This window comes from Lytechinus pictus, chromosome 7 (assembly GCF_037042905.1).
Source record: "Lytechinus pictus isolate F3 Inbred chromosome 7, Lp3.0, whole genome shotgun sequence".
Classification (NCBI taxonomy): domain Eukaryota; kingdom Metazoa; phylum Echinodermata; class Echinoidea; order Temnopleuroida; family Toxopneustidae; genus Lytechinus; species Lytechinus pictus.
In genome coordinates, this window is record NC_087251.1 from 13,456,799 (window position 1) to 13,511,300 (window position 54,502).

The 54,502-nt window shown below is 36.6% G+C and overlaps 1 protein-coding gene across 1 annotated transcript; it reads left to right on the forward strand.

The window, feature by feature from the left end:
• The first annotated feature begins 24,578 nt into the window (after positions 1-24,578).
• LOC129264923 (uncharacterized) lies at positions 24,579-49,697 on the forward strand. The gene is made up of 10 exons (XM_054902888.2): positions 24,579-24,859; positions 33,954-34,291; positions 35,504-35,648; positions 36,621-36,727; positions 37,296-37,437; positions 38,339-40,029; positions 42,879-42,984; positions 43,544-43,801; positions 46,254-46,334; positions 47,779-49,697. Exons 1-10 carry the CDS (start codon positions 24,829-24,831, stop codon positions 47,931-47,933), a joined length of 3,054 nt encoding a protein of 1,017 aa, XP_054758863.2. The 5' UTR covers positions 24,579-24,828; the 3' UTR covers positions 47,934-49,697.
• The last annotated feature ends 4,805 nt before the right edge of the window (positions 49,698-54,502 follow it).

The following is a 54,502-nucleotide window of genomic DNA, read 5'->3' on the forward strand; positions in this document are numbered from 1 at the left end:
ATTGTAGAACTCTGACCACTATTGAATATGAGTCGTTTTAGATTCCCTTTTTAAAAACCCTCTTGTGTTTTAGGCAAACTGGACAACTGCATATCAATGTAACCAGTCCAAACGTATTGTTTTAACCATGAAACCATAGTGTGGTCACCGAAATCATATCTCCTTGGTGGATAATGAACTATGTCCATTTTAAAAGTAACAGCAGTCATTTTAGACTCCGATTTTTGGAAGCTTTCTTAGATTTTCGACATACTGGACCACTGACTGTCCTTGTAACTAATTTTATTCCTTTTGAAACCATGATATAGGCAACAAAATCATATGCCCTTGACGAATATAACATGAACAATTTGCATTTTTAAATACCATCGCGGCTAATTGATACTATTTTTTAAGCCACCGTGGACTTTTGGACATACTTGACCACCCATCGTCCTTGTAACTTATCCCAATTTATTATTTGACCCATTTAACCATGGTATAGGCACAAAAATCATATTCCCGGATATTGAACGAACTATGTTGGGTTTTTTTAAGTAGCAACAGCATTTTTTACTCCATTTTTGGAAGCCATCTTGGATTTTTTAACATACCGGACCACTGACTGTCCTTGTAACTTGTCACAATGTATTATTTGACCATTGAAACCATGGTCTAGACACCAAAATCATATCTCTCAGGTAGATGTGATATGAGCTATGCCCATTTTAAGGATAAACAGCCATTTTAAACTCAATTTTTGGAAGCCATCTTGTATTTTTGGACACAGCGGACCACTGACTGTCCTTGTAACTTGTCACAATGTATTATTTGACCATTGAAACCATGGTCTAGACACCAAAATCATATCTCTCAGGTAGATGTGATATGAGCTATGCCCATTTTAAGGATAAACAGCCATTTTAAACTCAATATTTTTGGAAGCCATCTTGTATTTATGGACACACCAGACCACTGACTGTCCTTGTAACTTGTCCCGATGTACTACTTCACCATTAAAACAATCGAATGGAAACCAAATTAAAGCCACTTAAGTAAGTAATAGATGAATTGTGGATTTTTTAGACTACGGCAGCCAATTTGGGCGCCATCTTGGATTTTCCTGGTACCTTGGAGTGCTAATATTCACTCTAACTTGTCTAAATAAATTCGTTTACCCATTGGACCATGGAATATGAACCCAAATAGGATTCTAGGGTGGATAATGAGTGAGTTATATCCATTTTTAGTGAATGGCGGCCATCTTGGACGCCATCTTGAAAATAACCACTTTCCCGGATGCGGATTTTGGTAGATTTTTAGTATGTTATTCCTGAGGTCAAATACTGCCAGAAACAGTTGAAAAATCATTTGTTGCAATTTGTTCCGGGTCAAACCATATATTGACCCGTCTAATAAGATATTTCGTTAACGATTATATTTTAGTCAGTATTCCACTTGTTTATCATAATAATATGCATTTTAGTGCTCACTCATGTGATTTTTTGGCCTACATACTAATTTGGGCCAGTCGGGCGGCTATTTTAAATATCAAAATACAGCAATTTTCCCACATGACATAATAAATTATATATCTCGTAAGTAATGATGATTTGCATACAGTACTTCGTTCATAGATCACAAATTCTTGCAGTTTAGTGCTAATTTTTGTGAAAATCAGTTTTCCCTATTCATATTGTACATAATAGAGTATACAGGGGCCCATGGCGGCCATTTTGAATATCCAGAAAATATATATTTTGTCAAAAACTATTTTTTCAGAGAGTATTTCACTCCTGCCACACAATTTCATGCATTTTATAGCTAATATGCAGGCAATTTTATGATTTTCATGGGTAATTTGCATATTTTGGCGGCCATATTGGATTTTGTCAATTTGCGGAAAATGCTCAAGGTTACACGAGTGGCATCATTCAGATTCGTAATCAGCACCCTCGAATTGACAAGAAAACATCAAAAAATATTGTATATATGAAAAAACAAGGTTTGGTCAATTTTCTATGGGGCCTATCCTGGCTTATATTAGTAGACCAGCTATTAACGACAACAATGCGAAATTCCGCTGCTTACTTGACTCCAATCAGAACTTTCACCGTTGATAGTCACTCTCTGTTCCCTTCCTGTTACAAAGGCTCTTATCCAAGCATGTAATTTTCCAACTATACCATATGACATTAATTTCTCGAGAAGCCTTTCATGAGGAACAGAGTCAAATGCTTTACAAAAGTTTAAATAAATGACATCAATAGGAACTCCAGCATCAAGTTTGCATGTCATTATTTTCTTCCATCGCTCATAAAAGTTGTGTCATACAGGACCGATTTGGAATAAATCCATGTTGACAGTTTGATAGTAAACAATGATCCATCAGATGTTACATCACTATATCACGAATTAAACTTTCCATCAGTTTTCCAACCACTGAAGTTAAACTTATTGGTCTATAGTTTTCAATGTTCTTCTTGCTTCCCTTTTTGTGTAGCGGAGATATATGTTTCCGACTTTCCAGTCACCATCAGGAAGCATGCCTTCATCAAAATGACTTCTCAAAAATGATTTGTAGTGGAACTGAAATGGAACGTGCAGTTTCCTTCAACAGTCTTGGACGCATTTCGTCTGGACCTGGAGATTTGCTTCCATTCAGTTTAAGAACTTTCTTTTCTACCTTTTCTCTAGTAATAATTACATCTGATAGTGGTGGACTAGAGTATTGCCAATTTATATCTGGCATAAAATACAAATTTTCATTGACAAAAACGCTTGAAAAGAAGTCATTAAGAAGTTTTGCCTTTTCTATGTCTGAACTTATGACTTTTCCCTCTGAGTTTACTAGATCACTTATTCCAGGTCTTGATTTTATTTTCCTGTTGGCATACTTCCAAAATCTCTTCGGGTTTGAGGCTAACTCCTTAGCTAGTGATCCTTTATACTCAATACAGTCCTGTCTGTTAACTTGTCTCAAATGATTACGTATCCTTTTGTATTTAGCATGATCAATAATACTTTTAGTGTTTAAATACATCTTCCATGTTTTTTTCTTCTTGCTGGATAACCTCAATGCTTCTTTCGATATATATTATGGGCTCCTACGTTGCTTCGAGTCTCTTTTAATTCTGGCAAGGAGGCACGCATTCCTGAACAAAAGTAAGGAATATATATTTAAAGAGTTTCCAGGCATCACGGCATGTCCTGTCTTCTAAAAGTTCACTCCACTTAATATCACTGAGAAGATAATTGAGTTTCTCATAATCTCCTTTGTCTATAGTTTCAACTTTAATGACTTTGTTCTGGCTCTTTTTTCTCCAGAAACTTTCAAGTCAACAACAATTAATACAATTTTTTTTTTTTTTTTTTTTTGCTTATCAATTTTTTTCTGGTACAAGATCCCTTATTTGTGATCGAAGACCTTTTTTTTTTTTTTTTTTTTTTTTTTTTGCTTGTCAATTTTTTGGCGGACGGTTTTGCCCCCCCCTGTGAAAAATCCTAGGTACGCCACTGTTCAGATACATGTTGAAATAAATACGAGTCTTGAAGAGCATCTAAAAAATGTTTAGCCTGGTTGTCACCTAACCCTCCGCGACGTACCATGAATTCCAGTCTATTTCGGGAAAATTAAAGTCACCAACTATAAATATAGCTGTGTCTTTGTTTTCAGACAGTTGTATCATAATTATTCAACAATATATTATTTTCTATAGCACTTGATGGGCTTCATATACATCCTACAAGAAGCTTCGAATTCCCTTTAGAGTTATCATACACCATGATGATTCAATAAAGTCATTAAACATATCCACTTCAATCACCTTGAGCAAAAGTCCTTGTGTATATCAAAACTCCACGAGAATTGCACTTGCCCTTTTCAAGGTTTCCAAATATATTAAATCCATGATATAAAATGAAGTCAGAGTTGATTCTGTTACAGAAGATTTAGGTTTTGCTTCAGTCACCAAAATAATATCAATATTCAAGTTATGCACAATGATCTCCAACTCAATCATTTTGTTAGATAAAGAGTCTGCATTTGTATATAGAACTTTCAAATCATTTCCAGTTTTCAAATGCCACTGAATTGTCATCAACTGATAACACTCACCGAGGTCAACTCCTCCTATTGCTCCTTCTAGCCTTAACTCATCTGTTAAAACATAATGGGTCAATAATTAATTGTCATTGCTCATTATTATTTTTGTTTTGCCTTCAATTTTTTTTAACACAAGTGCACACCTAGTTACCAAGAATACGTCAATACCGGTACGTACCGTATATTATTTTCATTCATTTGACTGCATGATAAAAAAAGAGCACTGCCGATTAAATGCCGTGCCGCGGCCGAGGACCGAACCTCTTACCTCTTTACTTTAGCAAAGAAGATCGGACACATCGGCAATTTTGTGAAACGCTCGATTTGGAAGGGCGCCCATCAGCGTTGGGTACCGGTATGACATCGCATAAAGATCATCACATGCACAGCTCTCTAGCTCTCGCATGTCTAGACTGATACTGCACTGACGTATACCGTATGACTGAATATAATTCTACGCGGTATATATACGGTATAGGCAGCGCAGTACAGTATAGTAGGTACCGTACCTACGGTATGTGTGTAAAACATTTGGGGAAAATCATTTTCGCCGCAGATCCAGCTGCATCCCCGGCTGTATTCTCACTCTTTGTACTCTTACAATCAGACCAAGCAGGTAATTTTCAGTGCTGAAAAATAATTGTTGGATTGGATTATGAGATGGAAATGAGGTAAGTCACTAACCATAAAGAAAAACTTCAAAAGTTGAAAGTTGAAACGGGAGGATGATTGATTGGACTTGACTAACCCAGGCCAGGGAGCTCCGGCCCGCTTTGCGGGCCGGAGCCCAGGAGTCCACCGGCACCGTAGCCTGGACTCTGGAGGCGTCTGGGGAGTGAAAGTATATAGGCCTACTGTACGTATGGTCACTCCCCTAACCAGTAGAGGCGCACGGCCAATATTGGAGACTGTCTCCAATGTGGGAGATTATCTCCAATATCAGAGACTTTTGTAAAGAATTTGGGTATCCAATTTCAGAGACAGTCTTCAGTTTTGGAGACCAATTTCCTTTGTTTACATTTGCTGCAAAAGGATTACCTTGGCGGCAAATAAAAATGTGATAAGCAGATTCCTCATGAAAAATTACCCCTTTTCACCGTCTACTTTAAAATTTCACTGTCTACTTTTGTTTTGATAAGGATTTTTGTTGTCAATCACACACAAAACAAATGGGCTTCTGACCTCAGTGAGACAAAATTTTGGGTGGAAAAAATCATGCTTTTGTTGGTGTTGTTTCTTTTGTCCTTTTGCAAAGCAAGTCTCCAATGTGGGAGATTGTCTCCCCTATTGGAGAGAGTCTCCCATATTGGCCGTGCACCTCTACTGCTAACGCCTGGCATTGTGAACTATAGGCTCCTACGTACCGAGGGAAAAGGCAACTATAAAAATGCGCCAAACTGCTAGTTATGTTTAGATTCTGAGGTCACGACTGCTGTACATGGCCATGGCCCATGGGTAAAAATATTGGTTGGCAACGTTTGGCAAAAAATGGATAGTTACGGTTACAAAATGACGCCAAAATGATATGAATTAATAAAAGTAGAAGAGAGTTTACTTACACTTGTTGACATCGCCATCTTTGATCCTTTGTTAATGCAACCTAGCTACGTGACGCGTATAGAGGGCGGCAAAATCATGAGCGGTGCTAGATTAAAAAGTACTAAAATGTCCCGCTTCAACCACTGAACTAGAAATACATAGAGAAAACATATTGCATCTTGCCTTCTACGGCGCATTCTCGAACAATTGACCTAGCAAAATGGCGGCGGTCACGTGACTTATCGAGTTCGCCGGCGATGTTTTGCTTGGGTGTACACGACTTCCACGTAGGAGCCTATAGTTCACAATGCCAGGCGTTAGGGGAGTGACCATACGTACAGTATATACTTTCACTCCCCAGACGCCTCCAGGCTAGTCCACCGTGCTTTTACACATAGTCATAGACACGGGACTAGGGTAGATTGTGGTCTCAATAACTTGGAAAGAATATTGTGAAAACAGAAATTATGCACTTACCACGATTAAATGGATGAAACTGGATGCGCGCGTGCGGGTGGTGGACGTGTTTTGATCATACCTCTCAGATTTGACTCTAAATTTGTGAATTCTTATCGGATTGGAGTATCATAAGTGAATATCTTGACATAAGATTGGTTTCAAGACAGCGGTGTGCTTCATTTTGGATTGAGATTGGCATATTTTCAGAGGATTTAACTAGATTCTGATCATGGAGAAAGTTCAGAGGAAATTGAAAAAGTTGTCACCCTTCGGCAAGAAAACGCCGGAAGCAGTACCGGTGGCGGACGCCGGTAGCTCGGGCACTGAGAATCGGCGAAGATCGGGAGACGATGTTGACCCGCCGAATCCAATACTGGCCGAAGTGGAAGATACTGCCGATTTAACTGTTGCAGATTCGTCTGAAATCAACATCAGCGATTACACAATAAATGAAGAGGACACAACAAAGAAAGCAAGAAGAGTTGTTGATTTTTCATCAGTCCCAGAGATTGACAGGAAGAAGGATCACAAGACAAGCAAGGGTAAAAAGAAAGCAGAAACCAGTAAGTCTGTAAAACCAAAATCTAAACCCAGAAATGACAATACTAAGAATGGATTCAAATGTTCCAAGTGCAATACGATGACAAACCGTATGATTGAATGTGAACTTTGTGATAAGTGGTCTTGCTTACCATGTCAAGAGATGAATGATGAAGTGTATTCATTTATTAGTTCATGCAATAACAAGCAAGTACACTGGTTCTGTATTGACTGTGACAAAAAAGCACTGAAAGTAGCCAAGAATGCTCTGACATCAATGAACATAGACCAGGAAGGAAGTCAAATTCAAATTAACTCTGATGATGTTGATAAGTTGGCAAACAAAGTAGGAGAAAAAGTTAATGAAAATGTTGCCAAAATCATATCCCAAGCCCAACAGTCGATCAAGGTCATGATAGGCGAAGGAGAGAAGAGATTGAGAAAATCATATGCGGAAGTGGCAAGTTCTAACTTAGCTAGCCATACTGTCAGGCACCACACAGGCCTTCTCTGAACATGGTCATAAGGATGATCTGAATATTAGCAAACCCTCAGATGTGGTGAATATGGTGACGATGGAAGAAGTGGTTGAAAGGGAAAAGAGAAAAAACAACTTGATTATCCACAACGTTCAGGAATCTTCCTCTGACCAGTATCAAGAGAGGCAAGAAGCAGATATCCGTTCTTTCCAAGACATTCTGAAAGAGTTGGATATCAAAAATGTGAAGCCAGTCAAATCCATCAGACTTGGTGGGAGAAACCAAAACAAAAGGACCAAACCAAGGGTTCTTTTAGTAGAGCTGGAGTCGACAAGAAAAAGGAGGGAGATTCTGGAGAAAGCTAAAAGCCTAAAAGATTCTGAGACATGGAAAAATACATACATTTCCCCTGACCTCACACGACTTGAGCGACAAGAAAGATACGAACTCAGACAAGAACTGAAACAAAGACGAGAAGGTGGGGAAATGAATCTCGTCATACGTAGAGGAAGGATAGTTCAAATGGCCAACCAAAATACCAAGCAAACAAGAAAGGGAAATGAGCAGGTTGTGACCCAGAATGAATCCAATAATCAGAATGGTGCTGAAGTGATCTGTGATATTAATGACAGTGAAGCCGAGGAAGAGTTGCTCGGAGCCGTGGGTGGTTCGGAGGATGAGCAATGACTGAATGAGCATGTTCACACACAAGTACAGGATCATGAAGAAGTGAAAGATTTTGAAGTAGCGCAAGAAACTACTCATGCAGCTAATAGAAAATTGACAGTATGGTTCACAAATGCAGATTCTTTAAGTAACAAAATGGAGGAGCTTACTCTGGCAATAGCACAGAACAATTCAGACATTGTGATGATAAATGAAGTACTACCAAAATCAAGTGCCTTCAGTCATTCAGCAATTTCGTACAGTATTGAAGGTTATGATATGTTTTCCAATCTTGACACTGGTGCTAAGAGAGGGGTGTCTATATACTGTAAGAAAGCCTTGAAAGCAACGGAAGTGCATTTCGACTCTGATTTTCAGGAAATGATTTGGTGCAAGATATATTTGCTTAAGAAGAAAGAGCATCTCTTACTTGGTTGTTTGTATCGCAGCCCGTCTAGTGAAAAAGCAAACTCTGACCAACTTTGTGATCTTATAGGTATAATAAGCGATAGTCGCGATTCACACGTAATGATAGTTGGAGACTTCAACTTACCTGAAATAAACTGGAAAAGTTTGCAAGTAGAAGCACCTAGTAATCACCCAGCACATATGTTTCTCGACGCACTACAAAGCAAGGATATGGTCCAGCATGTAAGAGACCCTACAAGATATCGGAAAGGACAGAGAGCAAACACTCTAGATCTGGTCATTACTGATGATGACCATATCATTCAGGAAGTGTCCCACCAGTCACCTATAGGAAAGAGTGATCACTGCAGCCTCGTTATTGATGTTTGCATTGATGATGAACTTCCGAAGGAGAAAAGACCTGATCGATACGTAATGTATAAGGGAGATTTTGAAAAAATGAAAGATGATCTTTGTTCTGTTGACTGGGACAATACATTGAAGGATAAATGCTACACTGAGACATGGACAGTGATTTTAGACATGCTACATTCTTTGATGGAGAAGTATATCCCCAAAGCCAGTAATAAGAAGCAAAAGAAAAGGAGTATTTACATGACCAAAGATGCATTGATCCTCCAAAAGAGGAAAAGCCACTTGTGGGATAAGTACCGGAAGTCGAGATCAAGATATTATTATGACAGGTATAGAGAAGTTAGTAATGAACTTCGGAGTCTTACACGACAGCTCAGGAAGGATCATGAGGACGATCTCATCAGTAACATTGGATCGAATCCAAAGGGTTTCTTGAACTATGCTAGCCACAAGAAAAAAGCAAGAGTTGGAATTGGAGACTTGAATAATGATGATGGGAGTCCCATTCAATCAGAACTAGGAAAGGCAGAAGCTTTGAACACATACTTTGCTAGTGTCTTTACCAGTGAAAATGTGAATTACCTGCCTGATCTAACAGGAATTAATCACGGTGAGGCAGTCATTAAGGAAGTGACGGTAAATCCAGACATAGTAGAAAAGAAACTCAGGAATCTGAATGGTAGCAAGTCTGCTGGACCAGACAACATTCATCCCAGACTCATAAAGGAACTGGCTAGAGAACTGGCAGAACCAATGTCAGTCCTTTTCAACAGATCATTGGAAGAGGCAAAACTTCCTGAGGACTGGAAAGCAGGAAATGTCACGCCAATTCACAAGAAGGGAAGTCGGAAAGCTGTGGAGAACTACAGACCAGTTACTCTAGCATCAGTTGTTGGGAAGCAGCTTGAGAGTATCATTAGAGATGCCGTGATGAAATTCTTGGAAAGGAATAACCTTCTCTCCGACTGTCAACACGGCTTTGTTAATGGACGGTCGTGTATGACCCAGCTTTTATTGGTCATTGAAGAATGGACTAGGATATTAGACAATAGCCAACCTATTGATGTTTTATATCTAGACTTTAAGAAGGCTTTTGATGCAGTACCTCATGAAAGACTTTTATTGAAGCTGAAAGCTTATGGAATTGAGAACCCTCTTCTTGCCTGGATTAGTGCCTTCCTGAAAGGCAGAAAGCAAAGAGTGGCTATAAATGGAGTGACATCATCTTGGACAGATGTTAAGAGTGGCATACCGCAAGGGAGTATCCTCGGGCCCATCCTATTTGTCATTTTTATTAATGACTTGCCTAGTGACATAAACTCCAGGATCTTACTCTTTGCGGATGATACTAAGATGTACAGAGCAGTAGGAAATGATGAAGAATCCCAGGCATAACAGGCAGACCTGTCCAAACTTACCATGTGGGCTGAAAAATGGCAACTTCCTTTCAACCAGAATAAGTGTACAGTTCTTCACTTTGGGAGAAATAACAAGAAAGATAAATATCACATGAATGGAGATGAAGTTGCCTCATCTACCAGAGAAAAGGACCTGGGAGTATTGATTGACTCGGAACTCAAATTTCATGAGCATATATCAATGGAAGTAAGCAAAGCCTATCAGCTCCTTGGTATTATCAGACGGACTTTCACTCAACTGGACACAAGGACCCTACCGATTTTGTTTAAGACATTGGTAAGACCACACCTAGAGTATGGCAACATCTTGTGGAACACTCGATGGAAAGAAGATGCGGATAAAATTGAGAAAGTCCAGAGAAGAGCAACTAAGATGGTGCAGGAGATAAAAGAACTCCCCTACACAGATAGATTAAAAGTATTGGACTTACACTCCCTGTATTATAGAAGAAGGAGAGGAGATGCCATTATGGTATTTAAAATACTGAAAGGAATGGTCAAGATGGACTCAAGTCACTTTTTCTTGCCATCAACTAGTTCACATCTTCAAGGTCATACGTTAAAGATATTTAAAGAACGATCAAGACTCGACATACGCAAATGCGTTTTTAGTAACCGGGTAGTGAATGACTGGAATAGCCTCCCCCAAGAAGTTATTGACTCAGGCTCCATCGATGTATTCAAATTAAGACTCGATAAGTTTTGGTGGTCTGAGCGTTTCAATCTCCAATGATCAAAACCGTCTCTACCCTCCACGTGTGCAAGTTTTTGTTCTTATGTAATAACACATCGTATGGAGATGGACTGCAATTTTCAGATGAAGAGATCGAGGTCAACAGGATTACCTCACCTCGTAACATCATGATGATGATGATGATGATGAAGGTCTATCGTGTGGCAGTATCCTGACATCGTGGCACAGACTGGAACTTCAAGTTCAAGTTAAAAAAAAACGAAAAGTTCTCTCCTTAAATTTTAATCTACCTAAGTACACCCAAGGGTTCATTACATGCCGCCGCGCACAGAAAAATCAAGCCATAGAAGTCGTGTGTTGTGGACCCAAGAAGTGAGATTCCAGCACGCGCGACCCACTAGTTAGAAATCCACTGCCAAACGCGGTTCGTGGTGCGAGGTTAGTATACTAATACTAACCTCGCAATACGTGTGAGTGCCCAAAACCTGAAACTTTCACCCCCGAGATTTCTACTTTCCTTCTAAAAGATCTAGCCCTAAATCATGTAGGCCTACATGGGATAAAACTTCATTTCCGACATTTCTACGCTCTCGTTACTTTTAAACAAGAATTCATCAAAAAAATGAGAAAAATATTGTGAAAAGACGGAAGAGACTTGCCCAATGTTTACGCCGCCATCTTGTTTCCTATTGTTCTTTGCCAACGTTACAGACGCATAGTCATGCACGTACGGCCACAAAACCTGAAACTTTCGCCCCAGAGATTTCTACTTTCCCTCTAAAAGATCTAGCACTAAATCATGTACATGGGGTTCAACTTCATTTCCGACATTTCTGCGATATTGATTTCATTTTTAAAGAAGAATTCATTAAAAAAACGAGAAAAATGTTATGAAAAGATGGGAAGAGCTTACGGCCGTGTTTACGTCGCCATCTTGATTTCTTTGTCTTTCGCTTGGCGACAGCACGCAAATCGCGCGGTTTGCGTGCTGTCGCCATTAAGGAGCAACTTGACTGAACCATATTAAAACAATGATGTTTCACTTGACAATGAGGAGAAATAAGAATATTTCATATAATAAAATACAAAAGAAATAGTGAGTGGATGCATCATCAGTCTCCTCAATGACATACCGACCAGGATGTGCACATATTGTTTTGTGAAATTAAGCAAAACTTTATAATGTCATAACTTTCTTATTTTACAACCGATTTTGATGAAATTTTCAGTGTTATACTTGTTGGATTTTTCTCTTTTATTCAAATCAACTTATGGTTGGGGTGGACTTGTCCTTTAAGTGGCTTTTGAACTTCCATCTTAGAGAAGTGTAAAGTTTTGACTTTTGGTCTTGTAGAACAAGATGTCAAGTTACTCTCCCATGTAGCCAGGATGCTCCTAGAGAGTAAAATTCATTCACTTACGCAAGGCTCCACACTAAAATTTTTTGGTGGTGGCCTGTGGGTAAAGTTTAATGGTCCTAAGAAAATAAAGGAAAACATTAAAAAACGGATAAAACAAACTTCTAAAATATTCTGCAGTTTGTGCATTGTATATAAACCTTAATAATGGTAAAAATAGGCATTCATATTGCGCCATCTATCTCGAAATAATCTATTCCTAGGCGCATTGTTATTATGGTTATTATTACCCCTGCTTTAGCTCAAGCAGCCTTCCAGTGCTCAGTGCATTTCAAGGAATTAATCCTGCTGGGTACCCATTCACCTCACCTGGGTTGAGTGCAGCACAATGGGTGATTTCAAGTACGGTGTTGAAATCAGGCTAGTGTTGGGATTGACCTCGGAAAATATGACGGATTTCCGGCAGTTCGTGTTGAAGGATGGTGTTGAATGTCGTCTGCTGAACCCAGCACTGCGGCTGGTGTTGACGATCTATGTGCAATTTCCCCATTCTCCAACACCAACCCCCAGGGATTGGGAAAATCATGATTTCAAGTTCGGTGTTGGTGTTGGTTATGGCAATCTCAAGCTCGTGAACAGGCGGCGAACACGATGAAACATCCCTGTAAAATTAGCTTTTACAGTTAAGATGAGTACAAATCATTAGAGCTTTATTTTGATGAAGAATAATGTTCACGCTTTCGAATTCTTTAATTAATTAAAGTATTTGTATTCTGTACGATGAGAATTTAATGCATTTCTCTCTGATTTCATTTTCGTCGTCGAGACTTCTCGCGTGAAGTTGAGATGATTTAGCAGCGCAGCGCAGAGGCGTGACGTCATGTGCTATCGACTACGCAATCAGTATCGTTCCTCTGAACTAAGCTCGGTGTTAGAGCTCGGTTCAGCGGCCTTTTTACGCTCTCAACACCAACACTGAACACCGTACTTGAAATCACCCAGTGTGGTTAAATTTCTTGCTATAAAAGGAAAACATGCTGTTGTTGGGATTTGAACCCATGTCCCTTTGATTGAAAGACGAGAGTCGTAACTTCTAGACCACGATGCCCCCACTTTGTTAATTTTTATTATATGAAGCAAATAGATCTACAGAGTGTCTCAAAAAACTATACACTTTTGAAATGGCTGCCAAACAAAAAATATGTCTCTTTTGGGGAAAAAGACCTATATATATATGGTAAGCCAATAAAGTCAACTTTCAAATGAAACCAAAAAGTTGGAAAATTATTTACGCTTGAGAGAGCACTACCCAATTAAACAAAGGGTACATGTATAAAAATTAGGCTGGGCAGGAATTAGACTGGGCAGGAATTAGACTTCCAATTCCTTTAAGTTTTTGAGGGGCGAGTCCCTTGGAACTTGCAAAGTTGATGGTGTTGTGATAAATTAATGATCAATCATGATAAATTTTGGTTGTTTGAGCAAATTTCATGAATTGAAATTTAATGCATGAGTGAACATGAATGTTTAGTGCAGCATTTTGACTTTTTCATGTGGATCTCAGCAGTGTGTTCAATGGGAGTCAGGAGAATAGGGGTGAAGTGGGTGAAGATGGTTGATGGGATAAAGGTCAACAGAACATTTAGCCATCCCAACCCCCTTCTCTCCTCCTGAGAGACTAGTCTTTGCTTGGGTGTGGAATTAGCCTTCCATTTTTGTCTCACCTGCATAGCAGAGTGAGACTATAGGCGCCGCTTTTCCGACGGCGACGGCGGCGACGGCGGCGGCGGCGGCGACGGCGACGGCGGCGTCAACACCAAATCTTAACCTGAGGTTAAGTTTTTGAAATGACAGCATAACTTAGAAAGTATATGGACCTAGTTCATGAAACTTGGCCATAAGGTTAATCAAGTATTACTGAACATCCTGCCTGAGTTTCATGTCACATGACCAAGGTCAAAGGTCATTTAGGGTCAATGAACTTAGACCATGTTGGGGGAATCAACATCAAAATCTTAACCTAAGGTTAAGTTTTTGAAATGTCATCATAACTTAGAAAATATATGGACCTAGTTCATGAAACTTATACATAAGGTTAATCAAGTATCACTGAACATCCTGCATGAGTTTCACATCACATGACCAAGGTCAAAGGTCATTTAGGGTCAATGAACTTTGGCCGAATTGGGGGTATCTGTTGAATTACCATCATAACTTTGAAAGTTTATGGATCTGATTCATGAAACTTGGACATAATAGTAATCAAGTATTACTGAACATCCTGTGCAAGTTTCAGGTCACATGATCAAGGTCAAAGGTCATTTAGGGTCAATGAACTTTGGCCAAATTGGGGTATTTGTTGAATTACAGCCATAAATTTGAAAGTGTGTTGGTCTAGTTCATAAAACTTGGACATAATAGTAATCAAGTATCACTGAACATCCTGTGCGAGTTTCAGGTCACATGATCAAGTTCAAAGGTCATGTAAGGTCAAAGAACTTTGGCCACGTTGGGGGTATTTGTTGAATTGCCATCATATCTCTATAAGTGTATTGGTCTAGTTCATAAAACGTGGAAATAAGAGTAACCAAGTATCACTGAACATCTTGTGCGAGCTATAGTAGTTTTCAAAATCAGCACTGCTGCTATATTGAATCGCGTGATGCAGGTGAGACGGCCAGAGGCATTCCACTTGTTTTGAGAAGTGATTCCTTTGGAACTTGCACAGTTAAGATCATTATGCTGAATTAGTGATCAATTGAGATCGCAAATTTCATGAGGTAATGAATTGAAATTTAATTCATGAGTGAACAGGAATTGTTATTTTAGTGTAGCATTTAAGTTTATCATGTGGATCTTAGCAGTGTGTATAGGAGAGTCAGAGTAATATAATGGTACCTGTTGCATGCAAGGGGGCAAGATAGGGTAAAACTTTCTTTATGTTCTTTTACAAATTACAATTACATTGTAGTCATGTACCCATCCCCATCCACCCCCTCTTTCTCCTGGATGGTATTCAAAACTTAACCGCCAATTCACCAATAGTTGATGGGTCAATTTTTTGTTGTTTAATGACTAAGAAATTGACTGATTATGATGATTTATGAAATAATTCATTGAAAAAACCTGAATGTTTGATTGATAATTCATTGAAAAAAAAACCACAAATTTTTGATTGACCACATTGATTGAGTTGATTCACTTTGGTAAATTATTGATTAAATGATGATTGATGTGTAAAACTAAAGTTGACAACCAAATTTTCAGAATTTATTATTGAATTGACGGTCTGCTCAGGACTTCATTTGTGTTTTTAATAGCAACCAGTCTCGATCTCAACAGGACCTCTAGGAGGGAGGCTAAATGTTATGTTGACAAGGTGACCCATATACATGTACATGTACCATCAACTTTCTTCACCCACTTAAGTCCTACCTCACCCCTATTCTCCTGACTCACATGATCCACATGATAAAGTTAAAATGTTGCACTAAAAATTGCAATTTCGGTCACTCATGCATTGAATTTCAATTTGATAAGTTATGAAATTTGCTCAAACTACCAAACTTGATCGTGATTGATCATTAATTTATCACGACACCCTCAACTTTGCAAGTTCCAAGGGACTCGCTTCTCAAAAACTGATAGAAATTGGAAGTCTAATTCCTGCCCAGCCTAATTGTCATACCCTTTATTTAAGTGGGTAGTGGCAGTGCTCACTCAAGCATGAATAGTTTTCCAACTTTTTGGTGTCATATGAAAGTTAATTTTATTGGCTTTCCATATATCGCGGAGGTCTTCCGAACCGTCGTATCACACATACGACGGTGCAAATCCATTTAAGAGATAATCGATTTCAAAGATTACTATAATTTTTACACTTAGTTCCCCAGCCTTACAACATATTTATTGCTAGAAAAATACATGGTTGGAAAGACCAAAACAATTGCTTGACAATGGTATCCTTATTTTTACACAAAAGCAAGGATCAGAGAAAATATCGCAAAAGAGCTACATGCTTGTAATTTCGGTTTGAGCGGTTTAGACATCCCCCGTTCAAAAACGCCATAGGGATTACAACAACCCAGCAATTTATTTTATTTTCTGAGATGTGAGAGGATTTTCATGGCGATGCCATACATTTTTTAAATAAAAAGCACAAATCCTATTTGAAACGTGTACTGTAACAGAGCGATACAACGTTTTGACTGACCGCGATTTCAATGCGCGCGGTCAGTCAAAACGTCGTATCGATTTTCATGTGCAAAGTCAATGCAGTGCAGATGGCCGATACGACAGTTTGGCTGACCGCGCGCATTGAAATTGCGGTCAGTCAAAACGTCGTATCGCTCTGTTACAGTACACGTTTCAAGTAGGATTTGTGCATTTTATTTAAAAAATGTATGGCATCGCCGTGAAAATCCTCTCATATCTCAGAAAATAAAATAAATTGCTGCCTAAAAATTTAGTTATGAATAGAGTAGGACTTGTACTTTAATTTTCTGCAAAAATCTCAAAATCTATTTTTTTTTTTTTACCAAAACTGACTGATACGACGGATCGGATGACTGCCGACGATATATAGGTCTTTTCCCCCAAAGTGACATGATTTTTATTTGGCGGCCATTTCAAAAGTGTATAGTTTTGTTTTGGAGATGCACTGTATGTTGAATGTAGTGAATTTATAAATTGTACTATCATTGTATAGATGACATGATTGAAAGAGAAAAAAAAAATGAATTGCATTTTTCCCAGATTGTGTGGACTTTTTCTTTGATCTACATACAGACACACAGTACACACATTATGCTCATAAGAAGCTCAGATGCAAAACAGTACCCAAACCTAGAGTATGCAAGCCCCAAATCCAGTTTATTTTTGTTTTCTCTGTTGCAGCATGCAGCAGAAGAAAATCACAGAAATACATGCTGCAAAATTAGAACAGTGCATGGGGGGGGGGGGGGGCAACAAAAAAGGTATTTAAAAATTGACATATTTCAATTGAAAACAAAATAAAAAAATGAAAGAAAAAAAGTACAAGAAAAGAAAAACATTTTTAAAAGAAAGAAATTTTAAACAGAAAAAAGAAAAACAGAATAAGTAAAAGAACATATAAGAAAAAATAAGATATAAAGAAAAATGGGGGGATTTAAGGGAAACGAAAAGAAAAATAAAAGTAGAAAAATCTCAAGAAGCTATATTGCAAATATTTTTTCAACAGCTCTTTCGAAAATAGTCCATTTAATGACCTTTTGGGAATGTGGGGGTGTTTCTTTTTTTATATCCTTTATTTTTTATTTCCAAAGTCAAAGCCAAAGAGAAGGTTTATATATTTTAACCACTAAAAAAAACCAAAAAGTAGGAAACAGGGCAAAAGTTAGAATTGTAAAAAAAAGTGTAAGAAAAGTCCTTCCTCATGTCTGCCAAAATATTAGGAAAAAAAAATCACATTTCAATCCTATGAAATGTCCTCCCAATGTATTTACTTTTTTAAAAGTTGTTAAATAATAATTTACAAACAATCAAGAAAGAAATGATCTATTTATTTTGGCTAAAATAGAGACGAAAAAGCCCGGGGAGGGCAACATGGCAAATGTTTACCTCGTTGGTCTCGGATTGAAAGTAGCGAGCGAAATCTGACTTTTATTTATGTCCTAAAATGCCTTGTTTAGGCAATAATGTTTTATATACCACTTCTAAAGAAAGTACTAAAGAAAACAGAACGGAAGGAAATAACAACAAAGGAAGGAAAGAATAAGGGAAAATAATGAAAGAAAGAAAAGAATGGAAGAAGGAAAGAAGAATGAAGGAATGAGAGAAAGGAAGAATGAAGGGAGTAAAGACAATTTTAAGGAAAGAAAGAAAAAAGGGAATCAAGAAAAAAAGAAGGAAAGTAAGAAAACTGAACACAGAAAAGGATCAGGAAAGAAAGCTAGGAATGATTTGAAATAAAGAAAGATGGACAAAAAAAGGGCAAGCAGCAATGATAGAAGAAGGATGAAAAGAAGGATAGAATAGAAAGAAAGAAAGTAAGATAGAAAAGAATGGAAGAAGGAAAGAAGAAAGAAGGAATGAGAGAAAGAGAGATTGAAAAAAGGAGAGGAAGGGAGCAAAGAAAATTGTAAGGAAAGAAAGAAGAAAGGGAATAAAGAAAAAAGAAGGAAAGTAAGAAAAATGAACACAGAAAAGGATCAGGAAAGAAACCTAGGAAAGATTTGAAATAAAGAAAGATGGACAAAAAAGGGCAACCAGCAATGATAGAAGAAGGAAGAAAAAAGATGGATATAATTGAAAGAAAGAAATAAAGAGGAAGACAGCTCAAACTTTGTCAACCCAAGCAAGAAGATTTGCATTATCGATTTGGAAAACTTGTAATTATTCAAATCCTTTTATTATGTGAAACAAATTATGTTATGATACATGAATCCATTTTTCAAGGGGTTATTGATTCCTTGACCAAGTTTGATTATATGCTTGACAGGACGAACAGGAAGGGATTCATATCTTTCAATAGCAATGGTGTATTGAGTCAATTTTGAAGGAGCTAGATATGGCAGATCGGGTAAATGTATTAAAAAGTTGTGAGCGAGCAAAGCGAGCACGCAAATATTCCCACTTTTTTATTAAAATATCAAATTTTGTGATAGATTTTGACGTAATATTCAGAAAATGATATCATATTTTACTTTCTATATTTTCTTTTATTTCTTTTATTTCCTTTACACCTTTTTTTCTTGGTCATGATTTTTTTTTTAATTTGGGGGGGGGGGGGGGGGGGAGCATTTCCGAGCTCCCGCCCATCTGTATGGCACTGTTCAAAGGCACCATAACCTTTGAAGCACACAATGAAAGGATTTGAAAAAAAGATACACGCTCTCCCATACTTCAGTTGAAAAAAAAATTGTTTTTGCTTGAAGAAGGAATATTCACAGAGCTAAAGAGAACATATTAAAAAGAAACAACAGAACAATTCAAGCAAATAAATAGATTTGAAAATGAATTTTGACCGCATAATTTGAAAATTATGGCAAAGATATTGAAAAGGTAAAGAGGAAGTCTGCTGATTAGCAAGAAGTCCGATCATCATATTTATCATTTTATGCCATTTTGGCGCAAGCCTCCTTTTTAACCCCAGACAAAAACACTCCGTGTTCGCTCAAGCATGAACGAAACTAAATTTTTTTAATGGCTTTTGAAATATAAGACTTCAGAGCACCTATTAACACCAAAATATAACATCATAATATGAAACAAAAATTTTAGAGACTTTTCAAATCTGTCCCGTTTTTGTCTCGCCTGCATAGCAAAGCGAGACTATAGGCGCCGCTTTTCCGACGGCGGCGGCGTCAACATCAAATCTTAACCTAAGGTTAAGTTTTTGAAATGACATCATAACTTAGAAAGTATATGGACCTAGTTTGGACATAAGGTTGATCAAGTATTACTGAACATCCTGCCTGAGTTTCAGGTCACATGACCAAGGTCAAAGGTCATTTAGGGTCAATGAACTTAGACCATGTTGGGAAAATTATTTTCAAAATCTTAACCGAAGGTTAAGTTTTTGAAATGACATCATAACTTAGAAAGTATATGGACCTAGTTCATGAAACTTGGGCATAAGGTTAATCAAGTATTAGTGAACATCCTGGTCGAGTTTCAGGTCACGTGACCAAGGTCAAAGGTCATTTAGGGTCAATGAACTTTGGTCAAGTTGGGGGTATTTGTTGAATTACTATCATAACTTTGAAAATTTATGGATCTAGTCCATGAAACTTGGACATAAGGTTAATCAAGTATTAGTGAACATCCTGCCTGAGTTTCAGGTCACATGATCAAGGTCAAAGGTCATTTAGGGTCAATGAACTTTGGCCGTGTTGGGGGTATATGTTAAATTACCATCCTAGCTCTGAAAGTTTATGGATCTAGTTCATAAAACTTGGACATAAGAGTAATCAAGTATCACAGAACATCCTGTACGAGTTTCAGGTCACATGACCATGGTCAAAGGTCATTAAAGGTCAATGAACTTTGGCCGTGTTGGGGGTATTTGTTGAATTACCATCCTAACTGTGAAAGTTTATGGATCTAGTTCATAAAACTTGGGATATAAGAGTAATCAAGCATCACTGAACATCCCCTGTGAGTTTCAGGTCACAAAACCAAGTCAAAGGTCAGTTAAGGTCAATAAACTTAGGCCATGTTGGGGTAATTGTTGAAGTGCCATCATAACTTTGAAAGTTTATGGATAGAGTGAATGCAATGTGGACATGGGTGTAGTTGACAGTCTTAAGTCTCCGTTCAAATGTCATTTATGGTCAATGAACGTGGTATTATGTCATTATATGAATGATGTTTTTGTGAATGATTATTTTGTAGTAGTTTTCAAAGTTAGCACTGCTGCTATATTAAATTGCGTAATGCAGGCGAGACTGCCAGAGGCGTTCCACTTGTTTTTTATACGCACTGTATAGATGAATTATCGCAGCATCACACACACGCATATTTCTTCCCACTACAAGTTGCACTGATCACAACAAGACTGAAACAACTAGTTATGAAAACTCAATAACTTGTTCCTCACCAAATCAGTAATCTGAGAATCCATATAATTAGAAAAATTTCTTTGAGATTGTTCACTTTGATGTTAAGTTTGATCGGGGATGTGCAGGTGTGAACATTGAGAACCAACTCTATCAGCTACTGCATGCCTGCCACACAGGTGGGAGGCCTGGGCGCACCAGCTACATGTACATGTATGTACTCTTAATTTGTGTGTAGATCACAGAAAAAGGCGCAAACCGGCATGCTATTTGAATTGAGGGAAGTTATTAACTTTGTTTTTTTCTCTTTCTATTCTGGACACACTATACAGTGCGTCCCAGAAAAAAACGAAACCGAGTTTAAGCGAGGATTTATCATAACTTAATCACAAATACAATAGACAAATGACCTACGAATGTAAAGCTTAGAATCTCTTCTTTCATCTGATATTACTTAGATTATTCCCCATTCACGCATGAGTGAGCAAAAACAATTTTAAGAAAGGATACCAAAAACTCATTTGGCGGGTGGTATCTGAATTTCAAAAAGAAAATCACATGCCTAAAAAGTTCAATACCTGCTCTTTAATTTGATACCTTAATCACAAAAAATGGTGAAGAAGTAAAAAAGTTATGTTCCCTCGAAACAATGCTCGTATTTCCATAATTTCATTAAATAAACGTGTTTTCACCGGTTTCCCACAGGAGCTTACGCATGGTTTACAAAAGACTTAATGCATGGCTGATCGTCAACAAAACGGAGTGTCAAGTGAGTTTGAACGCTAGCCTGGAGAACCTCTTAATTTTTATGAAATTATTGATATTCAAGCCATATTTCAAATAACCAGAACTTTGTTATTTCTTGACCATTTTCTGTAATTGAGGTATCAAATTAAAGAGCAGATATTGAACTATTTGAAAATGTGGTTTTCTTTTTGAAACCCAGATATAGCCCGCCAAATGACTTTTTGGTATCCCCTCTTCAAATTGTTTTTGCTCACTCATGCGTGAATTAGAAATAATCTTAGTACTTTCAGATGAAAGAGGAGATTCTATTTCTGAGCTTTACAATGGTGGGTCATTTGTCCATTGTATTTGTGACTAAGTTATGATAAATCATTGATAAATCTCGGTTTCGTTTTTTGTGGGACGCACTGTATAAAGATTCAAAAGTATTCTTTTAAAAGTCTTTTAAGTTTGTATGTTGTCTTAGATATTAAAAAACAGTTTGTGTCTTTTAATTTTATCAATATTTGTTTGAAAATTATCTCATAATCCCAGCTTGAATATATGTTTTGTGTGTACCTTATTTACCAAACCACTTAACTTTGTTTAGATAAAACTGATATTAAGTCATCGTTTTACCACATTCCCTTTTTTTTGGGGGGGGGGTATTAGGGGGAGGGGATATGAATCAAGGTTATTTTTATTACTGTCTAGCAGCTGTTTTCTTTTGTGTGCAACCATCTTGTGTTTATGTGATTTGCAGTCATTTTATTAATCATTTCGTCAGCGTTCATCCGGTCCGTCATATCAGTCAATTTTGGTCAAAAAAATTGAATTTGAGATTTTTGCAGAAAATGAAAGGACAAATTCTATTTTTTTCATGACTAAATTTCGGGGCAGCAATTTTTGTTAGTTTCTAAGATACATGTATGTAGAGATTTTCATGGCGATGCCATGCAAATTGTTGATGAAATGCGCAAATCCCATAGTTAAGAAACATGCATGCAATTATATGCAAATGCGCGGTCAGTCAAACCGTCGTATCGATCAGCACTGCACTGAGTTTGCATGTGAAAAAGCAATACGTTTTGACTGATCGCGCATTGAAATCGCAGTCAGGGTTGTATCCCCTCTGGTGTTTTTGTACAGGGAAAATCTAAACCGCTCAAACCAAAATTACAAGCATGTAACTGTTTTGCGATATTTTATCTGATCCTTGGTTTTGTGTAAAAATAGATATACCAATGTCAAGCAGTTGTCTTGGTCTTTCCAACCATGTATTTTCTAGCAATGAATATGTTTTAGAGCTGGGGAACTAAGTGTGAAAATTACAGTAAACTTTGAAGTCCATTTTCTCTGAAATGGGTTTGCACCGTCGTATGTGTGATACAACGGTTCGGATGACCGCCGATGATTTAAAAACATTTTGTAATGGACTTCAATTTGTTATAATAGAATCATCATTAAAAAGAAAAAAAAGATTCAAATGTTCCTAAGCTATTAGAAATTGGTTTCTATATTATACCCCCTTTACACCAGATGAATTTCCCGCTACGTTCTTGAAGTTGAGAAGAAACCCTAGGACGTGGCGCCAACTTTGTTTGATATTCTTGAAAGATGTGAAATTTTCATGTGCGTGCTACGTCGGCGCCACGTTTTTGTGAAGTTTATACTGCACGTGTGGTGTGCCCACTATTAAAGCTTATTCTGCGCGCAGAACCGGTCCTTGCTGCATCGAAACGGTTCCCGCTACGTTCCGACTACATCCAGCAGATTGCGCGACTTGCTTTGTCTCGTCAATTTAGACGAAGCGCCAACTGATACCCCATTACACCAAAGCTACATCCTTGCAGTTCTCGTTGCGTCAAAGAAAAATAGCCATGACACAGTGTGAACTGCTATGGCGTACTGAGAGCGGAATGAGAACTGTTGTTGAGGTGGCATAGTCTGCATGATCTCCGCAGACCAATTTTCTGCCACATGGACTTTGAACATGTTTAAAGTCCAGGTAGCGGGAGCGCCGTGACCGCCGTCTGAACAGTGCATAATGACGCAGTAAGGAGCTACTAACAACTCCGCTGACGTAGCATAGACGTTGACACTTGGTTGAAGAACGTGGCAACAACTCTGTCCATGTCTACTGTACTTTTTCTATTTTTGTTGACGAAAAACCAGTAATATTTTGGATAAAAATGTCATAAAAATGTACACATATAAATGTATACACATGGACAACTAAAATGTCCTATAGTATATGTCTGTTACCATGGAAATGATTATTGATGTACAAGAACAATAATTCCAGTGATAAGCGTAATTGATAATATTACTTTTTTTAACAGGATGTATGATTGAAAAATGAATGAAATTCCACTGGCTGCCTCTGTCCCCCATCTCCAAAATGGATTTCCCTAATTTTAGTACCCTTTTCACTTGGCAATATTCATACTATCATCAAAACTCCAGTTAAAATAAGTGGTATTCTGTGATTTTGGTGTCTAGGTATAGCTGACATTGAGGGTAATCTTATTAGTTCAAATGCAAGCCAATAAATTTACATCTTTATCACTCAATTGCTGCACATTCTATCAAACATGAATATTTGCAACAATTATTATCTGTTTGTTTTGTTACCATAGCAATGCATTGAATGAGTTTTCTATCCAAGCAAACTCTCACAATTATCTCTAATCTTTGCAGATTTTAAAAATACATTATACAGTGTACATGTAATATATAGTTTGGTGCAGTTTCCTTTGTTCAGAATTATGAAGTATGGTCTTGAAGTCTTGCTGCCATTTTTTTTTTCATCAGAGTTAATTTGGATGTTATGCTCTAAAGGCCTATATTTCTTTATCTAGATCTATTTAAAAAAAGAATTCATGATACTATTCAATATATGTTTCCTTTAATCAACCAAGTGGACATGTAAGAAAATAATAGCAACGAGCAGGATTTCTCTGTTTGCTTGAATTTATCGGCTCATAAGATTATAATCCTGATGCATAGGTGCAGCCATGATGTTTTGTTTGTTTGTGGCTCTTTAATAGTTTAATTCTCCATTGCAGAATTGCTGTGGAGTAACTAAAAGTCGCCAACATAATAAAATGGTTGTGTCGATGCAGGGCCGATAAATGGTTGAACACTACTTGTAACTGTTTGAAAATTTATGTTGGAAAATGTTACCCCTCCTAGATGACGTGTAAATTGTAAATCCAGCTTGTTTATGGTTTCTCCTGCATGATTTGAATCCCTACAAGTGTCTGTTCTCATCTCATTATCTTCCCAATTTAGAGATTCCAAGGCAAACTCAAACCCAGAGAGATGATGAAGATGAGACATAATCAATGTGATGTTATGGCAACTTGCATGTACCTGAAGAGAAATAAGTATGCTGCTTTGATTGAGCAATCAGCAGACATCTTCTATTAAACCATTCTTGCAAAAGGGATCTCAGCAAAAGATATATTAACAGAGAATAAAACTGAAGACAGGATTCAAACCTTTGTTGCAGTTGGGGACATGATGAAAAACCTGTAGACATGGAAGTCTCATCGGACTTATCAAATTCGTGTAAGTATTCCTGCTATATTGAACTTCTAGCTATCTTGCACATTTTTACATACAGAGATACATGTACATGTAGATAATCATTCCCATTTTCTGCAAATATTTGTAAATTAACTGATGTGAATTCTTCTTACTCATTCAGTTTCTGTAAACTTTGAATTGATAAATCATTGTTAAAATCATGCAATTTCTGGATAGTTTTGCCAACAATGAGACAAAATTATTGGTTCATAAAGAAGAAAAAGATAACATAGAAGGAGGAGGAGGGGAGAGTTTTAGGGGGGAGATAAGAGAGGAGAATAAAGGGTTCTAAAATGTTGTTATAAAGAAAAAGTATAGTGAGTTCTATAAGCACAACAGAAAAACTTTAGCAATTAAATCAAAAATTAAGACTTCACTTCAAAATTATAACTGCTTTCCATTTTCACTAATTTATGAACTCAAAACAGTGCAATTCATTGGTGCAGTTACAAATTACATGTACATGTAGCTGTAGAATGATGCGTAGGTTTGATGTTCGAACCCTTGTCACTACTTTCGACTGGTTTTAAAGTCTGGTCCCAGATGTATCTGATTAATAATACACATGACCTGTGAATTGAACTTCTCAAGATATTCCATTGTATTACATACAAAATTGTTGAATAGCATTCCATATATGAGCTAAAATCATGTTCTACTTTGTCATCATTCGAAAGAAAAATCACACATGTACTTGTATGTAAAGGTAGATTTTTATGTTCTTTTAATTTTTTTTTATTCATTTCGTTTTACATCGTTCCTTGACAATTCTCACTTTGTTTTCTCTGAACTTTTTTTCCTTTCTCTTGTTTTCTCTAGTGTCTTTAATATGCATGTAAGTTTTGATCATTAGAAAGATGGGAAACCCCCAGGAAGCCTTTGTGGTTTTTTGTTATTTTCACATAAACTGTACCCATTATCCATTGAAAATATGAAAATCACATTCGTTTTTCAATATATTTTTTCTGTCTTTTGAAATATTAGATAGAAAGCAAATAAATGAACAAAATGATTTAGACGCATTCATTGGACAGTTTCACCACTCTTTAGTACTGATTGTACATAATGATTGATATTTTAAGCCTTTAAGAGGATTTGGTAGTAAATGCATGGTCTCCATGCTCAGATGGAGATAACCAAGACAGGATACAACTCTCTTCTGTGAACATTAGCATCTCTATGCTCATATGAAGATATGCTGGTATGTACATGTACACCTCTTGAAGATTTCCTTTTTCAGCGGGACTACAAGTGTGCAAATGAGGGTGACCAGATTTTGAGAGTAAAAAATGGGACACTTTGAGGCCAGATGTTAATGAATTTGAATTAAACCTTCCTAGGCTGCTGCCCCTATTTTCAAGTTATTTAATAAGATTGAATTAAAACACTTTTTTATGTGATCTAAAATAAGTTCGCAAAGATGTGAACATTAATTTTGTGATAGCATAAGATTACTTTGTTCATCATCAGTTTTTTGTCTCACCTGTAAAGCAGAGTGAGACTATGGGTGTCGCTTTTCCGACGGCGGCGTCAAAGTCAAATCTTAACCGAAGGTTAAGTTTTTTAAATGACAGCATAACTTAGAAAGTATATGGACCTAGTTCATGAAACTTAGACGTAAGGTTAATAAAGTATTGCTGAACATCCTGCCTGAATTTTGAGTCACATGACCAAGGTCAAAGGTAATTTAGGGTCAATGAACTTTGGCCAAATTGGGGGTATTTGTTGAATTACCATCATAACTTTAAACGTTTATGGATCTGATTCATGAAACTTGGACATAAGAGTAATAAAGTATCACTGAACATCCTTTGCGAGTTTCAGGTCACATGATCAAGGTCAAAGGTCATTTAAGGTCAATGAACTTCGTCATATTGGGGGTATTTGTTGAATTACCATCATAACTTTGAAAATTTATGGATCTAGTTCATAAAACTTGGACAAAGAGTAATCAAGTATCATTGAACATCTCATGTGAGTTTCAGGTCACATGACCAAAGTCAAAGGTCATTTAAGGTCATTGAACTTTGGCCATTTTGGAGGTAATTACGTGTATTTGATTACTGTCATAACTTTCAAAGTTTATAGATTTAGTTTATAAAATGTGGATAGGGGTAATCAAGTATCACTGACAAGTCTTAGGTTGCATGATCAAGGTCAAATGTCATTTATTGTCAATGAGCGTAATATTGTATCATTATATGAATGATGTTTTTGTGAATAATTATTTTATAGTACTTAGTTTTCAAAGTCAGCACTGCTGCTATGTTGAATCGCGTGATGCAGATTAGACTGCCAGAGGCGCTCCACTTGTTTGTTCTATCAATTGCGGTGTCGCGAATTTACGTGCTACTGCGCTCATTTTTTTTTTAGACATGGTAGAGTATATATTTAGCTTTAAAATGATACCAATTTCATGACAATATATCTCTCCATTCAATTCATTGAGATATGGAATGTTAAACCAAATGAAAATGGAAATTACAAAACTACATTTTTATGGGGCGAGTTCAAGAAGCATGGCTATATACCTGTATTTTAATGATTGATTGAAATAAATTTTGAATTTTTTAATTCAATTAAAAAAAAATTGCTTTATTTCAAATCAGATCGTAGGTCAATCGTAATGTGTGTGGTGGTCTTAATATGTACCAGTAATCACAGTGTGAATTATCATTACTCAGTCATGAATCTTTCACATGACTTGTATTTGATTTCAAACTTTGAAAATGTTGATGGGGGAAACATTTATATAAAAAAATAACAAGGTCCAAATCCCAGCTGTGAATTTAGAGGAAAAAAAACTAAATTGTACATAGAACTTTATTTGTACTATGGCCACACTTTTTGTTTCTAGAAACACGGTTTTCAAATATCTTCATTTCAAACTCCTGAATATTTCACTTTTTGAGAACCAATATTGTATTGTTCTGGCAACGATATTGTTTCAGGATGTTCATCACTGGAAATGACTGAATATTTCTTGGTATTGGATTTCCTGTGCATATATTTACCATAATCAAAACATTACCTTCAAATTAAAGGAGGAGATATTTGGAAGATATTTGGTGATCATTGTGGTTACATGTAGAATCAATGACTCAACATGAATGTATTGTTTGTTAGTTGAAATGTCTCATTAATTTGAAAGCAAATGGAAATGAATTTAGATTGCATGGAGTTGTACATGATGCTAAAATGATGACTAGTGGAAGGTTAAGTGTATGCCACTCACTGAACATGGTCAAGTTTCAAGATTATGGCATGAAATCCTTGTTCCAGTGTTATTTTTTTGTTTGTGGAGCTGCTATTAAAGGGGAATCCAACCCAAATAAAAACTTGTTTTTATAAGGAAAAGAAAAATCAGACAAGTTGATAGGTGAAAGTTTGAATAATATTGGACAAACAACAAGAAAGTTATACATTTTTAAAAGTTGTAAATATTGGTAATCACTATACCCATGGAGACTTCAAATTGGCCGCATATGGGATGGCATAGTGATGCAAGGCAAGGACTACTCTTCCATGTACTCCAATACATATTATGGCTAAAATGTCATTTTTCCCAAATGTTTTATTTTTAAAATTATATTTTTCTTTCATGAGGACATAAAACAATATACTACCTGGGTTATATTTAGATTACTGCCCCAGGGGAATGGGTACTTAGGAGAAAACCACAAATCCCTGATAATAAAGTACATGGCCTATGGGAAAGTTGTCCTTGCCCCTTGTCATAATTTACTTACCCAGTTGCCAATTTGAAATGTACATAGTATTAGTGATCTCAATTTTAAAGCAGCTATAACTTTCTTATTGCTTGACCGATTTCTTTAAAACTTTCACCATTCTGTTTAATTTATTTTTCTCCTTCCCAACACAACATTTTATGGCCAAGGCTGGATTCCCCTTTAACCCTTTGGCGCTGATGTTGAGATGTTGCGCACAAAGGTCAACTCAGACCATGTTGGGGGAATCAACATAGAAATCTAAACTTTGGATTAAGTTTTTGAAATGTCATCATAACTTAAAATATAATGCACCTACATGTAGTTCATGAAACTTGGACAAAATCAAATATTACTTAACACCCTGCAACCTGTTTGAGTTTCAGGTCACAATATTAAGATCAAAGGTTATAGGGTCAATGAACTTTGGTCATGTTGGGGGTATTTATTGAATTGCCATCGTAACTGAAAGTTTGTAGATCTAGTTCATGAAAATTGGACATACATACTGGATCACCGGAGAAAGGAAACTTTCAAGCTCGGAAGTTACAAGTACCGATAATTAGTGCTGCCACCAAACGGATATCCGAACGGTTTTCATTTTTCGGGTTCGGGTAGCCGTGGACACTGATTCACCACTTTCCTGTCACAAAAACTCATTAAATTTAGTAAGACTCACCAACAAAATTTATAAGTTTTAGTCGCCAATATAATCACCAATATCAATTAATCTTCTTCGGTAATATATTCCCGCCAAAAATCATCGTTTTTATATCAGTTTTGAAACATGACCTTATATCAGTTTTGGAGCATGACCGTCCGTGAATGGAGTAAAGTTCCGTTCTGACAACGATGGCGATTTTACTATGGTGTCGCTTAAGATCGTTTTTCTTTCCCGTCTTATGTTTTAATGATTTCAAATGCGTAACTCATCGTATATTTTCTTACCTCGACTTTCAATGCGAGTGAAGAATGAAGATAATTTGAAACCATTTAAGCGTCAAATAAATGTTGATCGGGTTACTCGGGTGTGTCATGTTGTTTCTTGTAATTTATTCATCAAATGCAAAATGAATTCTACTTTTTCTCACAGCAGCTTTGGTTACCAATGAAGATGATTATTTTTGAAACTATGAAAAGTTGAAAACGTCGAATGAATGTTGATTGCGTGTGTCATGTTCTTTCTTGTAATTTATTCATCAAATGCAAAATGAATTCTACTTTTAAAAATTTTTTTGAACTTTTAAAAACATCTTGTTTGAACAGTTTAAACGATAGTTGTTAGAATGAAGGTATTAAACATTTAAAGTTTAAACAGCGTCAATTACGCTATCAGGATTTTATTCGATTATTTTAAAAAATCATATCTTTCCAACAGAGGCGGAGGTGAAAAGGGGCATGTCAATGGCCACCTTCATTTTCCAGTTATTCCAGATTGATACTTTCAACTAAAATTAAGTTCACCGTAAATATGCTGTTTTACGTTTGAAGCAAAGCTGTTTGGGCCCGTCATGTATTTTTAAACAATTGTTTGAACTTTTTAAAACATTTTTTTGAACAGTTTAAACGATAGTTGTTAGAATGAAGGGATTAAATTTTTAAAAGTAGATTAAACATTTAAACAGAGTTATTTTCAAGTTAAAAGTGTGGAGGAAAACTTGAGAACGTATTTCCCTCCTATCAAAATATCCTTGACTGGCAAGAAGTTGACCTAGAAATAAATTTAAACATGCCTGTTAATCGAGGCATCTGTTCAGCTCACCAACTCAATTTCATTTCGACTTCTGTTTTAATGTGTACTGTCAATTATCATGATACTGATTTACTGGTGATTATGATAAATGGCGGACTTTGTTAGTCTATTTGTGATGAATGATAATGAGAGTGAAACTGAAATGAATGACGATGATGATGAGTGATGGCTAGTGAAAATGATTTTATATGATTATCAAGATTGGTGAAGATGTGGTCTGATTACAGTACCACAAAACAGCACTCACATGCAAATAAAAGCAAATTTCAATATCAACAAAATTGTGCATAAAACTTAAATCCCATTTTGCTATTAAATATTGCATTGTCTTACATACATATGTTTTTAAAGCCCATTTTTGGTAGAGAGGCTCTCCAGTAAAATGTATTTAAGTTTCACCTAACATTCCAATCTTGCAAAATTGTAGTGGCTATCAATTCCTTTCCAGCTGTCGATTAACTATGTAAAAAAATGAAATTCATATTTTTAAATATTTAGCAGAATTAGCACCATATTTTGATTGTTTTCATTCAATCCCAAAGGATATTCAAGCACTTACTATCTTAAAAATTTCATAATATCAGAAAGATACAAATTATGTACCGCATGACAACACAAGGAATATGAGATCAATATGACGATTTTGCAGTCTATGAAAAGTCATTATTCACAGTTAAACAGAAGAATACAAACTTGTTAAAGACTTCAGTGTTCATCAGAGAAATGTGGTTTAATGAAAAAATAAATAAATTCTATTCATAAATCTGTGATCAATGCAGGTTGATTTTTCTAGAAAAAAAAAAGAGTACAATAGTACAGATATTAAAGCCTGCAGCCGCTTTAGAAAAAAAAAATGCAGACATCGTTGAAACCTTTTGTTACGTCACATGTCTTTTGTGTACGTGCGCATGAGGTGTTTATGCCTTGCCTCCTGTTTTTTTCTTTCCTTGTTTAAAATATACAAACTACATATTGACATGGGATTTCACTACTGTTATTGTACAAATTAGGGACTCCTCGTACATGTATGTGCACAGTACACATTGAAATATAGTATTGTGCCCTTTCCAAACAGTTGATTACCCCTCTTCTGGTCAATACCACACACAGGCAAGTACTTCAGTGTAGTAAAAATGTATAGTTACAATGAATTTTTTTAAATTTAGGAATATAGACAGTGTTTCAAGTTGGATTAGCGGTGGTAAGACAGCACCTGTATATAAAGTGTGCATACATGTAGCCATGTACATATACTGTATTGTTATTTATTTGATCTTGGAGATAATGTACATGTACTGGTAGATTCAAGTACAGCATGTACTTTTAGTATCTTTTCTTATAATCCATGAATACTTCACTTGTGGGTGATTAACCTGATATTTTATTCAAAAAGTGGTCAAATGAATATTTTTAAAAAGCATGTTTACTAATACTATTAGAATATGATTTCAACCGTAGAGACTGACTTTTCCACATCATGCATATACCTGTAATTATGAAGTGGTAAAACTTATTTAGTGGGAATCTGTTCAGTATAACTGTGAACTCTCCATGTGATCTTGGTAGCAATGTTTACGTGATCATCTTGTGAATCAGTGGACTGTGGTTTTTAAGATAATTTTGCAATGTGTACCAGTTCTCGAGTGACTGTATTATGACGGAAGGTCTACAGTCGCACATGAAGCGATCTTCACCTGGGGGAATTTCTTATTGTCTGCCAAGTTGATCTTAGATCTTGAAAACTTTCCTTCGCTTTGATTAAATAGCTGAGAAGCACATATTTGTGATTGTTTCTATCTTATGGTAAACTGTTGGATAAAATATGTGATAGAAAGTTCTTTCATGAAATTCTCCCCTGGATGTACATGTACTATAGTGTTAAATGCTATTGTGAAAAAAAATGAACATGAAGGGTTCACATCGTACCTTTTTCCCTACTTCCCAATGCAGAGGTTGTTTCCATAACAACTGAACTACATGTACATGTACCCATCTGGTTGAAAAGTGCTGCTCTAATTGACTACTGTGCTGTAATGTACATGTAGATTACAAATACAATGCCCATCTGATCTTAATGAGATGATGTGAACATTTTGTTCCAAACCAACAGTAATTGTGATGTCTTTCTACAGTTTTGGGTATTTCTATGTTGTTTTCTGGCTAATGAACCATTGTTATACATGTACATGTATCTCTTGATTCTCTTCAATTGGTTAAAGATGTTGCAGGGGCTGTTTCTACGATGTTAATAACCTTTAAAATCATTTTGTTTTAAGCTATTGATGAAGTGAGTGATTTGTGTGCAGTACTTGTACATGCTTCGTCTTTTCAACCCAACTCTTGTGCTCATGGTCCGGGCTGAAAATATTTATATCTTAATACATAGAGTAGAATTCACTGAGCAATATGCCGAAAATTTCATAAAAATCGGATAACAAATAATAAAGTTATTGAAGTTTAAAGTTTAGCAATATTTTGTGAAAACAGTCATCATGAATATTCAATAGGTGGGCTGATGATGTCACATCTCCACTTTCCGTTTTCTTATGTTATTACATAAAATCATAATTTTTTCATTATTTCATACTTGTGTGAATAATATGTCTCCCTTATAATGAAATAAGTTGCAGCAATAAATATCTAATGCACTAAATCAGTTGCCAATCCAATTTTTCTAGTTCTTGGAGGAAAAAATTTGAATAAACCTAATTTCATATAATAAAATACAAAAGAACAAGTGGAGATGTGACATCATCAGCCCACATAATGAATATTCATGACGACTGTTTTCACAAAATATTGCTAAACTTTAAAATTCAATAACTTTGTTATTTGTTATCCGATTTTGATGAAATTTTCAGCATTTTGCTCAGTGAATTCTGCTCTATGTATTTAGATATAAATACTTTCAGCCCGGACCACCCCTTTAAAGTGCTCCCAACACCAACGTTTGAACCCCCTATTTTCAGCCTAAATTCCTGTTCCAGAGCATCACCAATTTAGAAAGCCATAGAAATTCATATTTTTTCCCTGTTCCGGAGACCCTCAAATTTGTGATTTCTTGTTCCATTGCCCGCACAGACTCAGTGCAGCCCAATGGCATATTGCCATTGGCTGCGTGAATTCAATGGATACATGTGTAGCTAGCTCAGCACAGCAATTCGGAGACTGCTGATTGGTTCATCACACAGAAACGTCATGACCAATTTCATGCATATTGCAATGCTGCGAAACAGTATTTATGCCGTTCCAGAGCATTGCGTTTTAGCAATCGTTGATACTAGAACAGTTCCGGAGACCCCCATTTTAAGACCAACGTTTACATGTAGTTTCAGAGCCCCTGATTTTGTTTTTTGGTGCGGCACATAGGTATTATTTTATAATTCGAGTACCTCCCTCCTTCCCCCCCCCCCCCCCCGGGCAACCAATCAGATTTGATGATTTCCGGAGCTTTTAACTGCTAGTGCAAATTTGTTATAGCAAGTTTTGTGAAACAGGCCTCTGTACTTAGAATCCCTCATAAGTTACAAATAGTCATGGTACCAAATTGCGTTTTTTTTTCAGCAATATAGTCTTCACTTTGTTCTTTTAACAGACTCCACCAAGCCCACAATGCAACTTGTCCAGTCCCCTCTGGCTTCAAAGCTCAAAGAACCTATGCGCATCCATGGACCTACCACCAACAGCGTTATCGTTGCTTGGACAACCAGCCAGCCCTGGCCATCCAGTCCTTCCCCATCATCCCCATCCACATCATCATCGACCTCTTCCTCATGGAGTTCAGGAAACAGCCCTTCCTATTCCTTCCAAGCCAACGATCCAGGGACATCCAAGGTAGACCATGTGGTATCCTCCACCAAGATCCTGTGTGCCGTGTGTGGGGATCAAGCCACAGGGCGTTATTTTGGTGCTCAAATCTGCGAAGCATGCAAGGTTTGTGTCTTAGTTTTTCAATTCTTGAACAATGCATGTACAAGTTTCCTTAATGATTCATGAATTGGTCTTTAGTTTTTCATATGTTATTTTAAAGCATGGATGCATACTAATTCTATGTCTTTTGTAAGTATGCACATGAGAAATGTGTGCTTAATTTTGCTTACTGCAATATGGACTGCTATGAGAGGCATGGTTTCTAGACAGCCTCAAGGGGACCGCAACGGGACTATGATGGTCTGGCAGGTACGTTACCCGCGAGCCGAAAGAAACAACCATGTCTCGAATATCAAAGCAGTCCATATATATTTTATGAACTGAATTAAACGTTACATCTACGTCTAGATCTAGACTAGATCTAAAACAATAAAGCCTAGATCTAGTATGCCCTACTCCAGGCTAACTCCAAATCGTACGGTCTGGAATATCAAAGCAGTCCATATTTTATTATATTATTGGGAACCGAATTGGAGTCTAATATGGTAATAGATCTACATGTAAGTCTAAATTCTCCAAAACAGTCTAGATCTATGTCAGATCTAAAATTAAACATTAGGTCTAGATCTATAGTCTTATCTAACCAACGTTAGATCTAACGACATCGTTGTCGTTTAACATAACGTCCCCAGGCTAAATTAACTTATCTTTTAGCTGAACTCGCTTGCTTCAACAAGGCTTGATGATTGATACATTCGTTATGTCCTTGATAAGTTTCCTTTAGTCTTCTTTCCAATAATGTCTTTATTTTTTAACCGAAATACAGTAGAACAAGCAACAGTATAGGATCGGCATCATTCCATCGACCTATCATATCCGCTGCGCGCACCTGCGCATTAAGACTGTAAATGCGCGCACTGTCTAAAAATTTTTATTCGATCGTGCGGATATTTATGGTATCCGCAATCATCGCAGAAAGCAACATTTTGCACGCAATCACATTGGGATCTCAGCCAAATTTAACTATGCCCGTTGTCAAGGGCCTGTTGCCCTTGGTAACCACCTTAGTCTGTTGTTTTTTGGGTATGGTCAAATACATGACCCCACTTTTGACCAATCAGACGAATGGCTTACACGACATTCTTAAATAAAGAGAGGTTTATGATAGAAAATATCCTAGATGGATGCATAAACCCCATTAATTATTTTAACTATTTTGTGACCTTTGGATATTGATTAAGTTCCATTTGATAATTTCACTTTCTATGAATTTAGAGCTTTTTCATCAGAAGCACAAGAAAAGGAGAGCCCACCTTTCGATGTGTGAATAATCAGGACTGCCACATCACCCCCTTTTCAAGGCTGCTATGTCAGTACTGTCGCTACCAGAAATGCATGAAAGCAGGAATGGGCCGAAAAGGTAAGCGCAATAAGCTAATCTGGCAGAGATGTCACCAATTGTTATGCATGATTGAAAGTCATAATTGAATTCAGACCTTGCAGTAAGCTCTCATGCAATCAGTTCATTGCCACAGGCTCTCTTCGTGCTGTATGTCAGTCACTCTTCTAGTAGAGGGAAAATATTTCTGTCATTCTGTAATGATAAATGAAGATGCTACTAAAGAATCAGAAGAGTGGTATTATGTAATGCTTTTTAACTACTGGGCAGTTACATAACATAATCTTTTTTGTATTTTTTTTTTGTATTTTTTTTTCATTCTTCACTTACATGTAATAATGACTATTTGAGCTGTGATGATTTCAATTCAATTCAATATTTTAAGAGCATTATAATTTTTCATGTGCACTTGAAAATAGAGACCTTTACCTTCAGATTGAGCAGGATCCAGGAAAAATGAACCATTTTACCGGGAGTCAACAAAAAATTATTTGCTGTAATACAAGTTTTTCAAAGGAACAGGGAATTCATTACGTCCACATGCCACTGTTATATGCCAGGAAAAACCTGATTACGCTCATCCCATGACTTTGCGCCTTGTTGCTTACGAAACATAATAATACCTTTATCAGTATGATGTGTGTCTCCAGAACATGTACAATTTACAATGTACATGTATTTTCTCTTTATTCATTCAATCTATTACAGATGAAGGGCCTAGCCCTGAATATTTTTTCATAAAACTTTGAACAAACTTTCAATAACAGCTTAATGGCACTTAGAGCATTCAATCTGATTGATTGGTAATAAATATAGTTATGGTGCATCCGCTATTATAGCAATTCTTTACGAAATGGGCCCCAGATTAAGTGGATGTCAGTGAAATTTATATACGTGTAGAGTATCTCTTGTCTGTCCATCTTTTACATTTATTACCACTAGTACATTTATGTGCATTCATACTTTATATCTTCATTGTTTCAATTCTTACAGTTAAAGAGCCCAACAAAGATTTAGCCAAGGACCAAGTCCCATGTAAAGTTTGTGGTGATGTGTCATCGGGTATACATTTTGGAGTGTATACATGTGAGGGCTGTAAGGTAAGTTTGAATCTCTTTGTCCTTTAATACTGTTTACGAGTTTTAAAAGATAAAGAAATTTTAGAAATTTATCACCTGGAACCCATATAAACTTTTTTTTTAATGATCATGAACTTTAGGATGAGATTCCCAGAATAAAGGGAAGTCAGGGTTTGGTGTTTGATGGTCAGGATTAAAAGCATGGTGTCTGCTTTCCAAGACCTATTGACACTATATAAAAAAAAAAAAAAAAAAATCTTGGACAATATATGTCAGTTACTGGTAGTTGTGTTATTTGTTTTTGATTGAATTTTATCACTTAACATTGTGAGTGAAGGTGCGGGAAGACTTTATACTCTCTCTGCTATGACATTTTGTAAATGTCTATTTCTGAATCATAATAAGCATCTATTTTATCTCAAAGAACCTGCCATGGTGACTAAATGTGAGCACGGAATTCCATGATGTGATTTTTGAGCTGGGTAGTCATATAATCTATCACTGGTTTCTGATGAGGGCACTGGGAATCCACTCTTCTCTCTGATATCTTTATTGAATATGATGCTTTTTTTGTCTGCAATTTTCCCAGGGCTTCTTCAGGAGGAGCCTTCGTGATAGAAATACCTACAGCTGTTCTGGAAAAGAGGAGTGCATCATAACATCTGTAACACGGAACCATTGTCGCTATTGCCGCTTCAAGAAGTGCCTTAGTGTGGGCATGTCAAGAGCCTGTAAGTTTTCTTATATCATCCAGCTACCATGCCTTTAAATCAACTAGACTGTAGCTTTAAAGATATGCCGTAACTGCCTTTTAAAGCCACAAATACCACATGAAAAAGGGTGCCTTTGATTTACTACTTCTGTCAACAGTTTAAAAAGTGTAAATCTAGTCTGTTTCCTTGAATAAGGATGGCTGTATTCACCTCACAGTCGCAGCAATCACACTTACCTCTTCTCTCCACTTTGCAAAATTCAGTCCACCTGCTTTCCTCCTCCACTTGCATTTCCTCAAACCACCCATCTCAAATTCGAACCTTTCTAAAAAATAAATCCTGTCATGCCTTTTTGTTCTTCTTGTTATTTGTCTATTTTACATCTGAAAATTCTTGTCCAAGGGGAGGGGCTGTTTTTGTTCAGATACTTGTGGCAGCAAGACCCAGTTTATTAAAGCACAATGCAGCCTTTCAACATTTCTGCAATGACATGAAGGATGCTTGAAATGTTTGCTTTTATATTTATATTGTACATGACAAAAGAAGTCTGAGCTGGATTTTTTTATTCACAATAATGAACTTCCTTTAATGTTATATTACAGTGAGATACTTGTTGGGTTACTATGTTCATAGATATATTCACACCCATGAATTACTATAGAAAGCATAAATGCACATTGTCCATGTATGCACCTTAATAAATTCTGTAATTGCTTGTTTCCCAAAAATGGTTGAAGATTGAATCCTCCAATCATTTAGTGGCCTGTTAAGGTTTTTAGTAAATTGTTTATATTTTATATTTAAAAAAAATGAATTCCTTAGAAAGGCCAATTATTAAATATTGATATATTAAAATATTATTTCATCATTTCATCATATTATTTTAATAAATTTGGTCAATATTGTTGTGGCTTCACAGGTATCAAGTTGGGAAGACACCAGAAGTATAATACTCATCTTGTTGAAGATCAAGGTAAATCCTCAGTAACACCTCCTCTTTGGCCAAATGGAGGAATGCAGAGTGGTTTACAATCTAGCCCTGAAACTTCATTATATAAAGAGAATAGTAATAAGATATCTGCAAGGGATGTTGATCAGCGGACAGAGCAAGAGCAAGGAAACAGTATTCAGAGGGTCTTCAAGCAAGAAGGTGCAGTAGGTGCTACCCCAGCTGTAAGAGAAGCACTAAAGAAGAGCTCCTCCATACCAAAACAATCGAGTGAATCTTGTACACCCCATAGTGGGTTGTCTCCTTTGGACATTCCCAAGCAGTCTGTTAATCAGCCAAGTGTGTCCCCAAGTAATGCCCATTTCCAGTACTTACCGCAAAACTCTCCTTTGCTTGCCACATCAGACAAATGCGCAGAGATGTCTGTTGCACATTCAAGGAGCAGAAGCAATCATCACAAAAAGAAACCCACTTTATCTAGTGCACACAGTGTTTCCTCAAGCCACCCCATGCCCCAGCCACTTTGTGTAAATAACAGTGGCTGGGAAGATCGCAGTTTACCAAAGAATACATTTTCTCCATTGCAGTTTGACTCAGACAAACATTCAACTGTTGGTTCCAAATCTGATTCATCTGTACACCCTCAACCTGGAGACATGGTACTCATTAAAAAGGAAGTATTAGATGCCTCTGCATATTCTCCATACCATTCATACATTAGTAATCTGAATTGCTCCCACCTCAGAGAAGATATTACTGCCAACCACGAGGAACAAGTTGACATAGACACTGCCAGAATTGCTAGTGATGAAAGATTTGTTGGTAATCTAGTTGCTACATCCACAACTTTGACTGAGCCAGATGTAGTTGAAGTTTTGAGTACTATGGTAGAGAGAAATAATGCTGAACATGATTGTCATGTCTCTTCAGATTCTCAATTGATGTCTATGGAAAGTGAATCAAGAAAAAACATTCACACAAATATGTGTGTATCCCCTGCAGGATCAAGTGCTTGTTCTGTGCCTGGTATCTCTCCCCAGAGTAGTCCAGGGCCATCCTGGTATGTTTCAAGGTCACAGACACCAAGTCCTGCAATCCCTGGCTGCGCTGGTGCATCTCCCACTGCATTGCCCACTCTTCCATTTGATAAGTATAAGCAACAAACAGAAGCATCAGATGAAACCAGAGAAGTAGCTTTTACATCTGGTCCAGTTACACCTGTAATATGTGCTTTAGAGGACAGTGAGTATTCACCTGCAGCTACCAGCCCAAGCCATTCCTTCTCCTCCCAAAGTTCACCTATATCTCATTCTGCTAACTCTAGTGTCAGTAGTCCCTTGATGGATCAACTTCAAAATAGTCAGGCTCTTCTTTCCTATGACAGGCTCTACACCTGTCCATTTTCTGGTCATGTTTCCGCCAATGTTGCTCGTAATGTTGCTTTGATCTGCCACAACCTCCTACAGAGGATGAAGAGTGGACATCTGACTGATCGAGTGTTGTCCGCCCAAACAGAGTGGGACCTGATGAAGCACACCAGTGATCTTGGAGCCCTCGAAAGAGACAGCATTCTGTTTGATTTGACACGCAGCATGACTGGATACACTGCGGTCATGAAGTCATTGTTACACAACGAAAACATACGAACAGCTACAGAATACGTAAGTGTTTTTTCAATTTCAATTATCCATTTGTGATATTGAAGTGACTGTCATGTTTTTTTCACATACAAGTGATTGGATTTGTAGTATTTAAATTCTTTTTGTAAGAGAGTATCAGAACAGTGACACGTGGGCATTCTATACATTGGTCGAATCCAATTGAATATTAATGGGCAGTTAATATTTTACTTCTTGCAGTTTGTATCAATTATTTAGAGGAGATTTAATTTCCTGTGGGAGGGTAAAGGCAGAAATGACAAAACATGCTGTCATTTTTTTTTTCATGGACTATATCGTCGTGTCGGTGCAGGAACACCCTTAGCACCACATCTGAGCACCTCACTTGTGCAGAAATGCTCTTATGTCATTCTCTAGTGCGCGCTACCAAGGGCGTTTCTGGGTGCATGCAATGTGCGAAAGTGTGGTGCTAAGGGCGTTCCTGCACAGACACGACGAAATGTATGCTTGTCTTTCTAGAGAGCAAAGCCTGTCATCTGTGTACTGCATTTTCCCTTTATTGCAGAATGGAAGTACAAAATTGATTTTGATTTCTGCTTATTCTATTATTTTGTTTTGTGAAAAGCAAATTAAAAAGTTTCAATGCATGCCCATACCTAGTGCTCTTTTTATGTTTCAGACCATGGAGGTACTCTGTTGTGGGGTTTTCTTTCCGTCCTGTGTTTGTTCTTGTGATAATTAAGAACACTTGACAGATCAACTTCGAACTGAGACCGGGGGGTGTTTCATGAAAGTAGTCAGCACTGACTAAATTGTCAGTGCTGACTATTTTAGTAAAATCCTTGCTTGTGATTGGCTGAGAAGCTCTGGCCTCTGACTGTTACTATGGTAACTGTCAGAGAAAAACATCTTGTCAGTGCTGACAACTTTCATGAAACGGTCAGGTATTGATATACTAGTCGGATTGGCAGTGATCTAGCTGATTTTTTTCTATCAAGGTCAAAGGCCAAAAAATACATACAGGGGGATTATATATAGTTTAATCTATTTTTTTATGTGATAACTGAGGAACTGTTTGGGGAATGAACTTCAAACTTAGTTCATGTTGGATGGACAATGATCTGTGTAGATTTTTATGGTCAAAGGTAATGTTGTAAATCGGATCAAAAATCAGATCGAAAATCGGATCGGCAGTTAAGCTTCTAAAATCGAAATCGAATCGAAAATCGAATCGGCGATGTTTAAAAACAAAGGAATACATCAAAATGTTGTTCGCGGTCGCGCGCATCTTCCTGACAAAGTCACAAAGACGAATGCATTGGAATGGAAGTCGCCAACATGCGCGATCGTTTGGAACATGTTTTAAAGCCAGTGGTTATTGCTTTAAAATAAACCGAGTGATTTTTATTAGAAAGATAAATGAAAGACGCATCTTCCGAGCAAAGGCGCAAAGGAAAATAAAATGAAAATATTTCTCATAGATCACAGGTTAATGAACGATCGGCGGGACATCTTTTAGATGTATTTTTAGGTGCTAGCGATTTAGAATTATTGGAATGATCTCTTACGACGCATCATCTTAAAGTCGCAAGTGCAATGAAAATGAAGTAGAAGACGCAAGCACGCACGATGATTTGAAATATGTTATTAAAATGTTTTGGGTAGCTAGCGTTTTCAAATCAGTTTGAAGTTCACGGCGGGGTCCGCTATCACCACGAGGTTGAAGAGAAGATTTATATCATCATAAAGGGGGTAAGAGAGTAGCGCAGTGAGCTCCGTCGGTAATACGACCTTTCAAAGTTCACGGCGGCTTCCGCTATCACCACGAGGTTGAAAATAAAATGTATATCATCATAAACGATGTAAGGGAGTAACTCAATAAGCTCCGTCAATAGTACAGTCTTTAAAAGTTTATGGCGGGGTCCGCTATCACCACGAGGTTGAAGAGAAGATTTATATCATTATAAAGGGGGTAAGAGAGTAGCGCAGTGAGCTCCGTCGGTAATACGACCTTTCAAAGTTCACGGCGGCTTCCGCTATCACCACGAGGTTGAAAATAAAATGAATATCATCATAAACAATGTAAGAGAGTAACGCAATAAGCTCCGTCAATAGTACAGTCTTTAAAAGTTTATGGCGGGGTCCGCTATCACCACGAGGTTGAAGAGAAGATTTATATCATTATAAAGGGGGTAAGAGAGTAGCGCAGTGAGCTCCGTCGGTAATACGACCTTTCAAAGTTCACGGCGGCATCCGCTATCACCACGAGGTTGAAAATAAAATTTATATAATCATAAACGATGTAAGAGAGTAACGCAGTGAGCTCCGTCAGTAATACGACCTTTCAAAGTTCACGGCGGCATCCGCTATCACCATGAGTTGGAAGAGAAGATATCTATCCTCTTAAACATCGCCATAGATAATACCGCGTCTTTCTCCCTGAATAATGCGACCTCTAAATAGCTAGCACCTCAAAAACAATCTTGAAATATGTTCTGAGCGATCACGCACTGTAACCAGATCTACGCCGATTTTTTATTTTCGATTTTTTCCTTCAAGGGGCATGATCGAAGATCGGCAAGTGATTGCCGATTGTGGTGAAATCGAATGGAATCGGTTGCCGATTGCAAAATCGGTTACAAGCTTAGTCAAAGGTCACAGAGGTCATGATACATGTAGACCTGCAAAAAAAATTTGTTCGTAATAACTAAAGAACCGTACTAAGGATCAACTTTAAACTTGGCTCATGTAATGCATGCAGGTGTGATGATGATATGATCAGAGTTTGCTTTCACAAGGTCAAAGTTCACAGGATGATTATTTGGAGAGTTTAGAATTCATGTACCGGGGTAGTTAAATTTTTGTTCTTTTATTTTCATTTCTCTATTTAGTTGTCACACAATCGGGAATGCAATAGTGGCCTCCATTGGGACAAGTTTAATGAGACTGTTAGTATGAAGATCATTGCCAGTGTTCAGTATATCAAGAAAATACCAGGTAAATATTGTAAATAGTTTATTATAATCTACTATTCAAATGATCAGGGAAACATTTAACCCACAAATTTAGACGGTTTTGATGCTTAAAAGCGAAAGAAGGCTTATTCAGCCTCCCCCAGTTCTTGGGTGTGACAGCACGATTAGGATGAGAATTGTTGCCAGTATTATAATCTTCAAAACTAAATCAATATTTTTTTCCCCAAAAAAGGATTTCTTTTTTTGTGTTCAAAGGAATTTTTTTTAGCTCTCGATCACTATTCAAATGGGATAGTTTTTTGTCAAGACACTCTGTACAATTTCAAAGGATAATGCTTTTTAAAAAATTTGGGATTTTTTTGTGTTTTCTAATGAAAATCTTTGTTTTTCAATTAAGAAGTCATCAATAAAAATTCATCCTCAAGAACCTGATAATTGTTTTCACCACATTTTGTGCATTTGTTGTCATGAATGACCTTGGAGTAGGAGAAAGAAGAAAGAGGGTAGGATGAGAAGGAGAAGAATAGTTGATACAATGTCACCCCCTTGAACCTGATTATTTCTGTTCCTTTTTTCCGCAGGATTTGCATCCATCGACATGAATGACCGTATAAACCTGATAAAGCACAGCGTATTCCCTATTATCCTGGTCCACAAAGCTTGGAAGATGGGTGAGGAATGGAAGTGGATGGAGGATACGTTCTACACTAATGCCTCCCTACGCAGGATGTCTGATGGCTTTAAGGACATGACATATTCTTTCATCAACCAGTTCAATTTGGCCAGCTTTGATAGCATCGAGGTGGCACTTCTCATGATACTGGTAACGCTTAATCCAGGTAAGCTTCTGTTTCTAGGAATGGGAAGGGGGAGGGAGAGAGAGAGAGTGTGTGTGTGTGTGTGTGTGTGTGTGTGCACTTACACACATAGGCAACTGAGGCAAATTGTTCATCGAATTGTTTTGTACTTATAAACACAATTTATTTATGAGTGTGAGCATATCTTCTGGACAGTGGTGTGTTGTGTGTGTGTTTGTGTGTGTGTTAGGGCGGGAGGGTAGAGGGGGAAGATTTGGTGTTTAAGCATTTTTAAAATAACTGATTTCATTGTTTTCTTTTAAGATATATATGATTCATGATTATATTAAGTTAGTGAAAAAAGTGAAAATATGAAATGTAAAGTATTATATGTGATTTGAAATGTTAAATTAAAATGTTATGTAACTATTTGTTCATGAAATCAGAATAAAAACAGTATTCAAAACAAAAAAAACTGAGGACTCACATACTTCACATTTGTAACGAGAACATGCAACAAACTGACATTATCCGCAGTGCAAATTATATGCTTTGTATGTTTGGGTCCAGTTAAAAATTTCTCAGTTAACATTGATTCGGCTGTATCATGAAATTTCATTTGGTCTTCAGTTGACCTCAATCCTTCTAACAACATGGTTTTGAAAGTCTGACGATGTAAAAAATTACAATAAAATTGAAATTTTGATGTTTTTGTATGTCGACTGAAAAAGGGTTTGTGGGGGTGGCTAAACTTCCAATCCCCAGTTCCGCATCCTATGCATAAAATTCTTGATTATGTAGTAACAATAGTCTTCTGCAAATAGATTTGTGTGTTTGTCAGTCAAATATAACTGTTTCTATTCATTACTCTCTGAAAGACCTGACTCAGGGCTCAAAATTTTGTACTCTAAATCGGTAGTCAATAACTGCCACATGTGGCTAGATTGTTATTATGAGAGAATTAGGGATCCAATTGTCGTTCGTCCGTCACAAGCCTTATGACACATAACCCCACAACCGTAAGTCACTTTTCAACCAAACTTGGATGGTAGATGGACTTGGGAGACCTGCATGTTATGCTGCAGTCAGAGGTCACATGGTAAGGTCAAAGGTCATTTTCAGGTCAACGTTAAAGTTTACATGCAAGACTCTCTTATGACACCTAACTCTGCAACCGTAAATCACTTTTCAACCAAACTTGGATGGTAGATGGACTTGGGGGAACCTGCATGTTATGCTGCATTTGGAGGTCACATGGTAAGGTCAAAGGTCATTTTCAGGTCAACGCTATAGTTTACATGCAAGACTCTCTTATGACACCTAACTCCGCAACCGTAAATCACTTTTCAACCAAACTTGGATGGTAGATGGACTTGGGGGGACCTGCATGTTATGCTGCATTTGGAGGTCACATGGTAAGGTCAAAGGTCATTTTCAGGTCAACGCTAAAGTTTACATGCAAGACTCTCTTATGACACCTAACTCAGCAACCGTAAGTCACTTTTCAACAAAGTTGGATGGTAGATGTACTAAGGGGACCTGCATGTTATGCCACAGTCAGAGGTCACATGGTAAGGTCACTTTCAGATCAACGTTAAAGTTTACGTGCAAGACTCTTATGACATATAACTCTGCAACCGTAAATCACTTTTCAACCAAACTTGGATGGTTGATGTACTTATGGGACCTGCATGTTATGCCACAGTCAGAGGTCACATGGTAAGGTCAAAGGTTATTTCCAGGTCAGCGTTAAAGTTTATTTGCAAGACTTTCTTATGACACATAAATCCACAACTAAGTCACTTTTCACCCAAACTTGGGTTGTAGATGTACTGAAGAGACCTGCATATCATGGCGCAATCAGAGGTCGCATGGTAAGGTCAAACATCATTTTGAGGTCAATGATATGACCCATAACTCTGCAACCATAAGTCACTTTTATACCAAACTTGGGTTGTAGGTGTACTTAGGAGACCTGCATATTATTGTGTTTGGAGGTCACATGGTATGGTCAAAGTTCATTTTGAGGTCAACATTAAAGTTTACGTGCAACACTCTTATGACAAGTGTTAAATTCCATCCCAGTCATTTCACAATGAAGTTTCGATACAATTCTGTTGCGTGCCCTCGCAAATCACGATATTTCTGGGTATTTTCATAAGTAGGCAGGACACAAAATCGCTTATGCCTTGTCTTGCTATTGATGTGGTTGTCGAGATTATATATATATTTCTGCAAAATTCTTATACTATGTGCTGTGCAGTGTGTGAAATGCCACATTTAAATTCTAATTTGTAAAAAATGCATTCATTGATTACAATACCTACTGATCCATTCTTTTGGAGCTGGGTCAACTTACTTGGGTGACTGTGCTAGATATATCACATTAACAAAGAACTGTAACTGGAAATACTTGTTGACTCTTTGTCTGAGATGGACCAGTCACCTAGCAAGCCAGCAAACAGTGATGTCTGATTGTTTTTCTTACTCACAGATTTGGAGGGCTTAGTGAACAAGCAGGCTGTTCTTAAACTTCACAAGGATTATCGCACCATTATGCAGAATTACTGCCTTGGTATGTAAAGGTGTTTAAAGGAAAATGTAACCTTGGAAACAAGTTAGCTTCTGTGAAAGCAAAAAAAAAAAGATCAATTACAAAAATTAATGAAAGTTTGAAGAAAAATTGAACAAGTGATAATTTTATGAGCATTTGAATGTTAATATCACTAATTATGTGGACATCTTCCCATTGGTAATGCAACCAACATGTGTGATGTCACTTTGGTACAACTCCCCAAATATTTTCTACATATTTTACTACATTTGTGACTTTTATCAAGTCTATCCATATTTCAGGGCCCTTTTTCATAAAATGTTGCTATGATAGCAAGTCGTGCTTGAATGTCGAGTACCATGACAACAGTGAAAATTCTGTTTTTTGATAGGATCTTCCATTGAAAGGTGATATTCCAATAAGAGTTGGTATTATAGCAACTTTTTATGAAATGGGGCCCAAGTGTTCTTTATTATCCATGTCATGCGAAGACATTGAAAGGTTTAATAGACAAAGCATTAGTTATTTCAACAGTCAAATGCTCATAACTTTCTCAATGTCTGCCCAATTTTTCTCACACTTTAATTGATCTTTTTTCTTTGATTTTTATGTTTTCATATAAGGCAACATGTTTCAAGGGTTTCATTCTCCTTTAAGATTTATTGTTCAATTAATTTTTAAACCTTTTTTAAGCAAGGGTTGTTTAAATTTAAATTTAAGATGATTATATTTATGTTAACTTGTTTGATTTTTTTTAGGGGGAGGGATCTTAGCTTTATTGGTAATAAATTTCTCATTTCTTATCCTAAGTGTCATTAAAAAAAAATGTAAGTGCAAAGAAATTCAATTATTCATCTTTTTATTTCTGCTTCCCCAGCGTTATCTTATGTGTTGGGTTGTTTTTCCATTCTATTGTTTATATGGTAAAGAAAATTCTTGAGGATGACACATCATTTATTGCACTGAGAAGAATCCTATTGCCCCAAAAATGTCTCTGCTCATATAAGGCAGTGACAGGGGTCTTCCAAAAGATGATAAACCATATCATTGAAAATATCTGAAAAGTAAACTTGGAAGGCTTTATGCCTATGAATTTCCTTTCCATTGAAGTAAAAATCTTGTGATCTATCTATGCTTCTAAAGCAAGTCATTCTAATGAGAGTGATGTAATAAACTATTTAAGATAGTCATAACATAGGCAAGCATTTATAGAAAATGCATAGAAACCCACAAACAATTTGACAGCTTGAATTAAGATACAAGGCATATACAGCTTTGCCAATGTTTATTTATCTGTGAATATATTTATACGTAAAATCCCATATCATTGACTTTGTCAGCAGGCTATATACAATATTTTTATCATTCTTTGGTTTGTCATATTGGGTCAATAAATGTAAAATTTCATTGTTCAGATTTTTTAATGGTTTTTGGTATTTTCATTCATACTCCTTTATTTCTCCAGAAACACATGGCAAATTGGACAACTACTTGATCATGTTACAGTTTGTGCCCTATCTCTCCAAAATTGACCTTGTCCACAAACGATCCATACGGCAGTGTGAACATTCTACTTTCTCCATGCCGGCTCTCTTTGCAGAAATAAATCTGTCTTCATAGTTCAATATTGATTTTCTTGAAGAAACAGGGCAGGTTAGTTGAAGACATCATTAGATTCTTCTGTCAGTCAGGTTAGGCAGAGTTGAAAAAAAAAATATGTGTGTATTCTTCAAGTCTTGTGTGTATCAGAAATTGTGTAACAATATTCCTAAATGGATGACAGGTAATCATGTTTGTTTTGTTATCTAGTTGTAGAGTAAATATGATGTGATTACCTAGGATCTGTAGGAACCATTTCTTTAAAAATCTCCTCAAAAAAGGTTTATTTCTTGAGACTCCTATCTTATTATTCCATTATCTAATGATTGCCATTTTTATTTGATAAAATGAATGCAGTCTCAAATTAATTTAAAGGAAACCAAAGGATTCATGTTTGAAGGTAGAAAATGCTTGCACCTTTTGAGAAAACAAGATTTATTTTACTAGTCATGTTAAATCTTTCAAAAATTTACCTCCAAATTGCACTTAATTGAATCTTATTAACTAAAGCACATTAGAGGGGAGGGAAATTTGTTTTCTTTAAACAAAACTTGTTCTGAATATTTTAAAATAATTGAGTGACCATATTGTATGAGGCCATCTTTGAAATTGTAATGTAATTTGTGAATTCAGAGGCACGCAGTGTATACCCAGCTTTGATACACAAGAATATGCAAAATATGGCCATTGTCTAAACCAAAATGAAAATTTGTTTAAAAGATAATTTTCTAATTTGTGTGTGTGTGTGTGTGTATTTGATGTCATAATTGTTCACCATGGAATGAAATGAATCACATTTGTATAATAATTTGTGTGTGAAAAAAATTCAATGAAAGAAAAAGACCGAAGTGTACTATAAAAAACCAGGGAGATGTGCACAATGTGTTTGTGCCTTTTGATTACCTCAAATATTTTTCATTATTTTTTTTAATTATACAATAGATTTTTTCCTGACATTTTGATCGGCTCATTGCTGGTGGCATGTTCTGTTTGACGCTGAGTTGTAAACAAAATTTGTCAAATTGTGTAGTATAAAGATTTGTTTATTGTGACTAGCAATGTTGTTTAGAATTAATTATATGTCAGTGTACAGAGAGTAGTCATTGGGAACTAAATGGATAAGTGTATATGTACTCTTTCTGATTGAAGTAAGCACATGTATTGGCATGCACGTACAGAATGAATACGCAAAGTAGTGTTTGTCACACAAATAATTTTTGCAATGATTGATCCTTATGGACCTGTACACTTAAATTGATATTTTCCATCGCCTGTACACACCACCGTGTAAATGTAAATGCCTATAGATATACATCGTTAAAGGATTGCAGATTTGATACTTACCAGATGCTCTACATCCTTTCACGAGACTCCCATTGTAGCTTTGCCTCCAATGGTTATTACCATGGAAACCTTAATTTGTTGCCATGGTTATTGTCATGGTTAACCATTAATGGTTCATCATTAACATACAAACCATAATTTTGATTAGCTGTTGAGCGATTTTTGCGATGGTAGTTGCCATTGATAACAATTACCATCAGTGGTTTTCTGTAACCATGGAAACCATTTTGTGTGCTGTTGATCGACATTGCCATAGATAACAGGATTCCTGTCAGTGGTTCATAGTGACGGAAACAATTTTGATAGTCTGTAAAGTATGCTGCCATGCTAAATGGAGGAGTCCTCCTTAAGGGTTCACTGTAAACAGTCCAAGGCTTTATCCTACCCCCAGGACTTCAACTATAAAGTATATGTGGGCTCAATCCAAAATTTACCCCCCCCAAAAAAAAAAAAAAAAACACCCAGTAATTGATGCTACATTGTGTGTTACTGTACATCACCAATGTAATCTTCATTCTTGCTCCATTTTATGAGGATCATTTCACTTATCAAACAAAACATTTAAGGATGTTCCCCAGTTAAGTTTGTGTGCACGCTGATCTGTGCGCGCAATGACTTCACAATGAATGAATAGGTGATCCATTCATGTCACGTATCAGCTGATTTTACCTGTGGTCTGCACTCTAACTGCAGATCTAATCTATTATTTTATGAAGCTATTAGCTGAAAATAATCCACAGACCCACTTTCGAAATTCCTATACAACTTCAGAGTATTTTCTTCTGAAGAGCTGCAAAGTATGACGAGTATGGCCTCGAATTTGAATAAATGGGAGAGTGGTTTGGAATTTTTATCACACAGATATTATGCCATTGGCTCATTTTAGAGTGTTTTACAATCACATTAGCTACAACAAAAGTGCTGATAGTTTGAAAACAAGCACGTGAACCCCCATTTTTGTCTCACCTGCATAGCAGAGTGAGACTATTAATAGGCGCCGCTTTTCTGACGGCGCCGGCGGCGTCAACATCAAATCTTAACCGAAGGTTAAGTTTTTGAAATGACAGCATAACTTAAAAAGCATATGAAAGTAGTTTATGAAACTTGGACATAAAGTTAATCAAGTATCACTGAACATCCTGCCCGAGTTTCAGGTCACATGACCAAGCTCAAAGGTCATCTAGGGTCAATGAACTTAGACCATGTTGGGGGAGTCAATATCAAAATCTTAACCTAAGGTAAGTTTTTGAAATGCCATCATAACTTAGAAAGTATGTGTAGCTATTTCATGAGAGTTGGCCATAAGGGTAATCAAATGTTACTAAACATCCTGCCTGAGTTTCAAGTCACATTACCAAGGTCAAATCTCATTTAGGCATTTTAGGGTCAATGAACTTTGGCCAAGTTGGGGATATTTGTTGAATTACCATCATAACTTTGGAAGTTTATGATCTGATTCATAAAACTTGGACATGAGAGTAATCAAGTATCACTAAACATCCTGTGCAAGTTTCAGGTCACATGACCAAGGTCAAAGGTCATTAAGGTCAATGAACCTTGGCCATGTTGGAGATAATTATTAAATTGCTGTCATACCTTTCAAAGTTTATGGATATAGCTTATGAATTGTGGACATAAGGTAATCAAGTATCACTGACAAGTCTTAGTTCACATGATCAAGGTCAAATGTCATTTAGGGTCAATGAATGCACAGTAGTATTGTTTCATTACATGAATGGTGTTTTTTGTGAATAGTTATGTTAAAGTAGTTTTGTAAGTCAGCACTGCTGCTATATTGAATTGCGTAATGCAGGTGAGACTGCCAGAGGCGCTCCACTTGTTTAATGTTTTCACCTCTTAAGTATACCGTTCTTTCCTCTACAACTTTGCAAATTTGGTGAAATGGCATGGATTTTTTAATGAAGTGCAGCATTTTTTGTACTTCCTAAATTAGTTATAGAATTTCAAATATTTTGGATCTGATTTTGTCACTTTCTCCTCATTTTCTCCAGAAATGAATGTGCCTCTATCCTTAAAAGAGCAAATGAATATCAATATAAATTAATTCGCCATCTTTTGTATACAGTCCAGAACTGGACTGTCGACTTTGATGAAATTTACCTGAATTTTTAATTGAGTAATAAAGGTTTATTAAACTCAACTTTGTGATCTTGTGAGATCTAAAACAGCCCAGTTATTTTTGATTGCGTAATTCTCGAGAACTATAGATTTAGTGAACCTCGGAGCCCGGTAGCAAAAAAATCAAGCACATGAACCCATGTTACTTTTTGCATTTTTTGAAAATTTAGGTTCTCAAGTAACTCTGTGCAGAATTTGGTGAAAATTACATGAATTTCATTTTAACTGTGGAACATTCATAACATACGGTCTAAAAATGGTTATGTTGCCCCTCATATTTAAGCCCAAGATCAGAAAGCTGGGTTGTTTGGTTGGTTTGCTTTTTTTTATACCTTTGCTGCTGCGCTGCACAATGAAAATCATGCATGGGATGGTTTATTTATGCAGTCGATCATCCAAAATGCAAATTTGTGCAAATTCTTTGCCCAAATCTGACACTTTCTCGCAAAACTTTACATTTGTTGAATATTAAAAATAGCAAGCCTGTTTTATCTCATTTTATGATCGCTTGGATGGATGGGAGCAACATAACAATTTTTCTTTTAGGCCTAACTCTTGGCCATTTTCACAACTACTTTTGGGCAGGAAATCAACTAGGCATATTTTTGTCTCGCCTGCATAGCAGAGCGAGACTCTAGGCGGTGGCGTTAACATTGAAATCTTAACCATGTTTAAGTTTTTGAAATGTACTGCATATGAAAGTATATGGACCTAGTTCATGAAACTTGGACATAAGAGTAATCAAGTATTACTGAAGATCCTGCCTGAGTTTTAGGTCACATGACTTTGGTCAAAGGTCATTTAGGGTCAATGAACTTAGACCATGTTAGGGGAATCAATATCGAAATCTTAACCAAGGTTAGGTTTTTGAAATGTCATAAAAACTACGAAAGTATATGGACCTACTTCATGAAACTTGGACATAGGGGTGATAGTGTATCACTGAGAGTATCCTGTTTGAGTTTCAGGTCACATGACCATTGTCAAAGGTTACTTATGGTTTAACGAACTTTGACCATGTTGGGGGTATTCCTGGAATCGTCATAATAACTTTGAAATTTTATGGATCTAGTTCATGAAATTTAGACATAAGAGCAGTTATCCTTGAATATCCTGTGTGAGTTTCAGGTCACATGACCACGGTCAAAGGTCATTTAGGGTCAATGAACAATGTTGGGGGTACATGTGGAATTATCAACTTTAAAAGTATCTAGTTCATGAAACTTGGACATAAGAGTAACCATGTATCCCTGAATATCTTGTGCATGTTTCAGGTCACATGACCAAAATCAAAGGTCTTTTAGGGTCAGTGAACTTTGGCCATGTTGTGGGTATTTGTTGATTTGTCATCATAACTTAAAAAGTTTATGGATCTACACTTGTACACTGTAGTTCATGAAACATAGACATAAGGGTAATCAAGTATGAATGATTGTTTTGCACATGTATGTCTTAGGTCACATGATCATGGTGAAAGGTCATGTTGGGTCAATGGACATAGTATTTTATTATCATATGAGTGTTTTCTTTTGTGGATAATTATTTAATAGCTGTTTTCAAAGTCAGCACTGCTGCTATATCGAATCACGTAATGCAGGCGAGACTGCCAGAGGCGTTCCACTTCTACTTTTAATCCTCAAGTTATTGCATAGACAAAAGAGGCAGAAGAAAGGTGCTATGGAATCCCACATGCGGTTGAGCTTCAGACGTGAACTATGTGGGGTACCTAAGCAGGCCCTGTTGCATAGAGTTGCTATAATTGTAACTTCCATTGCAACACTGTTCAACAGCCAATCACAATAAAGGATTCCTAGGAAGTTATAATATAAGATTATCAAACTAGCCTTTTATTTTCCCTGCACATTATTCATGTATGACAAAAATGTCTGTGTGCAAATATGAATAAGGAGAAAATGGAAAAGACAAACAACTTCTTGGTACGAGAACCATCTGAGATAATTTCCTCTCTCAACCCAGGTGTATTTTATGGTGCCCGCCAGGAAATGCAGTGTTAAAAGAAATTGAAACCCCCAAAATCTAAAGAAAATACCACATAATTTCATTGAAAAATACAGGATAATCAAAATGAATTCACATATACCCCAATCTGATTCCCTGATATGGAGTACCAACTCTTCAAATTTGGCCTTCTTCAGGTTCGATGTCTCTGGATGGAGATTTTGAATCATTTTGAACTGCGAAAATGGTGTCCTCCATCCAGAGACTTTTAACCTGAAGAATCCCACCCTTGAAGAGGTGGTACTCCATACTGAAAACCCAGATTGTGGTATACATTGTAAGTGGATTCATTTGATTATCCTATATTTATCAATGATATTATGTGGTATGAGATTTTATGGGTTTCATTTTCCTTCCCTGATACCGATGGTTACAAAATCCATTTGTACAATAAAAGAAAAAAACATCTTTTTAGTGAAATTAATTCTATTTTTTTTATATTACCCTTTGCATTGGATGATTTTTTTTTATATGCACCAGCATTATGAAACAAATGAATTTTGTAGATTATTTCAATATGACTGGACTGGTTGAATGCTTGCAGCATCCTATATAGTACAGTGTAAGAATATTATGTGAATTATACCATGCATGGGCAGACTTGTATTTTTATATCATGAACATTGAAAAATGTAAACAAACAGTTATGAATTATAGGAAGTGTGTCTCTGCCTCTTCAGCCCTTATTTTTGTATTGGATATTTTATAAATATATATTGTAAGAATGGGAAGTGTATATAAATTATATAGATATGTAAATGTCTGGAGATTTATAATGTGTTGTTATTTTTACACACATGCTGTTCTAGTGCAATGATTGGAGTAAATTGATGAAGATTTTCTGAAATGTTGATAACTGAAAATATCTGCTTAAAAATAAAAAAAGTAAAATCTAAAATTGTTGTTAAAGCCACATGTATCATATAATGTATTACAGAAAAGAAACTTTATGTATTCGTTTAATCAGTTTTAAATGTAATTGTGTCTTTTAATGTGTCATACAGAGCCATGGCCATGCATGATTGTATGAAAATAACATATTAATATTTTTTCCACTTTTATTTCTGGAATACATTTGGGGTGATTAT

Bases quoted from the DNA above. Each gene is read 5' to 3' on its own strand.
- LOC129264923 (XM_054902888.2), top strand. From the start codon at position 24,829: ATGGAAGTCTCATCGGACTTATCAAATTCGT. The intron at 35,649-36,620 runs GTAAGCGCAATA...CAATTCTTACAG, and splicing joins AGCAGGAATGGGCCGAAAAG to TTAAAGAGCCCAACAAAGAT. The intron at 37,438-38,338 runs GTAAGTTTTCTT...GTGGCTTCACAG, and splicing joins TGTGGGCATGTCAAGAGCCT to GTATCAAGTTGGGAAGACAC.